The 61,957-nt window shown below is 38.0% G+C and overlaps 2 protein-coding genes across 3 annotated transcripts; one reads left to right on the top strand and one right to left on the bottom strand.

Annotated features, from left to right (window-relative positions):
• Positions 1-1,779: 1,779 nt before the first annotated feature.
• Positions 1,780-22,739, bottom strand: plppr4a (phospholipid phosphatase related 4a). The gene is made up of 8 exons (XM_079612719.1): positions 22,547-22,739; positions 18,759-18,956; positions 15,327-15,512; positions 8,674-8,803; positions 8,216-8,411; positions 6,731-6,788; positions 6,425-6,598; positions 1,780-5,413 (listed from the first exon to the last, which is right to left on the bottom strand). The coding sequence occupies exons 2-8, from the start codon at positions 18,834-18,836 to the stop codon at positions 3,908-3,910; spliced, it is 2,328 nt and encodes a 775-aa protein (XP_079468845.1). The 5' UTR covers positions 18,837-18,956; positions 22,547-22,739; the 3' UTR covers positions 1,780-3,907.
• A 5,355-nt stretch (positions 22,740-28,094) lies between these two features.
• On the top strand, positions 28,095-52,863 carry plppr5a (phospholipid phosphatase related 5a). Of its 2 annotated transcripts, XR_013797536.1 has the most exons (7): positions 28,326-28,765; positions 37,678-37,810; positions 40,880-41,130; positions 43,426-43,602; positions 47,183-47,317; positions 49,961-50,044; positions 50,160-52,138. XR_013797536.1 is itself a non-coding variant. In XM_079612178.1 (6 exons), the coding sequence occupies exons 1-6, from the start codon at positions 28,562-28,564 to the stop codon at positions 49,988-49,990; spliced, it is 930 nt and encodes a 309-aa protein (XP_079468304.1). In that variant the 5' UTR covers positions 28,095-28,561; the 3' UTR covers positions 49,991-52,863. The 2 variants fall into 2 exon arrangements, 1 of the variants encoding a protein (XP_079468304.1); XM_079612178.1 differs by having other exon boundaries at positions 28,095-28,765; positions 49,961-52,863.
• The last annotated feature ends 9,094 nt before the right edge of the window (positions 52,864-61,957 follow it).

The following is a 61,957-nucleotide window of genomic DNA, read 5'->3' as shown; positions in this document are numbered from 1 at the left end:
AGCGAGTTCAGGTTTGAAATGACAATTTAATGGAACAAATGGAAGAAACGTGAAAATGTAAAAATACACTGTGTAGCTACTGTACTTTCCAATGTTGGAAGGACTCAAACATCGCTCACCTTCATTTTAACAGATGCTGTGCTGTTGTTTGCATTAGCCAGGTGACATAAGAGATGTTTTCATGTTGCTGTATTTTCAGTGAGCAATGGCTCTTCGCTTCAGGGCAATAACATGATGTGCATCGGCCGATGACAAGCTTGAAAGTAATGGATCAGGCATCTATTAATCACTTTTTCTCTTAGATGTCTCTGTTTCCTTGTTGTCTTAGTCTCTACATTACACGGCTATTCACGCTCTACTCCCCTCTCAACACAATGCATTAGGTCTTCAGGGGATGCTGTATGAAATGAAGGGGAGTGAGAATCTCTTCCTCAATTTAGGTCAGCTTTCTGACCTACTTAGGACCCACTGATTGGATTCAGCAATTCTAACCAGACCCACTTTCCTGGCTTTTAACACTTCCTAGAGGGATGTGTTTAATCCAAAATGCCACATGTACTCTGAGCCAAACACTGCAGCTTGGCAGAGGATATAAATAAAGATGAAGTGATTGTGAGGGAAGGAGACCTTTGATTCTAGCTATGAACATAACGTGAGGTCATTTGTTAGAGCTGGTCAGTGCGTTTACTTAAGATGTGTCCTAAGGACAGACAAGGTTGGATAAATACACTTGTACAAAGACATGGAAACTACAACTTATTGGTTTCAGCACAGACAGACTGAAGCAGCCTTAAAGCACACATACAAAGGGAAAATACTTTCCGCTGGTGTGCAATTGCTGAAATAAGATGCTGAAAACAGGGTCTTTGTTTAGCTGTACCCCACTTTTTTTCATTTAGAATGTGCAACTACATGTAATAAAAGCATTGGCTGAATGGGGTTCTTCTGGCTCAGAGATGTCAACTTTAGGGACATTTTGAAAGGCATAATTTTTACTATTTGTCATACTTGGGTATTAAAATTAACCATACATATTTAAGGATAATTATGCTAACATGCTAATAACCACTCAGAACACCTTAGAAACGACATTACAAAGGGTTGGCAACCATACCGAAAACCCTGGCCTCATAGCAGAGTTTATTCAGGCCAGGAACCTGACTGACAGCAATTAATCACAGTTATTTTTGTGCATATGTGCCATTTAGGGGCAGGTTTATTATACTGAGCTTTATAATACCGAAATAATAGACTAGCATAGAATAATAATAATGTCATGGCTCTATGAATGATTGTACAGAAGAAAATAGCAGAAAATATGACAGGACTGTATTGGAAATTAGTACTATTTCACAAAAATAACTGAAATCAAAGCAGATATATAATGTGTAACACAACTATGAGAATATTTCAAAGATTTGATGTCACTAACCTTGCAAACAACTGTTGTTTTCCAGACTGATACAATTGGTGCTCGTACTCACAGAAAATTGCAAAGCCAGTTAGATTTAAACAAGATTGAGAAAGTGCTTGCCAGTTTTGTGTACAATATGGATCATCAGATGTTTAGTGAACTGACTGTGGGAGGTCCGTGGGCATGCCGTTTGAGGCTGAGATAATATACTGTCACATATAGAAGGTGTATTTTCCTATAAATGTGGAAGAAACAGACCACTTCACAAAAGGCACATAAACAATGTGGTGATATACTTTTTTATATTTTATGATGCTATGTGAAAGTGTGGAAATAAAGGAAAAATGCTTATTTTGGCTATGATACCAAATATTTATTTCAATATATATTAAGACATATCCTCAGTTAAAATACAATGCTAAACAAAACCCCAACAAGGCAAAACTTCCAAATATCTGTCAACGGGTTCAACTGAAAGGCCATTTTTTCTGATTTATCGGATCTGGTATAGAGCATTAATAAAGGAAGTGTGTCAATGACACTCAAATTATAACCCACTGATCTCTTTCACATCTCAGTTTGCTGGCAAAGTTACAAATACTTATTTACAGGGGTAAAAATATTTAATGATTATCTGGTTGATTCCACAGAAAGTACCAGCCATGACTATTAAAGGCATCATTTACAAAAGAAAAGCAAAACGAAACAAATCCTTTAGTTACAGTACATACAGTATTAAGTCACCATGCATATGTAAAGACAGGTTAAAGCCATAATGTGGGGTACAATTATACTGTAAAAGCACATATAAAACTTTAAAATGTGTTGGTTCTGATTCACTCTTTTTAAAACAGACACATTAAAATAGGTATATACTATATAATTGAAATCTAAGTTCAATTAAAAAAAGCCCAACATCATATAAATGACACTGTACATGAATTAACTAAATGTATCTGTCCCCTTTTTCAACATACATTCTTATTTGGCAATATTTATGTATATTACAACATGATCCTAACAAGGATGTAAACAATGAGCTAGAAATACAAATACACAGTTTAGAACTGTTTAGAAATACACACGCCACACAGGACGAATCCTAACATTGTCTATTATGTGGATTTGATTAAAACTTTAGTTTACACAGCACTTGTCATTATGCAATGACTGTGTCCGTTTTCCAATGCCATTTGATGGCACAGACAGTGGTTGTTTAAAGCAAAGTCAATGAACATCTGTCAATTCTGCACCATAATAATTACAGCAGCAACTTTTTGTACAGTTACTGCAAGATGGAGCTAAGTAATTACCAGCTAATAGGCATGTAGTTCTTTTTGAGGCACTCTATGAATATGATTATTAGTGTTTTTTAGTTGTTTACAAAAATAAGCAATGAATTCCCACTAGTACCTTTGGGGGCCTCCTATTGCTCTTATATTGTATGCTTCTCTGCAATGTGCAGTGAAGTATGAGTCATTTGTTTATGCCCACACGCTTAACAATGAAGGGGACGACGCACCTCAGTAGCTATATAACCCCATTCTGCCAGGCAAAATTGGGGGACAACCAAGAAAATATGCACACTACATCACTGTAAACATACAGCAATGGGCCATAAAACACAATTATACCTGTGCTCAAAGCACACTAGTACAAAATACAGGGGCTTGCAAATCAATATATACGAGTGAAATAGTGCTCATTGGCCTGTGGAACCAAATAACAGTTCTATATTACACAAAGGCAATACGACATTAATATCTGAAGAATGTATTGTTCTCTGCATTACAATGCCAAAGGCTGTCTCTATAAATTCATTGTCTCTATGCCAGCAAAGAGCGCTTTCAGCTGTTTGAATGAAAATAGCTCATTCATGGTCACCAAAACACACAGTGCATATGGTAAAACAAGCCCACCAAACAAAACATCCATTTGGTTAAAACACTGTCGCTAAAACCTTCTGTAAACATCACAATAACATTCTCCTATTTGTCTAAAAGCTATGAGTCTGATTGAAAGACCGTATTAAATATTTCATAGCGACATAGTGAAAACAGTTATTTTCCTTAAGCATGTGATTGAGTGGTCCAGTATACATACAAATATTTATTTTCAGAAAATATATATAAATTTACAACGATTTTAAAAGCACCCACGTTGCCATGAGACAACAGACAGATTCCGATAAGACAATGGATTCGATAACAAAATGAATCTGGAAAATCAAAGGCAAATCAAACAATCACCTTTACATAACAGCCTCAAATTTCATATTTTGTGCTTATGTTTCCGTAACGAGACCTAGAGAATGTAGATTGAAAATGCACGACGTTGCCTTATGTGTTCTGGAGAGTTCATGTGTGTCTAAAGGTCAGGGAATGTAGATTTACTCAGAAAGACTAGCTCTACTCATTCCCTTAACAGAACCTTCAGTCTTCAGAGTTCAGAGAGTGAGGCAACTCTTAGGATTGGTACGGAAAGGGGTTTCTGTCACTCTTTGAAAGTCAAAATGGGGGGAGGTGTAGGGGAGGATTTGAAAAAGTGAGGCAGGTTCCTGGTGTTATCCGGACTAGGTCCTCTGTCAGGCAGCAGGATGATGTTGCCTTTCCTACGTAGGGTTGAGTCTCGACTGGAGGTGCTAGAGAGAGTTTCCGAGGTGGCTTCACTGCTGGCTTCCACCGGTGTGACTCGGATGGTGGTGATACTCTGTTGGCGGTGGTGATGGTGGAAATGGGGATGATGGGGGTTGCTGATGTCAGGTAGGCTCCGGTTGCCATCTATGGAGCCGTAGCCATCTTTCAATGACTCGCAGCTTTCAGAGTCCCGGTTCAGGTCGTTGAGCTCAAGCGACTGCCGGATGCTGACCCGCTCCTGCGGTTTCCACCTCCAGGACCCACTGCCATCTGTGGATGGTGGTTTAACCACAGGCTTGCTCTCAGGGTGCGCCTCCACTCGAACAATGCCCGAGTTAGGTTCCTGATCCATCAGGGCTTTGTAACGGATGGATCCAGTACAACTCACGGTGCTGCCTTCACTTTTAGGACTACCATGCAACATGCCTTGCTGCTTAGACATTGCGATGACCTGCATTATACGTGGCTGGCTGTTAGTCCGGCAGACGGTGCTCTTCTCTGCCACCTTCAACCATTTCGACCGTGCTGACCCACCCCCTCCCCCACCATCATTAATCTCTCCACACTCCTCCTGAGGTGAGGAGCTAACATACTCTTGGGCCTCCTCAGGGATGTGCACCAGTTGAGAGGATCCTGGTCGTGACTGGATACATACCCTGGCTCCACCAGCTAGGCCACCAGAGTTATTATGATTGGCTAATGGCACAGCACTAGCGGCAAGCTTCATGTACTGTCCGGGAGGTCCACCTCGGAGCTCACCATCCAAGCCTACAGCTGAGGGTTCAGAGCTGCAGCGGAGCTCCATGTTTCGCTGGGGAGAAAGTTGTCCAGCCTCATTCTCCATCACCTGCAGAGACATCTTGCGGTTCTCGTTCTTGGTCTTCCATTGCGAGAGCAGCTGCTTGGAACGTGTGGAGTCCATGGAGGTATGGATAGCGGCATGGCGGCGAGGCACCGGTTCTTCAAATCCGGTTGAGTGCACGCGAGGCAAGGTGTTACTGAACGTCACAAAGCTCTCCTTGCAGAGAGGACTGGGTGGCGTAATGCACTCCACCTCTGTGCTTGACCTCTTCAAGCTGGACATGGAGTTTCCTCTGTAGGACGGGCCACGTAGCAGGATACTTTCAGAGCGTGCCGAGGTGGGACGTTCCCGCATGCTCAGGCTCTTAGGTGGCAGTAAGCGTGGTGGATCTGTGTTCAAGTTGGGTAGAGGTCTCAGAGGCTCCCGCATAGAAGGTGGAGGCACCACTGGCTGGGGCTGTGGTGGAGGCTGTGGTGGCTGTGGTTGCCGGAGAGGAGGATGTGCATGTGTCTTCAAAGATGTGTCTTCACTAGGTTTAAAGTTCCCGACTGCATACAGACCCTAAAGGTAAAAAGGTAGAATTTTTACCCGCAACGAATCAATGCCGATAAAGTTAAGATGCCATAAAGAGGTTAGTCAGGATAGTGATACTGTACTTATTTTTTTGCACATGAAATTAAGGTTCTAAGAGATACTTGCACAGTCTATTCAAAAGGTTGTATTCCCTGCTGAAAAAACCCTCTAGATGTTTAAGCTGGTCTTCCAGCCTGACCAAGCGGGTGTTTGGCTGAGTAGCCGGCAAGACACCCAGCCTGACCACCTGTAAAGTACTCAAACCCCTCTAGGACCAGTCGACAGACCAGCCTGTCCAGAAGATTTTGGTCTTTTCCCAACAGAGTTGTCCTAAGGTTCAATGTCACCAGTAATTGTTTTGCCAAGACATATTTTCAACATTTATACTAATAATAATACTATTAATACACTTTTTATGTCAGTACGGTTCCCCTACAGACTAAGGTGCATTATGAGCCTACATTAACTTCTTAGAACTTTCCTCATACTGTCTATGTTCTACACTCTGAATGTGGGACTTCACAGTCAGAGTATCAAACAGTATTACATAGCTAATCTCTTGGCCTGATAAATGTACTTTATGTTAAGCAAACAATAAAACCAGGACCTGATGTACTGATTTGTCTCAGCTTCGTTAATTCCACCTAAAGGTGTATTGGCATTGTTGACGGTGTTTGAAAGTACGGGATGTACATAGCCCTCAGATCAGATTGAGCAGAGAGTAAGGAGAGAGAGTGAGAGAAAACGAAAGAAATGGTGGGAGGAATGTGAGGGGTGTGTGTGGGTGGAGAGCAGAAAAGGAGCCACAAGGGATTTGCATGTGTGAGCTATTTTTACCTCTATTAAAACAGTATTGTCTTATAGCACCTTGCTAATTCTCTATGATTCTTCTCCAGAGTCAAGTTAAATAGAGAATTATATATCGGTCATGGGATTATGAAATAAATTATCATTCACACATTGCCTTTGTTTCTGCATTGCTGTGACAGCAGGACTCACCAGGTAGACGGCTATGCTCCCTCCGATAAGAAAGCCACAGTAGACATCCACGGCATGGTTCTTGAACTGAATAATACGAGTAAGGCCGCAGATAATGCCGCAGATGATGAAGGAGAACACCAGGAGTGGCTTCAGGAGCTTGGATGAGTCAGTCAGAGTGGCATTAAAGTACATCTGTGGAAGGAGACCAGCCTTTTGACTGAAGTTTTAGGAAATTCTTAATAGTGGAAACGACAGTGAGATTATTTGGCAAGCAGTTAGAAATCGCTTGAGTCAACTGTGCCATGAGTCAAGTGGATTACTTACGGAGATGTACACAGCCGCAAAGGCTGCCAGAGTGGCATGCTGAGATGGGAAGGACTTCCTGTAAAGAGAGACAGACCGCCTTGTTAGATCATTAGATCTTTTTCACACTGAGCACATTTGAGGTACTGTATCATGCTAAAGGACAGATGGGAACGGAAAGCCACAGATGATCACGTCCACAGTGCCACAATTCATATAGTGTGGCAAACAGAATCCGGGCTTTTGATTTCCAAGAAAACCAAGAGATATGTCTGTATTTGCATGTCTGCTTGATATTCTGGAGAGACATTTCAATACACGTCACAGTAGTGTAAGCCTTCGGGGACACACGCACAACACTGACCCTCTTTCCGTCTAATTTTTACGTTATAAAAAATGTCTGCACAATTGTGGCTATTGAGAGTGCATGAAATGAGTGGAAGATTGAAAAGCAGAGCTGTGCAAATGGATGTGAGTGGGTGTGTTGGAATGGGCAGTCATGTTGTGAGTGAAGCATCAAGACTCAACCCTGTGTGGGTTTTACAGGAACTCCATGTGCCAGAGGACAGCGCCACATTTATTCAGCTGCCTTCACATTTATCTACACTGTTTACACCAATGATTTTATACAAATCAATTGATCCATTTAGACCTTTACTGTATGTAGAGTTGTTGCGCAGCAGGAACAATTGAATTTGGTTAGCCACAATATGTCTAATCATCTTTGCTTGGTTATATTGTTAATCACCCACACTCCATTATCGGAGTTTCTGAGTCAGTTTTTCATTAGATCAGTCTTGCATCATTGCATGACACAAGTATTTAAAATGCAGTTGCTTGAGGAACAATCTTGAAATGGGACAAAAATCTCGCCAATTTCAACTCAAGCAGGAGTGAACTAAAATGCCTTTAAGAATAAGATTATCCTGGTTGGAGGCTAATCTCAGTCCATTGAGATAAAAAAAAAAACTTTAAAGACCAGATTAAATCAAAATAATGGACCCTATTTACTTTCTAAACTCATGCTCACAGTCTTATTGTGATATATAGCTGTGACTCGTTCTTACAAATATATATATTTATATTTTTGTAAAATAAAATATATTTTTTGTAATCTTTAATCTAAATATAGGGTAACAGTAACTTGCTCTGCCTCTAAAACGACATTCCTCTGTCCCCGACATCATTTTGACCACACAGGCTATTGGATAAAGTTAACCAATAGCCGAATAGCTATATGCCCACTGTTTTAGCAAACTCACATAAAGTCTGTTTTCATTTTGATTATATTACCTAAATTATTCCCGATGGATAAAATTATGTCTTGCCATTCATTTTTGCCTTGTTAAATTTCACTTGGAAATGCATCACAATATGGAAGCAAAAAGGGTTGCAAACAACATTTCATGTTGACTTTAAAATCCTAGATTTTTTGTAGACCTTTATTGAGCGAGATTATGCATTGGGTCGACAAACTACAATATGACACAGATACCGCTCTCTGACCTGCCGGCGTTGATGGCAGCTGGATCAGGCCCAGAGCAGATGTCATCCACAATGAAAGAGTTCTCATCACAGGAAGTGTTGAGGCTGGTGTAGTTGGGCTTGCACACAGTAAGGAAGTAGGGAGCGTGATATCCTGTAGCCAGCTGGATAATATCTGTGATGAGTGCTGTGACACACAGGCCGAACACGTGGACCCCTGCAAATGAGACACACAGACATAGACACAGAGACACACACACCTTTTTCAAATACGGTACTAGATTTCATAAGTAGCAAGTAGACTTCATAAGCTTTTAATAAAATAGATGGAGCTTTCATTATTACTAGCAAACTCAATTTAGCACAAGACTATAAAAAAGACAGAATGAGTCAAGATCAAGAGAGTATTATTCCAAACAATATTTATACAAGCTACATGGCTTTTTATAGTCACAAAGGGCAGAAAAATATACACCCACCCACAAACCTCACAGCCCGTCGGATGTAAGAGTTGAAATTGCAGCCAGCTGCATTTATATTAGCCTCTGTTTTGATGCTGATATTTCTTCTGGCCAAGCAGCAGTACAGGATCCCTTCCCCAATCATAATCTGTGGGAAGATGGTCATCTGTGTTTACCCAAACAAACAGCACTGTCATAAAACTCCCATCCCTCCTCTAGTGGCTTCCAGGGGTCATTTCTAATAGAATCACTGACACATCAACCCCATTACTGTAATTAAATAATCACTCTCATCCATCCATCCATTCAGTCATAGCCATATGAGGGGGATTTCATCCAAAACTGTAAAAACCGATGAGGGGAAGGGGGGTATCTTGTAAGTCGTTCGGGCCTCCACTAATGCAATGACTAAAATGTTAATTCCATGTAAATGAAAAGTAGAAACTAGGGGTGTGCCGGTTTCAGAATTGGTGATGACGGTTATGATGTGAGTCAAATGTGACGGTTCGTAACATAACCGTCGGGGGGCGGGGGGTGGGGTTCAAATATTTGCTTTTTATTTATTAAATACATGCAATTGGTTGATGAAACATTTATTAAATAAACGAGCAGACACTGATTAGCTACTTGCTATACGTTTATTTATATACACACAGTAAACAAATCCTTTTAAAAAAGTAGGCTGCTTAAATTATATAAGAGCTGCATAAAAATGAATGAGTAGGCCTAAATTACAAATGATAAAATCGACATACCTTTATCAAAGAAAAAAAAAGTCGAACAACGATTGTTGTGATAATACCTTAATTAAACAAACTAAATACAGGAAACAAAAAAAGTGCAATGACATTTTAAATTCCTAATCTTTTTCGACTTCCAAGTTCCGTGACAGGAACACCAACATGTTCACTTTACTCGGTTTTAGTGACGATCTGACAGGGGTAGCTATGTTACCCGCAGTGCTAAAAACTCGCTCTGATGCTGTGCTTGTAGCACAAATACACATGTATTTACGTGCCAATTTTGCTAAGAGCGGATAGCGTGTTTCATTGTCTCCACACCATGCTAGTGGATTAGCCGTAGAGTCAATTGGTTCCTCTTGGAGATAGCGGGTTAACTCCGTGTCAGCGCGCGCTCTGATCAGTAACGGGGCAGAGATTTCAGACCTCCGTTTATTAAGGAGATCTCCAAGATTTCTCAAAACCGCACCCGCCTAGAAAGGATGTAGCAAAGATATTTAATGCTAATGCATGAGGCATAGTCATAGTTTCATTCTTTTACGTTGAGATGCGCTCTAGTTCACAATGCAATGCAAGTGAACGCGGCGCGCCGGCGCCTCCATGTCACGGTTATTATATTGTCTGCTATATTATTAAATACATGCAATTGGTTGATGAAACATTACAATTAAGATACAATTTGTACAAAACGAAATTCGCTTTAAGGAAAGGCTTTCTAAAAAGCAAAACTTATATGAAGTGGTAAGTTTTTTTGTTTTTTTTTATGTTTGTAAAAAATATTTTAATAACACGGTTTTGGCGGTTATAGAGTTCTAATGACGGTGTTTAACTATAACCGTCGGTCTCACGGTTATATACTAACCGTCACACCCCTAGTAGAAACCCATAGATTTATATGTAAATGCTTCTGCATTGAATGACGAGATAGAGAGTGAAAGATATGAACAAGTTAGCATACCCCCCTGAGATCACACTTGCCACACACCTACAGTCAAGTGCAGCACTCGAGTGTAGCAGGCACTGCCATAACAGCTGGAGCTACCAGCAGGACACACATTCACATGCTGCCTGCTAGCACAGGCTCAGCCATCACACCCATACAGTACTGAGGCACAAAACTCAGCTGGGTGATTTAACATCAAGAGAGTGTTGTTGAGTGATCAGACATGGAGCAAAAGTCACAATTATAACGTAAATATTTGTGCTGAGGTGGAGATTTTAAGGGTGCTCAGACTGATCGGCTAACGATTGCTATCGGCCGATAATCGCTTCTAATGACTCAATCTGCGATCTCTCAATTTGCCGATCTCAGAAACCAATCTCATGCTGAGGACACATAAAGATGAATACCTTCTTAATCTCTGCCATCTCAAAACACATGTATAACAGTATTTTTTGGATCCGTGCATCAGGTCTTAAAGGATTAGTTTACTTCAGAATTAAAATTTTCGGATAATTTACTCACCCGCACGTCATCCAAGATGCTTATGTCTTTCTTTCTTCAGTCGAATTAAGGTTTTTGAGGAAAACATTCCAGGTTTTATCTCCATATAGTGGACTTCAATGGGGTACAATGGTTTGAAGGTCCAAATTGCAGTTTCAATGCAGCTTCAAAGGGCTCTACAACGAACCCAGCCAAGGAATAAGGGTCTCATCTAGGAAAACGATCTGTCATTTTCTAAAAAATGTATAATATACATACTTTTTAACCACAATGCTCGTCTTGCACTAGTACTAGGAAGTACCGACCTGGGGTGTGTTTCCCAAAGCCAACTATGGTCGCAAGTTCTGTCGTTACCAATAGAGTTCAATGGAACTTGCGACCATAGTTGGCTAACGATGCTTTTGGGAAACGCACCCCTGGTTTTACAAAGCGAACGTGCAAATAGGACTTAATGCCATTTACAAAGAATAAAATAAATAAAAGGTAAAAAAAAAACAATGTCGGATGATTTTGAAGTTGGAGGAGAAAATGAGATGGAATAATATATATTTTTAGAAAATGACATAATTATAATTTCGCTAGATAAGACCCTTATTCCTCATCTGGGATCATGTAGAGCCTTTGAAGCTGCATTGAAACTGCAATTTGGACCTTCAAACCATTGAACCCCATTGAAGTCCACTATGGAGAAAAATCCTGGAATATTTTCCTCAAAAACCTTTTTTCTTTTCGACTGAAGAAAGAAAGACATGAACATCTTGGATGATGTGGGGGTGAGTAAATTATCAGGACATTTTAATTCTGAAGTGAAGTGATCCTTTAAAGTGACAGCGGCCTATACCTGTTGCTGTCTATGTCATTAATGGTAATCAAACAACAAATGACAAAACCGCTCACTGTTCTTGAATGAATTCAGGCCTTGAATTTATGTCTGCAAAACCCTGATTGGAACATCTCTATAAATAATGCTACATGATAAAAATAAGGTTTCATATAGACTCCATGATCGGTATCGGTAATCGTTATTGGTGACCGGTTGATCGTTTATCTGTGATCGGCCCCAACAATTCTGATTTGTACTCATGCTTCATTGCAGACCCAAGTCTCCTTTCATTTACAGTGGCTGACAAATGCATAAGGCACAGGATAACCAACAGTGATCGCACTTAAAAGAGCCTTGCTAAATTAATTAGGCCAGTATGGTGGAGCACCTAATGTGATGAAAACACCCAAGCGACATGCTGGGGAGTTGATGAAACAAATATGTCATTAAACATTAAACGAATCTGCTCTCTGATGAATATAGGTGAAGAGCGAGGCAATTTTTTAAGATGATGTTGATGAGACCAACAGTGGAATAACAATCTTTGAAAAAGCCATTGTGAATACATAAGCAGCTGGGACAATGCCATAAAGCTATCTTTTTTTTTGGCTCGAATCTATTAATAATAAAAAAAAACATTAAAATTAAATTCACATATTTCAATTCATCATGAAATTATATAAAATAATTAATAATCAGAGTAGCTGTCAATAGAAGAACAAAAATCTCTCTGTTGAAAATTATGAAATTTGTGATTATGAAAAATATTCCTTTGTCTTCCGAAGATGAACAAAAGTCTTTCGGGTTTGGAAAGACATGAGGGTGAGTAATTAATGACAGAATTTTCCTTTTTGGGTGAACTAGCCCTTTAACTCCATAAACTCAATGAGCCAAACCCAAACAACAAGTATGATTTCAAGAGACTATAACCGTAATCACAAACCGTATGTAACAGTAATGTAACAGGTGAGCTATCAGGTAATGTGATGGTAATGAGATGGCATTTGTGTGTCAAATTAACACGTTTATTTCAGCCTTCACCAAGCAGTCCATGTTCAGAAATATGCTTCCTTTACTCACAACACAGCTCACTGTGCGTGTCTGTGTTACTCATGGTGTTTGTGAAATTACAGTCTGAAAAAAAGATTTCAAACTATTATTAATATTTTCTGCATTGTAAACATTGAGCTTATGGTAAAATGATGCACAATACTCGCAATCACGAGCTGAAATTCAGGCCCTGCAAAGATTGATGCTTGGTGTCTGTGTATTTATACAATATTCCCATGCAAAACATTGTGATACTATGCATGGTGTATTCGTTTTTTTCACCCTATCTTTACTGTCACTTTTGATCATTTCTTTAAAAAAAAAAAAAAAAAAAAAAAAACACTTACTGGCCCTAAATTTTTAAATGGTAGTATGACTCTCAAAAGCTACACTTTCCAAACATTTCCAAACTTCTAACTTTTGAAAGTTTGAAAGGAAATGTGATAATTAGCTATTGGAGATTTCTTCCTGGAGGCTGCCTTTGCAGTGACACTCTTGTAAACCTCAACATGTACAGATGGTGAAAAGCAATTGAGGACAATCTATTAGACTCATGAGTTCATCACCCAGGGTCTTGATAATACACTCACAACATGCCTGGAGAGGCTTAGAGCCTTGTCGCCCAGCTAATGCTCGAAATGCATGCTGGGTAGGCGGTAGTCAAAACTTCAATGACAGTTTGGGGAAAAGACAACATGCAAAAGAGCATAAAAGAAAGAAAGAAAGAAAGAAAGAAAGAAAGAAAGAAAGAAAGAAAGAAAGAAAGAAATAAAGAAAGAAAGAAAGAAAGAAAGAAAGATGAATAGAAATGCTAACAACAATTTAGATGAGGTGAAAGCTGAGAAACTTATTCTTAAAGTTAGGGTAGGCAATGTTTTTCATAAACACTTTTTGTTATACTGGTTGAGACTCTCTTTACATCCTTATAGCAATCAATAATAGAAGTGGGCAAAATATTAAAACATTTAAATATACAGTATTTTCTGTGGAAGTCTCAAGACCAAAAATGTTCATCCAATCATTGCATTCGGCATTTCTATACCTCCACGCACCCTGCTCGCGCAGACATCACATTTACATTTATTCATTTAGCAGACGCTTTTATTTTTTACAAATGAGAACAATAGAAGCAGTCAAACTAACAGTAGCTTAACAAAATATAAGTGCTATGACCTATTACAGTTTAATCCATGACCTATCACAGTTCAATCTAATGCAGTACATGTAATTATATATATATATATATATATATATATATATATATATATATTTTTTTTTTAAATAGATATAATAGAAGAGAAAGTGTTAGTCATTTGACCACACGTCATCAGTGTGTCCCGTAAAGCTACGCAGAGTTGTAGACAGACAGTCACCGAGCGCCACAAACAGCAGCCTCCTTTTACAGTTCCTCTTAAACCAAAACAACAAGCTTATGCTGCGTTCACACCATGTCATAACAGTAATTTCAAGATGGCAACCCCTGACGTTCTGCCCGGAGCTGTTCATATCCTCAGACTCAGATTTATGTGCTTTTATGGCAAAACTATCAATGCCAAAAATCAATCTTCAGCAGCCAGGTGGTCAGAGTTCTCTAAGTGATTTATATGTATTATTATTGTAATGTTATGTGCTTTGAGAAATTAGATAATTTAATGTCATCTCTTGTGATGTTTTGCTACGGAGCCCTGCATATGACATGCAAGAACAAAAAGTAAATCGTGCGCACGATTTATCCTACTATTTTTTTTCTGCATGTCATGTGCGGGGCTCCGTACTTTGCAGACTCTGCTGTGTGCGTTAACGTGTTTTGAAGGAGGCGTGGCTTTGGAGAGCACTGAAGGGAGGTTGGTATCTTATGCTTTCAAATTGCTAGCCTCTCTGAAATTGCCAACCCTACCTTTAATTATGTAATTTGTACGCTTACATTGGCATTTCTGTCTATTAGCTTTGAAGTTATCGAAGTCAAAATATTGATGACTCATCCTACACTACACAGACTTTTGTCCAATCAGATGCTCTCTAGAATGAGAATGCCCCTCCCCCTAATGCCGGGGGCACACTTAACTACTAGCTGAAACATTCTAAGACAGAACTGCACACTAACAGACTTTCCAATGACTAGAGCAAATATTAAACACAGACTGTGAACACTGACTGAACGCTACTGTCGCTGACTCTGACTCTTTGGGCATGATCAGTCATAAGTATGAAATCACATTCATAATCGGCCTTGCAGTCGTTAAGTGTGTCCCCGGCTTTATGTCACCTGCAAAAGACTAGGAAGCAGCAAATCATTGTTCTTGGCTCAGACGAGACTAAATCCATTAAGCAACTTCATAGGCCTTTTGACATGAAGAAAATGCAAAGCTAGTAACAATTTACAACCAAATACAGCAAAAAATCATCTACCACGTTCAACTTCAGGTGACTACATAGAAACTGTCATATTGTCATTGTCATATTATGAGTCATACCATCAAACATAGATAACTTATTATTCACTTTAATATGCATCCTTGCCTATCGAAACTGGGATCGAACACTAAGGCCTGCATGAATAAGTAAGAGTGCCCTCTACACTAAATCAGAGCAGGAGAGGCACTATGGCATTTACCGTTGCTGCCGGCCCGGCGAAAGCCAGACTGAAGAGCATGAGGAAGGGGATGACCTCCTTTGTGGGCTCAATGTAAGGCATGCTGAGACTCCGGTCATTGCAGCTGTAGCCTGAACGCACTGGCTTAAAAATGTCTGTCAACTCCAAGAAGTACAAGCTGACCACCGAGGACACCAGAATCGGGAGCTGAAGAGATAAAATAGAAGGAATATGATAAATATGCAAGATGAGAAGTGAACAACAATAACATTATGCTAAATTTATCAAATGGTGCACAACACACTCATCCAGGCTGATTTGAAAACCGTTGCAAACGTGATAGAAAGTAATTATTCCATTGACAAGGTAATGAGCCAATTATAGCACAATGGAGGCACTGCGTCTGATCATGTGACTTTTGAACTGTATTTTTGCCACTGTTTCATGCTTAGGATTTCAGTGATAACAGATTGATCCGCTGTTATCCTTTTAAGTCGCAATCCGTAAAAGTTGTTCTCATTAATCGAAAACACGATTGGTGTCGAAGCAGGAGATGCATTGGGAGATCCTTGCTTCTAAAAACCTGGCTGTGTAGATCAGCGTTACGTTGGTAAACCAGCTTCATACTCTGATACATGTAATGAGGGTTTGGATGGAACTATGCTGGAGATATATCCCTTAAGGCTTTTCACACTCTTCAACGATACCAGGGTCATGCTAAGGTTAGACAGAAGATGTGTGATTACGGCAGATTGAAGGTTACTCTCAGGTGAATATGCATGGAACGTCTTTAGATATCGTAGGCTTACTGTTGTCATTGGCACGGTTCACCCAGTATCTCAGTGAACAAGGATCAGCTGGAAATGTCATAGCAGTGTTCCAATGAGGAAATATATTGCGCTGTGCTATGCAAAGTGGAAATGTGCCACGCACTGAATAATTATGAAACGTGAACGGACAGCGTGAAGATCAAAGGTGGGGGTAGGGGGATTAATTACTGTAATCAACCCCCTTCTAAAAAGGGGAGAGCATCTAAAGCCCCTGTGGTCTAAACTCCTATTGATGCTACAGCACAGATACTAATAACCTCTATGATACTGTACTGGATATATTAGCAGATACTCTCTTTTACCAGCCATAACCATTACTAATTCTGTACTTTGACTGTACCGATGTTAAACAGTGACTTGCAATTAAAAGCATTTTCAACTTAAAACATGTGTAGTTCATATTTTCAACAAGTAACTAAAACTCAACTTATAATGCACATACACCAGAACAAAAATGTGTTGTAATTTATCAAAACTTGTCATGTTTTATGACAATAATGCAACAAATGAAAATAAATTTTAAAACAACTTACTTTTTAAAGAACATTTGCTGCTTGTAATACATATAAAAATGTTCAAGAGTGCACATGCATTTTTTTATATTTAAACCTAAGAATACACAATATATCGGAACTATATCGGTTATCGGCTGATATTTTAGATTTTTTTATTATTTATCAATATATTGTCATAAATGGATATTTAATAGGGCATGCTGACATCCACAATTTTTACGTTTACCTTTGCTGTCATCTAATGATCACTTAAATGTTACTATTTACAAACATACTGAACACTCTGTTTTGATGGTTTAATGTTATTGTAGCTCTTAAAAGCACTTTATTTTAGATTTCTGTTTTTTTTTTTTTTTTTTTTGTTTATATTAAATAGTATGGGATTTTATTATCATCTATTTATTGGTTATCATCCAGAAATAATCTGCTTATTGGTATCGGCCATTGATATTGGTATCAGCATCTGTGTCTAAAACCCAAAATAAAATCATATTTTGATATTAATGTCACATACAAAACACGTTTTATTTCAAACAGCATTAACTGGGTTAAAAAAACTATGGCTGAGCAAATTAACAAGAACTAATTTGGTATTTACATCATTATAAGTAACTGTGGAAACTTTTTGAAAGAATGTGGGCATGTACTAATGTATAGAAGGTTGACATGGTAAATTACAACCTAAAGTGAGATCTGTCAGTGAATTGTATACATTTAAATATGAAGTTTTCAGGAACTATTTCTTTTGTGGGAGGACAAGTTAAAGTTCACGGCCATATTGTAAACTGAAACATTAGTGAAACAGGGAAGTTAATTAGCCAAAATTAGTGAAGTGAAGCAGATTAAATGACTCTGTTTTTAATTCATTTTCCGCTTAGGACAGAAACAAGGTCTCTGCATGCAGCAAAGAAACTCTATAGAAGGCAACCAGGTCACACCTGGGGACATGATATTAATGTCAGTGCAGCCAGTGAGCTTTGATTCTGTCTGATCTGACAAAACAGAGACTATTCCAAGTTAACCGTTTACAGAAGCGTTTTACACTTGGTTTACATTGGATCTGGAGCATGCATGTATCATAAAATCTTTCTCACTGCTAAAATGATAAAGATAATCTGTATATATCTGTAAATATACATATATTGTTATACATTTATCAACAACATGAGTAAAGCATTATGTCAGTCATTAAGTTTTTAATCAGGCACTCACAAATCTTGTCTACAGTATATGGGGGAAAAGGGTTTTATACCGGTATGTATCTTACATCTTGTAGTAGTTCATCATACCCACATTCTCAAATGAAAATTAACTTTTAAAGCAGAATAGAAAGACAACATCAATCGTTCATGATCGTGCTGTTTAATATAGAACAGAATGTTTAATATTCTTCAATATAAAAAATAATAATAGGGAATTCAGTACTGCAGCTTGACAAGTAAACAAGACAGATCAAAGACTGCCAGCATTATCTCCACGACACCAGCCATCAGCACTCATTGTTTGTGATATCTAGGCCACGTCAGATTGGCTTTCATTTAATAACTGCCTATTTTCTAACCTCATTAATGCTCAATAATGCCCTCTTAATTCAGCAATAGACAACATTGTTTTTTACCAAGACTTATTTTTATTAGGTTTCCAGTTCTGTTTTATAAGCAATATGGATGATTCCCTTCACCTTGACTTTGAAGTAATACTTTACTAAGGCCATGTTGCCAATGCCAATGAACACTGCACCTTACAATCAGGAAAAGAGTGTTTTTGAATGGCTGACATCAAGAAGCAAGCCAAACTTGATGTGCAAAAACCAGCAAACAATTGTTCTTTATTCCCCCCCCCCCACACATAGCCTATCCCCTTAACATTAACATGACATACAACAAGTGCAATGCATTTTGTCCTTCATGATCATAACTGCAAATGCCCATGTAAAGTTAAGGAGCAGTCATGCAGAATGAACAGACTGTGGTTCCAACCGCTTGCTTTGATTTCGAACGTGACCATCGCGTGAAGGAAGACCATCATACCCTCAACTCTCGTATATTAATCAGACATAATACATATTGAAACATCTCTCTCAATGTGTAGGCTAGACTCACACTTACCTCCACGAAATAAAAGCACGGCAGCAAGGTAACGCTGTCTTTGGTCATCCTGCCTTTGAGTCTTTCCTTCGCAGACATGATAAACGGTACGTCCCTTTATAACGCGGTGCGTGAATAGAGGAATAGTGAATTTGTCCTCTTGTGCAGTAAATGCGCTCCTTTAGGCTGTCGCTTTCTCCATCCCCAAGTGCGCATTTACTGCGGATACAGACACACGGAAAGATGCTGTCTCAATCATGACTGAAACCATGACAACACAATCGCCATCCCCTGAGGACGCGCCGATGAAGATCTTAACAGTGTCCAACAGCGATTAATGTTTCAAACCAACACTCAAACCTTTCTGATTAGAGGCAATATGCTGACCAGATGACGTCAGAGGTGTGCTAAAAACCCATTTTCACCAGAAGCGCGCGCACGTGTGTGTGAGAGGTGGGGGCGTTCACGCTTGTTCACACTATCGTGATTGTCAAATGGCTCAAATACGGCTCCAAGAGGATGTAAGCTGATTATATATTGCCTATATAACTACTCTGTAATGATTTTCCCAGCCATAAATACACTGGAAGCATTATGCATGAGGTAAAATACCCAATATCCACCGCTGGTCTTTTAAATAGCTATAGACATGAAAATTACAAATGCAGTTTTTGGTAGGCTTTTGGAGTCTCAACAGTCTTATAGGCTACATATTGCATTCAACATGAAACAATCCCTTAACAAATATTGCAGTGCGCCAAGGACCACTGCACTTAAAATAAACATCTCAGACCTCATACTCGTATGTCCTTCTGCCAAATATACATAAAGTGATAATAAAGAGCCTATACTTTATAAAATGAGAATCTGTCCGGAGTTCTAAATAACTAGCCAACAATTTACTTTTATTTTATTTTATTCAGTAGGCCTATATAACTCAGAGTCTTCTTAAATGTTCTCCTAAAACTCATCCAGAGAGAAATTAGATGAGAAATAGCACAACTCAGACATGAATCTACTTTTCTTTAAATTTTGTTTCAGTGGGCAAACACGCCATCTAGTGGATATTTCTTGATGACAATCTTAGATGGATGAGTGGCGACTGCAAGCATTTTAAAATGTAGTCCACATCCAACTTTAACTTATTAGTATAAGCTTTAAAGCAGAGTCAAATAGGTTATAGTACTAATTATTCGTATGCATGTTAAACAGTTCACAAACACATTATCGGCTATAGTTTACTTGCTGTCTGCTTAATGCCATCATGATTTTCTCTGCCTCAAACGTGTTTCTATACATTCAGTTTAACGTGTCACTGGAAAACAATTTGCATATCAGCAAAACATTACGGTATATCCCACTTAAATATTGTATTGGTTAAGATATAAGCTGGGCCTAGATTTAAGTTTGCAAAATATTTTTTTCCCCCCTAGGCCTACTCTTTTTTTCCCAACCACTAGGTGACACAAGGGACGAAATTTGTCTTAAATTAATTTCCAGGGGCATTTCTTTACCTTTTATAAGGTCAAATTTTTATTTATATGCATTCTTAAATTTATTCAGTAGATGAAATATAGACACTATAGGGTTGTGGATTTCAGTCAAATTAAATCTTTATCGAAATATTTGCACTGCAGAGGTGTAACAGACGCTGCAACTACAGTGTCATTTAGATGTATTAAATTAAATTAAACTAAACAAGACTATTTAATGCAGCTCATATACACCATGAATATTTACACTGGTACAATTACAAAAATAATGTTATGAGATTAATGTTTTAAATAGTGCTGTCAATCGATTAAAAAAATATTAATCACACAATTTTTCTGATTAATCGCAATTAAAACACGTTATTATAAGTTTTGATATTTTATAATGTAATAATTTCACAGTTAATCTCCAAATTAATGTAGAAACAACAGTAGCCTATAATTGAAATTATTTTTTATGAAAAGGCCAGTAGGCTTTCACTGATACTAATACAGCTAGCCTACATGATGTCTCAATTAAAAATGTTTTTTTTTTTAAAACATGAATTATAGCCATTCAACATAACAGTGTAATTGGAAGCTGTCAAATTTGTAACATTTATTTGGCTTAAAAAATATAACAACTTAGCAAATTAAGTGAACTTAAAGGAACACTTCACCCATTTGCATTAGACTTTGTATCTTTAGAAACCCAGTCACATTTTCGAATGGTCATGGTTTATTCCCTTATTTTCCCCTGAGATGGGAGAAATAAGGATTTAAGTGTTCCACTTCCTGCTTTTTATGACGGAAAAATCGTCATTTTGCGTCATAAAAAGCAGGAAGTCAAATTTCTTTGAATAAGGGTAAGACTACAAACACTAGCTCATCATTTATCCAGTAGAAGGCGCTGTTCCGCATGTTTTCAACCCGCCCATAGAGGGAGGGATCTCACTCACAGAATGTACATATAGTGTCAGCCATTCTTTATTTGGAAGCTAAGCTAACAGTTTCTTATTCTGTGGAGAAAGCTGAGTAGTAGCGGTGACCATCCTCTTTTTCCCGGACATGTCCGGCCGTCGAGATGGTCCAAATTGTCCGGGATTCGTCTTTTGCTTTCTGCAGTCGCATTTATAGTTTACATGCACACCTTTTGTTTCAATCTAACTGAATTCATTCCGATTGGTGAATCTGAATGTAGTGTTTACATGAACGCTAAACAAGTGATCGTTTGATGTGCGTTTTAACATTGCTAGGAAATTTCCCGCTCCTCCGTGAGAGATACGAGACGAGACCGGTGTGTCTCACAGGCGCCGGCGCCACTCATCAGTAATCACGCCACCGGGCTCGCATCGACCTCCGCGGCCGTCAGTCTCGTTCCTGCTCGTCACAGTAAACATGAGGAATGGCGACTGTAGAACGCAAAAGCCGAATCCTGGACATTTTGGGCGACATCAAAATACTGGGCAGACTCACGGAGACTCACTAGTAGCATAACCTTGTTGTTTACTGTGATCTCTTACCGGTAGGCGTGGCCTCCTAGGGCAGCGAAGCAAGTGCATTCTGGGAGTTGTTGTCTTTCATCCCCATAAGCCAAAAATACATTTTCTGGCTTTTCTCAGTCTAGAAGGCTCCAAATTCAAAAATAATTTCACATTTCTTCTACATAAATGACCCATTTTAAATACACATTCATCTTTCCAGAGGTGAAGTGTTCCTTTAAGCAGATGCGCTTTTAGAGAGAAATGCACCTTTCATACGGATTACTTAAAGGATAATTCCGATATTTAACACCTTGAGTCTATATTGTAGTTTGTTTTGGATGAACAAGAGTGGTGGACAACACTTTTTTGACAATGGTTCCTCTCTCGAGTTTTTGACTATAATAGAATTGGCCATGGACCCATTTAACATTGGAGTCAATGGTCATGTCCGAAAATGTCATTAAAACAGCCAATAATGTTCGTTTACAAAACTGTTAAACTCACCGAGTGGTTAGTGATGTTAGTTGATGATTATAAACAATATATCGTCGCAATATATGATTCCAATCCGTTTATTTTGCTATAGTGGAACTATTTTTTCAGACACTTCACAACCGTGTAACTTCCGCTCAATATTTGAATCTGAAGCGTTAGCACACTCCCGACCACTTGATGGCGATAACCGATGCTTATGTCTCGCGGGACACTCACGGTCACAGTCGAGTTCAACTTCATATTGCACTGGTCAGCATCATAGACAGTATATAAACGGTCAGCATACATGCCAACCCTCCCGATTTTTCCGGGAGACTCCCGAATTTCAAAGCCCCTCCCGAAAATCTCCCGGACCGACCTTTCTCCCGAATTTCTCCCGATTTCCACCTGGACAACAATATTGCTACACCATCCGTCACTGGGCGCCGTTGACCGAACAATAATAAAGGTTACACACCTAGAAGTCAAGCGCGGCAATCAGAACGGAAAAAGAAGCAGTCTATGCGCTGTCAGAGCCGTCTATATGGGCCTTTCACACAGGACGCGGTATGCGCGGCGCTTGCCGCTGGGTTCAGCGTTGCCCTTCAGATACAACGCGATTTGCGCTGCGCTGCGCTATGGCGTAGGCGGAGTTTTAAAACTTTTAGCGGGAGCTCTATTGTCTGTTGTTCCTCCTTTCGGTCAGCAGCAAACATATCTGTCCCGTTGCATTTCCGAGCATACGATGTCTTAATGCTGACTGCGCGCGCGCCTCCCCCACGAGGCATTTATACTTCGCGCAAGTATGCTGGTCAGTGGTCACGTCTTTCAATATGGTTAGAATTTGTGCGGTCAAAAACTGCGGTAAAGTTCCTAAAAAAAAATATTGTTTATTTCGCTTACTCTCCCGGAGCACAGTTGCTCTGCTCGCTAGCCTTATGAGAAACTGTAGCGAGCAAAAAGACTACATTGACCAAATGTAAACAACCCCCTTTCAGTTTCCGGTAGCGCATTTATATTAACGAGCACGCAGTCCTTCAACAGAATTCAATGGGATTTTACAAAATGACGAATAAAACACGACAGAAACTGTATTTCGCAACACTTTTTGTTTCTGGAACATCAACTAACATCACTAATCACTCAGTTGAACAGTTTTGAAAACTAATGTTAAAGGTTGTTTTAATTACATTTTTGGACATGACCATTGACTCCAATGTTAAATGGGTCCGTGGCCACTTCTTTTATAGTCAAAAACTCGAGAGAGGAACCATTGTCAAAAAAAATTTGTCCACCACTCTTGTTCATCCAAAACAAACTACAATATAGACTCAAGGTGTTAAATACCGGAATTATCCTTTAATCAGAACAAAATGTAGCCTATTAGCTTTCGATTCGAATTTGTTCGATTTAAAGTGGACATTTCAAGCTTTAGCCTATAGGCTATAGGCCTATTTTGTTTCAGTTCTCGCGCTCCAGTTCACGGAGATCATGAAACGCGCGCGATTGTTTTATTTTATTTTACAAAAGCACAACGTTTTCTTGTTATTGTTTAAACAAATAAGAGTAGTTACAAATAATGTATTATTATTTTCTGTATGACCAGAAATGATAGAGTATTTTAAATTGTTTCACTGTTGATAGGAAAAAGTGTTCGCGCGCGCGCCTCCGTGCCATCCAGTGCGCGTTCCACACTACGCTCCACAAACCCTTGGATATGCGTCAAAATCTTGTGTTTATTTGTGATAATCTTAGTCCCATTTGACGAATTGCTGTTCCTTTTTTGGATAAAAGCGTCTTCTATAGCCTAGTAATAATGATGATAATTATTATTATTTGCGTAGGCCTACACGGACCCCAAACACACCGCGTCTTTTAAGTCAGGTGACTGTAAATGCGCAAAAACTGTTTCCATTGCAGTTTTGCGAAAAATTCCTTTTTTCAAATTGCCTGAAAAACCACCTCATGCGAGCGTAAAAACTTTTTTGCGATAAACGCGAGTTTTTGCGAAATTGACGTGTTTCCATTGGGCGTATTTTCAATTCACAATTTCAATTTGCGCAATTTAAAGGGTAATGGAAACGCGGCTGAAAGCCTTTCATTACTGAACCCAGTCCGTGCGCACATGCGGGCTTAACTTAGAAATTATAAACTTCAGTGTTTATTTTTGTATGTTGTTTTTTTTTTTACAGTGGGTCATAATATATCATATCTTTAGTTTGTCAGTGCGTTTTGTGGTGTTAGGAATTGTTTTTCTGCGCATTTCAGCACTAACTCAAAACGTGCGTACATGTACTACCACCTCCTGAGCTGGCGTAGGATTTGAGCGTGCCGTACGCCAACGTCCATATTGATAAATCGCAAAGTCACCGTGGTTTTGGGTGTACGCCAGGTGTAGCCTACGCCTGAAATTTGGTGTACGCACTTTTCATAAATGAGGGCCATTGAGTGGAAATCCTCATTTATTGCACTCATTGAAAGAAAATGCATCTCATCTGCCGAAAAGCTGTTCTATCTTATTAAAGGGCACCTATTATGACATTTAAAATGTTCCTAATGTTGTTTTGGGAGTCCCCAACAACAGTTTTACATGCATGCAATGACAAAAAACACTTTTGTTGTCGTATAATATGCATTTATTTTTTACCTGATTTGCTCACCGACTCCCAAATGATTCGTTCAACGACTCATGTTTCCAAACCCCTCCTTTGCGCGACGCTAATCTGCGTTGATTGGTCAGATGACCCAGCAGTGTTTACAGAGATAATACTTATTTTTAACACGGAGTACAATGATGCTTTTATCAATTCAATTTTGTTATATTAATGATTATAGTCCACTGCTTTAGTTTGTAGTAAAAAACTAAAAATAAGATGAAGAATTTAATGTTATGTTAGCGAGCATATCCCTAGCGGCCCTGTCAGTAGGGCTGGGACAATAAATCGATGCATAGTGAATCGAGAAATTATTCTGGATCGATTCCAATTTTTTCCAAATGCATCTCGATTTTCAAATCGATTCTTAGTTTTTAACAGTAGATGGCACTGTGTGCTTTAGAAACAGCCATACTCTGCTGGCTTCCAATGCCTTACACACAACTTTCTATAAAATAATCATTCATAAAGTTTGAAACGGTTGAAGTGAATTACAAGGCAGTGGGCTTTTTAACATTAATCTCGCGGCGGCGTCATAAAAGCATTGTCACTCTCATTAAACTTCCGGCTTTTGAACTGGTTGCAGTTCCACACTGGTTCCATGAGGGTGCTCACAGGACGAGTGCAGAATGAATGGAGGTCTATGAAGCTATACCCCTCAAAATCCACTTTTCTCAGGATATCATTTTTTGTCTAGTAATTTGAATGTTGTATTCGAAAGGAGATGCAAATAAATTACACATTGCTGGGTGTTAGATTTGTTAGATTTTTTTGCAACAACAACTCAACCTGTAATAAATCGAAAGGACATAAGTACTCGTTCATTCAAATTTCGACCTATAACCCATGTTGAATTTGCAAAACCTACAATCAAATCTAAAATTTCTCAACGGCAAAAAGAGACAAATTTAGCCGTCTAGCTCCATAGACTCCCATTCATTTTGCACTCATGGGCGATCGCCCCTAGTGGAACTCTGGTGGAACTACAACCAAAATTCGGTACAATAGGACTTAATAGGGAGTGGCCAGGCTCTCCAACCAAGGGGGTAACCGAAGCTTCCCCGGGAGCCGCCATTGGCTATCAAACCATCACCTGCTGTTAGCATTCCATTGACTCCCAGTCATTTTGGCGTCACTTTGACAGCGCAAAACTTTACATCTGAGGCTTCTAAAGACTCCATTTGTCCATTCTTTATTTCTAAAGAAACACGACAATGTATAAAATGCTCCATTACCTTGTATATTATGTTATGGCCCTGTAGAAGCAATTTTTGTAAAAATAGGCTAACGATTGCGTCATAACCACTCGACTCTGTCGCACAAGTCGAGAAATTACCGTATAGACAGGCGGAGAAGCTTGCAAGCAATCGGAGGGACGTGAAGGCATAAAGTCCGATAAAGTCAAGGGAGAAGCCCATAGAGAGTCATAAAGTTGCTCCTGCTGCTAGCTCATGGACAGCTAATGCCCACGCTCTCCGTCTCTGCGAGATTCGGAAGGGAATGATCCAGATTTCTCTCGGCACAGCTACTAGAAGACTTACAACTGTCAGACAGGTTGCTCACGTCACATCTACGTCGTCAAGCTCACTTTGAGGCTGCGCACTATGCTCAGCCATCAGAAAGTGAGTGCTTCTAATTGACTTCACTTTTCTCCGTTGAAACCTATGGGGTCGCAGTGTCCAGTTTATATACTGTCTATGGGTCCAACACAAGAGCGCTCTTCAGCACTCTTCTTCATGAGCATTTAAGCTTGGCTTGCGGTTAAAAACTATCCTGGAGCGCCATCTGCTGTTAAAAACTAAGCTCAGAATCGATTCGAGAGAGAATCGAGGCATTCGGAGGAATCTCAATGCATCGATGTATTGCAAGGGGGTAATCCAGCATCCGGGGGCAACCATTGGCTAACAAGCCATCACCTGCTGTGAGCATTCCATTGACTCCCATTCATTTTGGAGTCACTTTGACAGTGAATAACTTTATATCTGAGGCTTTAAAAGACTATATCCGTCCATTGTTTATTTCTAAAGAAACACGACAAATATATAAAAGGCTCCATTACCTTGTATACGTCATGGCCCAAACCGTTTTTGTAAAAAATAGGCTAACGATTGCATCATAACCATGCGACTCTCTGTCGCACAGTAGAGAAATGACCGTTTAGACAGGAGGAGACGCTCGCAGGGGGGACATGGATGACAAAATAATTAATCAGAATACTTACCAAAAGTTGCTCATGCTCATAGCTCATGGACAGCTCCTACTCACGCTCTCCGTCTCTGCAAGATTCGGAAGGGAATGATTCAGATTTCTCTCAGCACAGCTAGAAGACTTACAACTGTCAGACAGGTTGCTCACGTCACATCTATGTCGTCAAGTTCATTTTGAGGCTGCGCTCAGCCATCAGGAATGAGTGCTTCTAATTGACTTTACTGGTCTCCGTCGAAGTCTATGGGGTCACTGTGTCCATTTCTTTTACTGTCTATGATTTATTGTCCCAGCCCTACCTGTCAGTAAGGCTTTGGGGGGTATTTTCTTTATAACTAATGATGAAGCTCATTCTGATGCCTGGGATAATCATCTTGTCCTGCATGGCAGCAACTTTATAAAAAGAGTGAAGTCAGAACCTGTCTTTCCAAAGTGTTATTAATGGTAGCGCAAATGCAGTAACTTTGAGTGTAGCAGAAGGGCAGACTGCAAATACTTCAATGATTTTGCCTATGGATATCAACGATGCAGAATCCTAACTGTGAAAGACTTGTGTATGCTCTGCTGGACTGTAAAAGTGATACCACCTTTGTCAATCAAGGTGTAAGTAATGCTCTTATTAGTATGAAACAGACCAGAGAAAAAGAAAAACAAACAAATTCACAGTGAAGCTTCAGCATGTGGTAAACAAACTTCAAAGCATCCAGACCAGTAGGTGTCAATACTCAACCCACAAAACGCATTATTTTGAGGAAAGAGCCAGCTGCGCAAACAAAACGTAAGTGTAACCTTAATATGCACATTTAGGGCTACCTCTATTTTTATTTAACATTTAGAATCAATGGTTTTTTATGTTATCTGTTTTTAAAATGTGAAACTGCTAAATCTTTTTCAAAACCAAACATACATTCACAAGAGGGCAGCAGCTCACAGTTCCTCAAGTCTTCAAAAATACATCGAAGCCTACATCAACAGTATGCAAATGAAATATCTTGAAGAAAGGCATTTAATTTTTCAAATATTTTTTTCAAATATATATATCCAGGCATTATTTCAGTATTTCTGTTTAGAGACAACTGTAAGCTGATCTTTTTCGTATTTGACCATGTTGTTAATGAAGAGCAACTTGCTTCACAACTCCTTATGCAATTGAGCAGCAGAAAAGTGAGACTCTCCAGGTATGAAATATTTGAAGGAGTCTTATAACAGCACGAACGATTCGATAATCTATAACAACTTAAGACAGTTCAAGTGCATTTTTTGTGCAGCCATCCCATCACTTAAAAAACAGAGGCACGCCTACAGTGCGTGCTGCTGCCCAGCCTGCGCGATCTCTAACCCAATTCATTTTCATAGACTACAGCGCACTTTTAAAGCGCTCTGTCACGGACACAATGCGCTACTATTTCTGGCGGATTTATTAGGAAGGATGATAATGGAATAAGAGGAAATCATGCCAGTGCTATCGTAGGACTAGGAGACGAAGCCGAAGAACCTTCAGTTATTTTCCAGGATCTGTTTGACCCTTATAGACAATGCTTTACTTTCAGTTGGTGATCATGGCTGGTACTGTCATGCTGGCATACTACTTTGAGTACACTGATACTTTCAGCGTGCACATCCAAGGATTTTTCTGTAATGATAATGCCTATACGAAGCCATATCTCGGACCAGAGGAGTCCGGCGCCATCCCACCAGCTGTCCTGTACGCGGTGGTCGCAGGTGTCCCCGCACTTGTGGTGAGTGTATGTTGAAGGATAAAGGAGTTTAGAAAGAGCAGGCCTATATAGTTCATGGCAATATCTTTATTTATATATAATAGTGTAATGTCAATCAGTTTGTGATTTGTATAGATAGTTAATATCCTGTTAAAATATCCTGTTGATATAGGGTCTCATATTGAGCTAGCCTGTCTGCAAAAAGTAAGGATAATGTAAATAAATAATTATTATACACATAGAATAATGTGGCCAATTAAGTATAACCAAATGTACAGATATTTATTAAATGATCAGTGTAAGTTCAGAATTAAATGTTTAACACATCAAACATTATGCACAATATATGAATTATCCAGTGTGGTTTCTGTGTATTTTTGCACTTTTGATGGTGGGTCAGTGACAGTGTATAAAATTTGGGGCAACAAAAAAAAAGAAGAAGAAATAAATATTTGTATTCATCAAGGACGCATTAAATTGTTACAAATTATAAAGTCAACTAAGACATGTTGCCTATAATGTTACAATATATATATATATATTTCAAATAAATACTGTTCTAATAATCAAAGAATCCTGAAAAAAAAGTATCACAAATATATTTCCACAAAAATATTAAGCAGTACAACCGTTTTCAACTTTGATAATAATAAGGCATTTTTCTTATGCATAAAATCAGCATAGAAGGATTTCTGAAGGATCATGTGACGCTGAAGACTGGAGTAATGGCTGCAAAATAATTATACATTGCCATCACAGGAATAATGACAATTTAAAATATAAGTTGCAGTAATATTTCACAATATTACCGTTTAAAAATAGAAATAAAAAACAAACAAAAGTTGACACTTAGTAAATGGTCATTTAAATTAACATAGGATAGTTCATAATTTTAAGAATGAGAAATGTTAGTTGAAAGACATCAGTAAGTTTAAAAGCTTATCTGCAGGGTTGCCATTGCTTAATGTTTGCATTTGCACACTGAATGTTGGAATCTGTCTTTGAGAGTCACTTTTTGGGCTCTGGACTCTAGCTCTGTGTGCCTACAGTATATTAAAAGAGAATTTATGATGAGCAAGATATTGGCAGCTCCGAGGATCAATTAAAGAGCACCAGGATCACTACTGAGCCTCCCTGCTCTCATCTCTCATAAGAATGCCAATGGATTTGCTCAATCGATCTGAAAACACTCTGCATGGCCTTATATTAAGGCCACACAAATTCAGCCCCAAATGACTGTTATTATCACCCATTTGCTAAAAGCATCACTTTTGAGCCAAGTGTGGAGTGAAAACTTCGATCTGGTCTCAACAAGCGCGCTCTGCGGTGGACAGGAAAGGTCAGCTATCAGCCTGACGGGTTCTAAAAGTGGAAGGCTTATACAGTGTAAGTCCCAAATATTGCTGGCATGCTTAACTTGGCCATTTCTGACAAGACAACTGATAAGTTTACAGTATCTCAGACTTTTATGCAGACTTATCCTCATGTTGTTTCTTACTGTGTGACTTTCTGTCTTCTGTGTAATACAAATTACAGTTTATTTTGAAGAAACTGTAAGTCATTTAGCCATGAAATTATTTCTGTCAGGACCACTATCGTCAAATATACGGTTGACAATAAGCATGCAGTTTGGATTGGTGGTATGGTTCCATTCTGGTCAAGAACTCCATCATGCAGCCTAGCATGGATAAGATCAGGGAGAGCAGCAATGACCCCCCTTAGGCTAAACAGAACCAACATGAATGTATTGCAGATATCATTCATTTAAGATGTTAAAGTACAGCATAAATCGAGAATTTATTCTGATTCAAGGGGAATCAGAATGCCAAATCCTGACTGACGAGAGGTGGAGCTGGGGATGGAGGAGGGTAATTCGCTCCTGAGAAACGCGATAGCTGCTGATAACACTGAAGGAGCTTATATATGTATACAGTGATAGGCGTCGTATTCCTATAGGTAGACGTGTATCAGCTGAGAGTCAGCTGATGCGAGCTTGACTAACGTGACCTGCCAGAACTGACTGATAATTAATGCTGACTGGAGCTTTTAAATTTCAAACACAAAATCACTATAAAAAAGTGAATGACTCATGTGCTGTATTACAACTCTTTGTAGTTATACGATAGCTTTGTGTAAGGAAAAAAGAAAGAAATTGAAGTTGTTACAATTTTCCGGTCTGGTGAGCTGTTATAATTCTGAGATAAACATTTTAAATGATGACATACTTCACATAAGTCATAATTATAAGTTGTGATTATGATATAAAAATGTGAATGTATGCTTTTATGCTTATACTTTTTTATCCATCATTTTATGTTTTTGTCATAACTATGACTTTATCTCATAATTTTTTATTATTTTTTTGTAATAATTATTTGACTTTTTTGTTATAATTATTACTTTGTCAAAATGTCAACGTGTCTCACAATTTTGATTATTTATGTTTATTTATAATTATGATTATCTTTATCTAATGTGTTGGAAATGTGATTTCATAGATTTCGGTTTGTTCACCACAAAGCCATCATATATATAGCTTCTTTTTATGATACATTTATGGTGTGTTTGTGTCCTTTTGAAGCTTGAAAGTTAATGTAATTGGATGGAAAAAAATCACAAGTATTCTTCAAAATGTCTCTTTTTGTGTTTGATAAAAGGAAAACATCATATGAATTGGGAACGACATTATGATGATTAATTGATGACATCATTTTTTGATTTTGGCCAAACTAAGTCAGCTCTGTATTTGGAAAAGCACTTAACAAACAGTTGCTTGCTGTGGCACTTGTGATACAGCGTGCATATATCGACCGGTGGTGTCTCAAGCATCAAAACTGTACAAAGGTAAAAGGAGTCGAACCCTAATAACAGTTAAAACCTTCTATCTGGCAGGTTTTTGCCATTTAAAACTGGCGAGGCACAAAGGTTAAAGCACACTGAAAAATGATGGTGGCTTTAGCAGGTCAGCATGTATAAGCGCTCTGAAACCAAACATCTCTTGTATGATGTAGTGGTTATATGTGCTTTCAGAGCGCTTGTATATGCTAACCTGCTAAAGCTAATGTGAATTAAATTCGCCAAGTTGACTAACAAAACTCTGTTTAAAAGTGACTTCTGTGCGAGCTTCACACATAACTACACTATTGACAAATTTGTGTCAGAATTTGCTTATGTAATATGACTGCACTGTAGCAAATTAGTTCTAAAGAAATATTAATAATCAATCATAACTTGTTATAATTGATTATGAATATTTGGATCAGTTAATAGAATTAAAGTAATGTAGTAAAATTAATATAACAATCAATTAACATGTTTGTGTCTTGAACACGCAGTGTTAATCGTTTATTAATTCTAAGAAATGTACATATCCGGGGTATGGGAAATGTCTTTCTTACTGTACAGCACCATTCAGAGCCTGTAGTAACAATCTATATGATTAGGGACTTCAGTACATGAGCTTTACGTGTGACATGAACAATACTTTATTGACTAAACACTTAAACTACTCTAACATACACGTATACACATGCATACAGGTTACAAAGGGAAAGAGAGCTGAAGCAGAAAAGCAAGAAGTTATAGCATTGTGAAATTCAGCAGATCAACAGCCTTGAGCAAACCATCAGTTAATCCGCCCTTCTTTAAAAGGGCTAAGGATACTTAATGTATCAAATAATGAGACTAAATTTGATACTTGCATGTCTCACTCATTTGAATGAACCCTTTGATGCACAAGCGCAAACCCCTTCTAATGCACAACATGGGTCTAAAAGACCCGTATTCATTTACTATGTTATTTCATGCATGGCTGGGCATTTTTTTGTTTCATCTTTTGAAATCACTTTATTTCAGCATTTAATATTCCATGATCTATGAATTCCATGATGAATTCCCAATTCAAAAATGACCCATCTATGCAAGCGTGATAAAACAAATGAATAAAGACAACATTTTGTTAAAATAACCGTTTTAGCAGTTATTTAGAACACATTTACTGTAACACTTGACATATGTTTATTTGCCACTTTGTCACACATAACATACACATAACCAATAACACTGAAATTGAACTGTAGTGTAGTGAAACTGTGGTGAATGTGACCGAATGAAAGAAAATAAAACTGACAAAATCAAATTAAACAGGTACAGCACCATCTCAAATTGCCATCTCAGTGCTTACATGCCTCACAAATGACAACTACACGTTAGTGCTACTTGCAAGGTAACCTTAGCCTAACATTCAAATATTATATCCATTTGTCTTACACAAAAAATCAAATATCTTCTGTGATAATTTTTAAGACTAACATGCATGAAATATACAAAAGCAGCCGTGTTGAGTTGTGAAATGTGTGGCAGATGAATATATTTCTACAGTAATTATGTTTCTATTTACAAATATCAAAGGTTTCTATATGGGTCAATTGAATGTGTGTAAAATGTATGTAGAAATACAAAAACTGTGTTTGTTTATAAAGTAAGTTTATTTTATTTATATAAAATAAAAATAATGATTTGTGGAAATCCAAAACAAGATATTTAATGAATACCTGGATTAATAAATTATAAAATATATTTCTTTCAAAGATTCAGCAAAGAAGCACTCAGCCATGATTGAAATAACATAGGGAATGAATATGGGTCATTTTAGACCCATGTTGTGTATTAGAAGGGTAGTGACACAAAAACGATTTTTATTCGAAAAGTAAGAAAGAAAAAATTTCAATAAGGATTTGTAATGATCTAAAACAAGTTAATTGAGGAATGCCTGGAATACTGAATGATGAAATTAATTTCTTGCTAAGATATAGAAAATAAAAACGTCCAAGTTCAGCATCATTTTCACATCAGGATTTCAGAAAGGGACTAAGAGCCGTGATCTTGTGATCAGTGATTTTTAAAGCGTGAAGATGTCACACCCTCTGGAGGTGTGTGAGCCAATAAGAAGTTGTTCCCTTTGGAGGGAATTTCTTTACGACCCTTTGTTCAAGCAGGCCTTTGAACATGTCATTTGATTGGGTGTTTAACAAAAGAATCTTCAAGATTCTTATAATACTAATGCATCACAACTCTCTGCAAATTCCTTTTGGGGTCCTAAAATTCTTTTCAGTCTTAATGTGTCCTGTAACAGGACACCGGTAAAATGTTAGTTTTGGGGGAAGTTTCATAGACCTTGTTTGGGAGAGTGAGTTTGCTTGATTATTCATTAAATATAATGAATATTTTGTGTGTCTCTGATTGGTCCAGATGCTATAGCACCTTAGACAACCCTTTCAAGTGGGCTCAGATGTGGTTCGCTAGTGCACAAACAAGTTTGGGAAAGCACCCTGATAGCTACATTACTTAAATCTTAAAGTAAAACTCCACAACAAGTGTGTTGCAGGTGAAACTTAAAATTGTGCTGAATGCCCGATAAAAGAGGAGATTGTCGTCTTGACTCTAGGCCATGTGTTGCTGGAGGCAGAAGTCCAATTCATAGAATTCCTCCTTTGGGCTGTATCTCACATTTTTCATATTAAATATGAAAACAAATAAAAAATAAATGAAAGAATTTTTGGACGGCCCACATGACAGTTAGAAGAACCGTCTCACTCATCAGGCTTGGCTGTGTGACATATATGGGCCAGAATGGCTTGATGTCTATTAGAAATGAACAGTGAGTCATGTCCATCCACGTTCACAGTCGCGAGTTACATTTGTTGAGAAATATGAATTCCTTTTGTAGAAGCCATGAAATGATTTGTTGACAGATCAGACCTTATTTATAGTTAATTATGAAAATGTGTACGTTCAAAAAATCTCAGAATTTGCCATATCATGGGTTATATTCTGTTGATGATCTAAAGGAATATGTCATAAAAGTGAAGTTAAAAAATAACAAATTTGTCATTCTGTAATATCATTCTCTAGAAAGAATGTCATTCTGTAGAAATAATCAACCACCACACATAATTTATCTGACGCCTCTAAATTTTAATAATAAATACAATAAATAATAAATACAATTTGTCTTTCTGAGCTTATTGCACATACCTCAGATGTAATATACAAATTGTAGAGTTTCACACTGCAGCACTAACAGGTGATGTCAAAGTGATGAATCTGGCGTAGAGTTCTCACTTCAAAAGCTTGCTCAGCCGTGCTAATATTGAGATATTACTGCTGTTGTAACCTGGAGTTTGCTGCACTGTTGAGTTTAGCGCAAGAGTTCACAAGTTCACCTGTCACTTCCTGTGATTTTTCACATTGAATTTGGTAGTAGAAGTATTGGGCTCTGATGCAGCTTAACTCTTCACATGCTATGAACTGGTTAGTTGTGACGTGAAATAGAGTTACAAATGAGTAACCTGTCTAGCATTTTATGAGGCTGCTGTAAGTAGCAAGAAAAGTGTACACATTAAACAACGAAATCATGTTTGAGTTACAAAAAAACAACAACGTTCTGGTGTTTTTTTGATAAGTCGCAGGAAAAAGGGCTCGACAATCATGGGTTAACGAAATAACTTTACATTTTTAGTTACTGGGTTACTTGTTTATGTAACCGGTCCTACTCGACCCACTCCGAGCGGGACTGAATTGGGGTCTCCGGCATGGGAGGTGGGCCTGTAACAAGGATGCTTAAGACTACAGCCTCTATAGCGTCAGTCACTAACGCGCCTCTTGAGGCCAGGGGAGTGAGCGCACAGCTTTTACTGGCCTACTTCCTTTACACTTACCCCCCTATACCTCACTCCCACCCGGGTCAATTGCACCAAATTTTACCAGTCCTACCTGACTTGCTCTGAGCAGGATTCGAACCAGGGTAATCGGCATGGGAGGAGGGTGCACTAATAAGGACGCTAAAGACTGCAGCCTCTAGTGTTAGTCACTAGCGAGTGTCTTTAGGCCAGGGGAGTGAGGTTTACACACACAGCTTTTACTGGCCTATGTCCGTTACATTTATGGTGCTTTTCCACTACATAGTACGGCTCGGTACAGCTCACTTTTTGGCGCTTTTCCACTGCAGGGTACGGCTCACTGAAATAGTACCACCACGGTTGAGGTTCCAAGCGAGCCGAACCGATACTAAAATGTGACGTGTAACCACTGCAGATCACTGATTTGTCAGAGAGAATCGTCACTATATATATATATATATATATACCACCGTCATTGGATTTGCGACACGAGACACCAAACCCGAACAAACAAACTTCTTTTTCTTGCAGTGAAAAACTTCCACATACCGAGAATCAAGAAAACCATTGCATCGATATGCTCCATTGCTCTTGTGTTGTGCGTTTGTTTGTGTCGCGTTTACGATTATGTCACGGAAGTAGAGGCGGCGCAACTATAACGATCAGTCTCTAATCCCACCAACTTTGAAGCAGCACTAAACTGCAATGTAAAAGCAAACCGGGCCGAGCCGAGCCGAGCCGTGCCGTGCCGTGCCATGCAGTGGAAAAGCGCCATTTGACTGTCAGTTAAAATCCAATTATTTGTGTTTCCATTTGGAATCTGATCTACATGATTGACAGTCCACAGTGTGTATCACAATTGTTCAGATCCGATATGTGTCCCTGTGGCTGGATATGTGGCTGTCTTTTTTTTTCTGGAATGTCGGCGTAGGTTTCCATTTCAATGACATTATGTCGGTAGAACTACGGCAAAAACAACATGGAGGGGTTTTCAATGGGATAAGACAATGAAGTTTAGTCAAGGGGTGGAATAGCTACTACTACGTCTAATGAAGCAGCAGCAGAAACGGAAACTGGCATGAGCGGCAATATTCTGTGCTGCCGTCCCTGACGCACAGAGAAAGAAGTGAAGACACCTCATCACTGGACCACAGAGATGTCTCTGTTATATTATAATTTTCTGCGTGACTTGCACATTGACAACAACACAACGGCTTGAAACGGATTTGTTTGCATTTGCTATAAATAATCAGATTCCAATCAGATATGCATAACATTTTTTACTTAGACTTTGAATCTGAACAAGGCTTAAGAACTGAGGCACCATGATGAAAAGTCTCAACTAATTTCACCTTTGGGCACAATCTCAGAAAAAATCTGCAAAAAAATTACCTTTGGGTACAACAATCTTTTCCTTATTTACCCCTAGGTGTCTCTTTTCTGATGACTGGTGCAAGGGCAGGACAACCTGTCACTCATATGAGATCACAGCAGTAGCAAAACCCAATGATCCAACGATCCAATCAATTAAAGATGGACAATATCAAGTCCCGTCCTTTTTTCTTGTTTGAGAAGCCGTTTTACTCATATATACATCACTATAGGGAAGAAAAGACTATCGCAACTTCTGTTTCATAATGACTTTAAAGTAACATGACATACAAATATTGAAAATTACAAGTTATATATGTATAAAATATGTAAAGGTCAATACATAAAGGTTTTGCAAAAGATGATGTGTCCCAATATTTTTTTTGTCAAAATATATGCTAAATTATATAGAGATTTAGATTAATTCCTTATATGACAGGCATTCTAACTTTTTCATATATCAACGCTAGTTGTCACAAAACCCCCATAGCCGTCTACAGCTTTATTCTTTCAAACCAAGCACTAATTGCGATTTTTTTTTTTCTTACTTCCTTTGCCCCGGGTGCGCTCCCTGCCAGTTTGGCAAAATCAGGTTCAAGACCTTGCTGGGAACTGGCATCTGGCCAGCAGAAAATCAGACCTCTAATCATTTCCATTGTGTTCATGAATTGGTCTTTATTCTTCTTCCAGTGTTACAAATAGCCGAAATACAGCCTGTTTTCTTGATTTTGCCTTCAAGGCGAGAATTTGATTTTAGCTTAATTTACATCTTAGATCTAAGTAAAGATCAAGGAAAAATCAAAAAAGAGAGAAGGGAGCGGGAGAGTCTACAAACGAAATGTGCCATTAAAAGCCTTGTTTGGTTTTTGGTTTTGTCTGCAGATTACAGTGACAGAGTCCGTGCTCTTCTTGCTGCAGTATGTCTCTGAGGATCTAGACAACCGAGAGAAGATCATTGTGATGGGCGACTGTTGTTACCTCAACCCTCTGGTCCGAAGGACATTTCGCTTTCTTGGTATGTCTTCACAGGCTGGAGCGTCACTAATTAGGACAAATGTAGATTTAGACTTTTTCTTCTATCTTTGTGCACTCGCGCCTGCAGCAGAAGAAAATATGTCAGGCACACAAACAGTACTTGCAAGTTTCTTGTGTGGGGCAGACGCTCATGGTTCATGTCAAAGCATTCTCTTAAATTATTTATAATATTTCTTGTGCGGAGAGGAGTTGAAGGGGAAAACTATGGGATGTTACTTGCCCTGAAATCACACCAGACTATATATTAGCTCCCATAACTCCAGCAAACACTAAAAGGGAAGCATACTCTCCCCCACAATATATTTAATTTAGTGATTCCATTATATTTATATAATCTTACAAAATGAAGCAAAAAGATTTTGAATATTGTAAAGAAATACTAAAAAGTGGCATTTCAGGTCAAAAACCTTGATAATGGTCACTAACTACAAAAAATCTTAACCAGATTGTGAATGTGCTGAAATATTCAAATCTACACCTCCTTATGAAGCTTGTCAGAATGTGCCTTGTTCAGAAATTTCGCCACAGACCAGGAAAAACCTAGTCTAAAGTCAGTGGCGCGTTATTCAGATGCTATTTTAAGGGTGCGTGCTTCGCCACAATGTAGTGTGCACAACACGCATAAACTTTGCTTCTCTCATCTACACAGACGCAGCAGTTCCCATTCTTGAAAACCATACATAATTACAAGGAAAAATTTTACCACACGAGGGAAATCATTGTGATGTCCATGAAGATGTAAAAAAATAGGCATAAATCTAGCTTACACATTTACCCAAATTATTCAGGTTAATGTAATGACGGATCAAACCTGTTTGACCAATAGTGGCAAGACACACATATATATATAAGGACATAAGGAAACCTGACAAAGTAGGTTGTCCGTCAAGAACCAGGAAACAAATTTCTGAAGACTGCAAAATCACCTTTACCATCATGTAAGTTGCGTGCACCTGGCATATCTGCCGTTATAATAGCAATCCGCCATGGAACAAGCGCGCCTGCTCTTAAAGGGGATGTGAGATGACGCTCCGATTGATTTATTGCACGTTACGCTTAAACCACACCTATGAGTAATGTAGCTACTTCAGACCAACCCATTTTAGATTTGCGCCGGGATCCACCCACAAAGTTACATGCGTTTCGCGTTTGATACTTGCGTATCAGATCGTCAAAATATTGCCCTATACATGTTAAAGAGCTGATTCAGGTGTCTACATTGCTAGGTGTTACGGATCTTCAGGAACGAACCCAACCGCAGACAGTTTGCTGACACACAGGGTTTATTGATAACAAAAGGGAAAACAAAACCCCACTATGGGGGAAAAAACAGCACAGGCAAAGCAAAAGAATAACAACACTAGACTAAGACTTAGACATTAAACTTCACATGAACAAAATAACAATTACAAGAAAACTTCTTAGTTAACAGAACTCTAGATAAGGTACTCACAGGAACATGTTAACCATGTAAGAATATACAATGAACCAGCACAGGACAGCAAACACCAGCGGATAATATAGGGAGAACAGATAACGACAGCAGGTGACACTGATCAGGCAATGAAGACAAGATGAGGATAACAAGGGGGCGGGGTAAGAGAACGAGACAACACAAGCACACAGCCCAAACACAAGACCATGTGCTTGAACACAAAACATGGGTCTGTCATGATCCTGCCTCAAGACTAGAGAATGAAAATGACAAGAGGGCAGAATCATGACACTAGGTCTCTATAATATTGCTCAACTACTGCAAAGTATACAGATTGCGGTAGTCTGCTCCATCCTCCACAATCTAGCATTTAGAAGTCGGCCTGCAAAATGAAGAATTAAAAAAAAGCCCCAATGTCCTGAGAGTGAACCCTTCACGAGTTTATCCTGACACAAACACTGTGTTTGTACTCATGCAGTAAGTGTTAGAGAGAAAGTTGCATAGTTTCTGCATTATTCCAGCACAGTACATTTTCTGGCTCTTGTCTGTTACACGGCACCTCGCGCTTCTCATCGAAGTGTGCTATCATGTGGTTTTACAAACTATATGATTACTCTTGAATTTTGTTGCAAGAACAACTCAGCCTAAATTCAGCGCTGTGCCCACATTAGGTTTCTGGTTAAATATGGAGTCCTCTGGAGCATAATGAATAAGCGCGTTAATGTGGAGGCAGACGGAGGAGCTGTGAGTAAACTGACAGTGGTAGCGCTCATTGTAAACTAGTTTCAGTCTGCTGCTTCACTCATAGACAAAATTCAATGTGACAAAGCTGCCCACGCTTACATTAAGATTTAAGTCTGGTTGCTCTGCTTTCGTGCCCAATATTCTGGTTGTAAAAAAAGCTCTAGACTCACCCAGTGCTGAATGAGCTTTTCAGGATTTGTTTAGTGAATAGTCATCTTTAAATCATTGCTATTGTGAGATATTTATATTGGGGCTATCTATTTAACATGTTCATTTAGTGTGATTAATAATGCACAATTAGTCATCCACCTTAACCACATGCACACTTCTGTTCAAAAGTTTGGGGTCAGAAGGTTGCTGTTTTAAAAAAAAGAAATTTATACTTTTATTTAGAAAGGATGCATTAAAATGATCAAAAGTAACAGTGAAGACATTTATAACGTTACAAAATATTTCTATTTCAAATAAATGCTGTTCTTTTGACCTTTCTTTTTTCATCAAAGAGACCTGGAACTGTTTTCAACATTGGTATATTAAGAAATGTTTCTTGAGCAGCAAATAAGCATATTTGAATGATTTCTAAAGGATCATGTGACACTGAAGACTGGAGTAATGATGCTGAAAATGTAGCTTTGCCATTACATAAATAAATTATATAGTAAAATATAGTAAAATCCAAAACAGTTATTTCAAACATTAATAATATTTCACAATATTAGGGTTTACTTTATTTTTGATCAAATGAATGTAGCCTTGGTGAGCATAAAAGACTTCTTTCAAAAACATTGTAAAATCTTACCGACCCCAAACTTCCGAACGGTAGTGTAAATTCCTTAAGTAAGGCTGAAATTTGTCTCTGTGTCCCTCCAGGTGTGTATGCTTTTGGCCTCTTTGCCACTGACATCTTTGTAAATGCCGGGCAGGTGGTAACGGGAAATCTGTCCCCACACTTCCTGACGGTGTGCAAACCCAACTACACAGCGCTGGGGTGCCAACAGGTGGTGCGTTTCATCAACCAACAGGAAGTCTGCACAGGCAATGAGGATGATGTCTTGCACGCTCGCAAATCCTTTCCGTCCAAAGAGGCGGCCATCAGTGTGTATGCAGCTGTTTATGTTGCCGTGAGTAAACCCTACTTGTACACATACAATAGAAAAGGATCACACTGTAGTCTAAACAGCAAATAACAAATAGGTATCTGGTTTACTACGGCTAAAAAGGTTTGTAAACAGTTGCATTCTGTTTGTGGAAGCTTTATGCATGATATTTCACATGTGAGGTTGTTTATGGATAAATTAAATCAGCAAAAAGTTATAAGTGTAGCTCAGGGGAAAGTAAATTTTTTGTCAGAATTAACATTTTAGACTAAAATATTTTGTTCTAACACTCCTTCAACTTCTCATGAGAGAAGCTTTTTATCCGTACTATGGTATTGATCCAGGCATGAATTGGGTTTCATAACATGTTTTTCCAAAAATGGTACTCCTTTTAAAAGAAGCATAAAAATACATTTTCCATTTATTCTTGAAGTCAAAAAGCTACAAGGCCTGTCCCAGCAACACACAGCATTCACTTTGGCCACAGAAAATGGATTTTCATTTTCCATCAGTTCTCTGAAGGTTTTTAAGTTACTTTGCCTTGCTTTCTGATTTTTGATCATGTAACATCTGGAGTGACCTGTGAGATCTCACTCAGGGCTTTCATCTCAGTCAGATCCATTGGACTTTAAGCAGTGTCACAAGTTAGTGTACACATCAAACTTCACATTTTTGTGCATTGTCTTAATAAATAAATAAATAAATAACAATGTAAGTGCATATTTCATCTTGCAACCATCAAACCTTAATCATACTAATCAAATTGATTGCTCTGTATGACTCCAGTCATTAAGTAAATCAGAAATGGTTTACATTCTGAGTCGGCACGTTTAAGCTAAAAGCCCCAAGGATGGTAGGAGATCCATTTAATGGTTCCTATTACATTAATAAAACAAATAACTTCCCTATAGACGGAACAACTTTCATCTGTCATATCCAAATGGCATTGTGTCATAGAGTTAGTGGAGAGAAGGAAAATCAATAGATCTACCATGACTAAGGGCTGCTCTATTATTTAATCACCTCATTTTGCCTGTGATGGAATCTTAAAATAGTTCTTCACCTAGAAAACTAAATTGTGTCACTATTTACTCACTCGCACTCATTCCTATCCCATTTTCTGCTATCTTTGTCCAGTGTACCACAGAAGTACAAATTCATGAGCTGTAAAATACACCATAACAAAGTTTGCATCTAGCTTGCATCCAGATAAAAAAATAATAATTCAACTTTAATATTTGACACCAAAATGACAAGTTCTATGAAACAAATCTTCAAAAATGTCTAATTGTGTTCCACTAAAAAATACCAGCAAGATATTTTTTAGAATGAGATGAAAGTATAAATGACAGAATTATTTGTACTGGTTATCATACGATTTTATAGATAAAAAAAAACAAAATTATCAGTATCGGCTGATATTGGATATGTAATTGCGCATTCTGCTATATATATATATATATATATATATATATATATATATATATATATATATATATATATATATATATATATATATATATAATTATTATTATTATTATTATTTTATTTTTTTGTCATTATCTAATGCTCAGATGAAGTTTATATTCAAAAACACAATTCATGTAAATGTAATCTTTAGCGAATCTAAATGTTGCACTGTACTGTTGTAAAGACTAAAGTAAACCATTTGCAGCATTCTATTTAGACAAAATAGTATGTAATTATTAATTATAATATCATCCATTTGTCCGTAAAGGGACAAAACATGGAAATAATTATCGGCTTATCGTATTGGCCAGAATTTTAAGACGTGAAGCTTCCACAGGAACAGTTAAATGGATGCTTGGACAACATCTGTCTGAATGTCGCTGGTGCTCCCTGCTCAAGACATTAAGAGTTGTACTTGATCAAACCCTCACAGTGAGATGAATACAAGACCACCCCCCACCCCACCTTCCCTCATTCCCCTAGGGCTTAATTCTGGACTAAAGCGACAGGTTTTCTTCAAATACCACCAGACTAGCCTTCAAATGCCACCTTTCCAGTCAATGCCAATACATTGGATAATTGAAACAATGTAACTGAACCATGCAAATGTATTTCCTTTGAAAAGCACCTGCATGTCAGCAGCATCGGACACATTCAAATGTTTGCGTACACTGATCAGAGTAATGTTAGAGTGCAGTTTATTGAACAGGTGTTTCAACAGTAAAAATGAAACCTGTGTGTATTTAGACAAACATGTCCACACGTGAGCAGGGAATGAATGAACTATGAAAAGCGTTTACACAGTGGTTAGAATGAAGATGTATTACAGAGTGCTCCGTTCTTCCTCAGATGTACATCACATTCTCTGTGAAGGCCAAAGGGACACGGCTGGCCAAGCCGGTGCTCTCTCTGGGGCTCATGTGTCTGGCTTTCCTAACTGGGATTAATCGAGTGGTGGAGTACCGCAACCACTGGTCTGATGTCATCGCTGGCTTCATCATCGGTGGAGCCATTGCTGTCTTTATGGTGAGCTCACATATGAGAACACACTGAGGATAAAGATACAAATTCTTTGATATAGTTGATCTTCTTGAATATTTACAAATACAAGTACTGAGTGTTTCTAATTAACTGTTTGTTCTTATTTGTGAATACCTTTTATTAATATTATGTTTAGTTATAGTAACTACCGTTCAAAAGTTTGGGGTCAGTATGTTTTTTGGAAGAAGCCTCTTATGCTCACCATGTCTGCGTTTTTTTTATTAAAAACACAGTAAAAACAGTAATATTGTGAAGTATTGTATTACAATTCAAAATAACGGCTTTCTATTTTAATATATTTTAAAAAGTAATTTATTCCTGTGATGGTTTTCAGCATCATTACTCCAGTCTCCAGTGTCACATGATCATTCAGAAATCATTCTAATATGCTGATTTGATGCTAAATAAGCATTTCTTATTATTATCAATGTTGAAAATAGTTGTGTTAAAAAACATCTCATTGACCCCAAACTTTTGTACAGTTGTACACAATAATGTAAAATATTGTATACTGTAGTGTTATGCAGTGTTGTTCCTTTTGCGTTTTTATATATTTTTTATTGATAAAACATGCAAATTATGTTATCAAAAGGTTATTACATGATATGCACAAATCTAAGTGCCTATGAAGTCACCAAAAATGTGACACTAAAATAAAAACTGTGTAAAATAATGTGTTGTGGAACAGTAAAAGCAAACGTTTCATTGAAACTCCTGTTTAATCTGGTCCCATATAACTATATATAACCAGGCAGACATTTCTAAGCAGTGTTGAGAAAGTGGGCATCAAAAAGTTTGAAGACACCTGATTTAGACAAATTATAAATAAACATTATTGTGCTGAATATTTTCATAGTGCTTTTAACAGAAATGCAAGCTTCTGTTTAAATGCATCAGACTTTTTTGTGCCTGACTCACTGTACAACATTTTTTTTGACAGTACACAGTGCATCTTGACAGAGAGTTTGAGGGATCTGCGGTACAGAGTTGCCTTCAAGCCATCTGAAATTTAAAGAAGCCACATAGCAGCAAACCACTGAGCTTATGCAGACTTTTGCCTATCACGCACACTGCATATGCCTACATACTAAGAGAAAATATTTCAGTTGTATTTCTCAGTAAAAGCAAGAAATACATAAAAATATGCATTATTTATATGAAAAAATATGGTAATTCATAAAGTAATGTTACACTCAAGAAGAAATGTGACATATGGCTAGATAATTAGGTCAGGCCACAGGATAGGGCACATGTGCTGCTTCCTCTTCAACAAAACACAAGCGTTTGTACAGTGCTGGGCACACTGTTGTTTGAAGAGTGCACAGTGAAGATGAGAAACTCATTGTGAGCATTAGAGGAAGGTCACACATGAGCTCATGCGTGCTTGCCTCACATTAGGCATAACAGCATTGTGAGTGAGTTTGTGGAAGCGTGAATATTTTATTTTTTGTGGTGCTTTAGTCATACTGTATGAGATATGCACTGACCTATTTCTGCTGTTAGGGTAGGTTGGGGGAGGGGTGCAGTGAGGAAGGTGAATATACACATCAAACTCATGGTCAGATCAAATCTCTTAAACGTCACATCATCAGAAAGGAGGCGGTAGTGGGGAACAACAGTTTGTGCTTAAGTAAATGCATTGCAGTCTTCTTTCTTGCTAATGTCCGTTTCCTTCTGATTCCCTAGCAGTTTGTTTTGCAATGGAGTTCAGCAATAATGTGTTTCCCCCCCTGCTGTTATTGTCAGGACAGGAGAGTAGTTCAGATTTTACTTGACCTTTTATTTGTGTCAGAGACATTTTTTTAACCAGGATCATACATGCAAGAGGGCTGTATTCCCATTATTAACAGGAGTAAGCCAAAGCAAAACGTCTCCAAGCAATACACGGTAGTGGTGTTTGATTCCTGAATGAATCAGTGTTTGAATCAGAAAGAATGATTTAATGATTCACACATAAATATAGTCACTTGTTTCAGTTCTGAATGAATTCGTGTTTTGAATGAATCGAATGAGTAAAATTTTCAATGACTCACCCATAAAGATAGTCACTTGTTTAATTGCGCACGGAATCTGAATGAGTTTGAATAGGAGTGAATGATTCAATGGGCCCTATTTTAATGATCTAAGCTCATGGTCTAAAGCGCAAGGCGCAAGTGAACTTAGTGTTTCCAGAGAGCAAACGGATCTGCTCGTGCGCGAGGTAAAAGCACGCAAGCAGACCATCTACGGGACAAGCCGGATTCCACCATATCTTTATGTACACAATATTAATCTTTTACATTGTAATCCTTTTATTTTTAATATTTGGCTAGTTTGTGTGCTGATGGGCTCTTACTTTGCAACCACTCAAAAAGTATGTTGTATATAGTATGAACAAATGTGAGTAGTATGAATGTAGTCTGGACTTACTTCATTCTCCATGTTGTCATTATCATGTGACCTTCCAGTGTTAGACACGTCGTTTAAATGTTGATGGAAATGGAAACCATACTGCCATTCACAAATCCTCTCATGTGCCTCATCTAATAGTACATAGGGTGTAGAGTGTTTGGGGTGTTGTGCCGAAAAGGCCCCCCGCAGCTTGGGACGTCCGTTAATCCATCATTGGATTTCGGATGCAGCCAGTTACTTGTTTTGTTTCAGAACGAATCACTATAGTGAATGAATCATTGACTCACTTGTGAAGACTTGTCTTGGCTTATCGGTGTAACTTGGAGTAAGAGTTGTTGCATAATTGAGTATTTTCTTTACAAAAAAAAGTAGCGGCATGACATCATAAATTAATCACTTTTAGTGGCATATGGAACAAAACATTTTTGCTATCATTTTCAACAAGTTCTGATACTTCTAATACTATCACAAGTCATTATTTTTGTTGTGATAAGATCACAGCTATATTAGCCAAGCTGACAGTGCTACCTTAGCGGCATTACATACGTACAATTGGACACTGTTCAGGACATCCCCCCCCCCCCAAAAAAAATAAAATAAATAAATTATAAGGCATAAAAGCACATATACATGTTCAACAACCAAAAGACAATGACTACGCAAAACTCTCTCCATCCTCTCAGCCAGGCTCAGGCTCAGGCTCAGGCTCATTTTTATAGTTCGGCCCTGCTGTACGGTTTAGCAAATGGTAAGGGCAGCACACACAGCACATAAAATTAATTCCTCCATCTGTTTAGTTCAAGTTAGGGCTACGGGAATGAGAACGCCCTGAGATGTCCTCCGCTGAAACTCTCCCTTGTGTTATGCTGCAGTCTTGCAGAGCATTGCCTGTAGTGTCTCATTGAAAGTACTCATTTTGGTCCGATAATGGATGAATCTCCTCCAGGACATGGACTCGCATGCTTCCTCCCTCCCGAAAGAGCACAGAGCCTTTTTACTTTGGGCAACAAGTCATGCGAGCATCTTTGCCCTTTCGAGACTTACATAAATCATCATTTACACTCCGAGAAAAGCCATGCATGTGTATGTGTGCTACAAAAAGCCTTTCAGAGGTGTAAAACTTCCCTCTTTTCTCTCTTTCCTTTCTCTTTCCCTACGGGCACTCTTGTGTTAGGTGGTGTGTGTGGTGAAAAATTTCAAAGGGAAGCCCTTACTTGATGAGATACCACCGGAGGAGAGTGTGTCCAGTGGTCCCATGATCAGTCAGCCAAGGATGGAGAACACCATGGAGAAATACATAGCGTCCCAGGTATTCAACCTCAAGCCTTCATGTACACTAAAATCATTAATAAAATTCAGTCATTATTAAAGTGCTTTATTATAGTAAGTGGCCATTTTCTATCCAAAATGAGAATATTAACAGCATTAAAGCCTGTTTATATCATCACAGATGTTTTACGATACTTTTCTGTCCGCTTTTCGCATGCGATTTGTCTTTAGACTGTTGATTGAACATACAATCTCTGAAGTAGGTGGCGCTCATAGAAAACCAAAATACGTTTTTTTTTTTGTAACAATAGCAGCTCTGGGCATGTGACCAAAAGCTCAAATCTAATTGGTTGGCCAATTTTCCACAGTGCTATGTAAAAGAGATTAGGATGCATTAACAGCCATTCATTCAAAATCGAGCTGCTTAAATTTGCGTGGATTCTGATTGGCTGTCGTTGTTTTTATTTTTCATCAGCTGGAAAAAAAATAGCTTTGAAAGGGATTTAAACAATATATATGCTCTGTGTCATTATAGTTCTCATAGAATTAGAACAATCATTAAACCTTATAGTTATTGTTATATTTAGTGTCCTTGGTGTGAAAGGTCCTTTACTCTAATGTAGATGAGCTTCTTACATATGTCTCCTACCAGATCATTCATCCACACTTTAAAGATTTGCTAAATACGATGTCAGCCTTATGTGGGTCATCTTATGAGTTTCCCTGTGGCAGTTTTCAGTTTTTGCAGCATTGAATTTTTAACTGTAGGGACATGAATATAAAACCTTAAACGGTATTAAACAGATTTTTGGTAAAGGTTCTTAAAAATCATATATGAAATCACAAGGAATGCAGCTGTTTGATAAACAGAGCTTTCTTTTTAGCTTCTTAAAGAGTACTGAACTTAATCTCTGTCCACTTTAGTCCCTTCAAGCATAATAACATACTTTTGATGACAGCCATCACATTGAACAGCCTTTGGACACTGAATATTATATGTTCTTCCCTTGTAAATCCCATTATTTCTTTTCAGTATGTTCATTTGGCTCCTTTGCTGCAGGCCAGATTTTCTTGTATTTTTCTTGTATCTGTGTCACAAGAGATCAGAGTTAGTCAGTGGGTTTATCTTCCAGTCTCAGAAAAAAATAGGCCCATGCAGCTGAATATATAATTTCTTCTTCCTGCTTTTGAACCAAACCAATGAATTAGATGTGCACACCTTTCTGTTGTTGATTTCCAGGTTGCATGATTTAGGGTTTTAAGTCCTATGTTTTTCACCTCAGAGAGCTAATTATAAAATCACAGATGTCCACAGATCAGATATACACTGCTGATTATTTCAGTATTCAGCAGCATTGTTCAGCAGGGCTGCCATACAATATTCAACAGGTAGTCGGTCCCCATAAGGTCATTAACCCACAGTCCGGTAGCAGATATTGTTGCCTTTGAATTCCATTATTCATCAAAATCAGAGGGGTCCCGCCCATATTTGATTAATAGTTCAATATTACTTCCCAGGATTCATTTCAAATTCATATAAGTGTGAGCCCAGGGGCTCCGTGAGGCCGTTCATCAAGATTACGTATAAGCCCTAGACATGTGCACCTGCAATGCATGGCTAGCACTCACATCACACTTGGTTATTTCAAGGATACATCATTAATCTTTAAGGTAGCTATTACTTATTTCCACAGCCTTGGAAAAGTGTGCTCCAGTTCTTTATCTTTGCAATGAGATGGAGAGGTAAAAAAAAGCAGCTGTTAACGCTCCTCATGTCTCATTTACAAAAACTATTTAACATTGAGTTTGAAACGTGACAAATCTTTTGTTGGATTCAAATGGTTTTGAACATTTTTTAATATTTTCAAGAAAGTTCTAATTTAAGGCATCTAAAAATGTTGTGTAACTAAGTAAAAATACCAAATTTTCCATGATTATGTAGTAATATGTTATTTTACACCTTCAATATTTGTGTGTCAGGACCAGAACCCACATGCAGATGAATACAAAAGGCAAAACTCACAATAAAAAAGTCCTTAGCCAGAAAAAAAGACATTGTGTAGCAGGAAAAAACCAAGCAGGCAAAAATCCCAGAAGGGGCAGGCTGGTACTGATGTCGGGACAGGGGAGGGTCAGTAGGGATCCAGGAAACCAGGATGGCTGGGGCAAGAGAAAGGGAGAGATTTAACAGTCCCGGCTAACAGAACCAGGTCAGGAGAAGAAAACCTCAGGGTCCCAGGGAGGCCAGATTAGGCAGACTAAGCCAGGCAGGGGTAGACAACAAGGGAATGCAGGACAGAATCCTAGAGCCACAAAAAACTGGATAGCCGACAAAAACACTAACTGGATGTTGAGAGCAGAGGCAAACAACTATCCGGCACATTCAAAGGAAATAAACAGGGCAGCAAACTAAGTTTTGATAATAAGGTTTTCTTTGTCAGAATTTTAGGTTTTCTTTTCTTTTTGGGAGTTTTTTTTTCTTAATTGTTATAGGAGCTGATATTTCTGCCATTATGCTCACCAAAAATATTTTAAAACATTCTCAGGATAGAACAGGGGTTTTGTAGTTATAGTATCTATGAAATACATTTGAAAGTTTGTGAATTATTTATTAGATCTGGACAAAATGAGTGTGATGTAATTGACCCAGATACTTAACTGTATATTTTTGGTTGATTTTCAGAATCCCATCACCTATGCTGAGATCACATGACAATGAAAAGCCTGCTAGCGAGACGAATGCTGTGGATAATGTTGCTGCTCTCCGGTGCGACTTCTTACTCTGAGTGCAACGCCGATATGTTCTACTTTTAGACTTCTATTTTCAAGTGTGTGAAAAAATTGTTGTCCTCCTCGTAACTTTTTTTTTTTTTTTTTAATAGGTATGGTAGGGTCGCATCCATATTTTTATACAAACATATCACTGTTAGCATTTTTTAGGTGCGGAGGGTATGGAGTGAACGTGGAATTGAAACATGATGTCAAATGAAATGTGTTGAACAAATTATGATGTTCCATTTACAACTGTGAATCCATAGCAGAGGTTTCTGACTGACAACAAATATTGTTGTTGATCCTCATAGAAATCTGGCTCTTCTGATATTTTCTTTGATGATAGTATTTTTTGCTTGCCAAAATACATCACAGCACATTTACAGAGGTTTTTCTTTTCAGAACAGCAAACTGTATCACTGTTGCATCAGCTGTTATTCTCCGTATTTTGAAGCATGTTTAAATATCCAATAGGTTTTAGTTATGTTACAGTCATGAACTATGATTTTCGACTTGCTCGTGCAGATGGCAGAGGGAGAGACATGCTCATTATAGAAAGCATTTGATTGGTCCAAACTCAGTGCAGTACATGATGAGTATTTCCAGGAACTATATTAGCATACGGTCTCAATGGACCAAAAATAAACCCTCTAATTTTGATTTCACCGGTTTCTTTAAAGTGAGCTGATGTGGGCATGAGGTGATAAACCGATTTCATGATTGATTTGGTGTTATACTGGCAGAGAGCACCTTGGGCAGAGCTGAGGGTTTTAATTGTGACTGGCAATGCATTACAGGGCTCGCAAAAGATTAGATGCTCAAGCTTTTGTCCAAAGAAGCTGCTAGGTTGTTTATGAAGGGTTGCTTTGTGTGTTTTTATGTAGTGTGTGTATTTGTGAGTCTGCCCTTGATGTTGCCTCTGTGAGAACACGGTCTCTAGTTGCTTATGGAGAAGGCTTTTTTTTTTTTTTTTTGCCAAACAATGAAATAATACCTGTATATGTTTTGAGAGAGAGATGGAAAGATAGAGGGGATGTACCTTCATTGTGTGGAAAACAGTGCATCTCAGTCAGTTCATACAAATATATAGCAATGTTTGCATTTGGACACATTTGCGATTTCACAGTTGTATGTGTTTTAATTGTACCACAGACCTCGTAGCATTAAAAATAGTGTAGTGCAGAGTGATTTTATACATTATACTGAGCATATGTTTGATCTCTCACTGGCCAGTGATGAGATTTGATTTTAAAATGATTGCTTGAATACATTAAATATAGTGTCTCCTAATGATGTAAATCATTTATCCTGTTTATCTCACTCATGTAGTACTACTGAACATCCCCAACCCTTTTATGTCCACTGTTAGTGTCAGCAGTGGATGCTTTCATCATGGAAAGCTTGTGAATATAATACCGTGAGAGTTTTTGGCTGGCTAAATGAGGAGTTTATAAGGCACACAAAGCTGCGTTGAGATTGTGAAAGTCAAATGAATCAGAGCTACTGCATTAACTGCACAATGACTTTAATTCAGGGTTATTTATAATGACAGTTGTTTGATTCACCCCTCCCCCTGGGTTGGTACAGTATGTGATATGCATATACATGTTTGAGATTATGTTCCAGTCATGAAAGCTATATGGTAACTCCTCGTTGTTTCCTATGAGATTTTTTTAACAAACTTTTAAAAAGTTGTTTACAGTATACATACATTCCTTCATATTTGGTTTGCAATAGGATTCGATGCCTAAAACCCCCAAAATTGTGAATGGAATTTTGATTGTGCAAAAGCTTGACATGTTTTTATAACCATATTGTGTAAACGTTGGACAGTATATTTAACCAGCTTGTGTCGATGGTCAATCATTGACCTTTGAGACTGAGCTGGAAAGGAAAGCAGATCTTCCCTGAGCCCGAGGTGTCACAGTAATAAAATATTTACTCTCAGACTCACTGTCACTCTGTATCTTTTATGTATGATCTCTCGCGTTCTGTGATTTTTTTTAAATGTCCATAATATGTAATTTGAAGACGCATTTTCTCATTTTAACTTTGTCTGAGCTGGATGATATAGCTAAAATAAAAAACATTTTTTAATCATTTGTAATAGTCAATTTATATCTTGATATTTTCTCTGAAATGGCTTAAATTAGTAAGTGTTGTTGAATGCAATAGCGTATTTTTTTATATATATATAAAAGGCTATCATAATGAAAAAAAAACTTTTTTTTTTGATGGAACACATTAAATCATGTAAAATGGCACGCTGAGGATTTTAACACCTTTGAGTGATAAAAGCCCGATAATCATTGAAACTAATCTTTTTAACAGTTCATGGGATTTCATCAAAAAATATCTTAATTTGTGTTCAGATGAACGAAGGTCTTACGTGTTTGGAACGACACAAGGCCAAGGGTGAGTAACTATTGACATAAATTCAATTTTTGGGTGAACTAACCCAGACTGGAGTAATGTCTGAAAACAGTTATTTTAAATTGTACACATATTTGACAATATTATTGTTTTTACTGTATTTTTGCAAGCACACGATTCTTAGCGAGTAAGAAAAGTAAGTGACTACTGAATTTTGTTTGTACCATGTGGTCTATATTAAAAAAAATAAGTTATTAAAAGTATTTACTTTCCTTAGAAATATAATTGAGTAAAGTTTCACTTACTTACTAAAATAGATCAAGATGAAGTGTAGAATTACGAAAATCAAGATGACCGTGAAGTGTAAATATGACAACTGTGATGTGTGTATATGTGTATATAATGAAATGTAATGTTTCTGTTCAAATATATCTCATCTCATAGACTGTGTTCTTTTATCTAAGACGCATGCCCTTGTCATGCCCTTCCTTTGAATTAAATTAATTTTATGAGAAGCTTGAATGAAATCTTCAGAAATGAAATCAAGATTCCCTCTGGGTACAGAGTTCTTGAAATGTCATTCGAAACATCCAATGCATTTTTAATTTACATTTTGTCCATGGGAGACTTGCACTGTAAATGGGGCAAAGGGGAGGCGGTGGGCATATGCACTGGGACTCACCCAGCACACATGAGCTTCATTAATGGAGGAGATGAAAGCAGGACGTCCAGGAGGACCCCTGAACTCCAGCATCCGCATGCTTGGACCAGCCGCTTACGTGACCAGATAACTGATATAACCAGAACAACACAGCACACGTTTTTCTACATCTCTATTCATATGTGATGATGTGAATGTTTGGATTGTTAAGAGGATGGAAGTAGTTGTAAAACATATGTTAGCAATGTAACATTTTGAGCATAAAGAACATCACATCCCTAGAATGGTTACGTAAGACCACGTAGCTTGACTGAAATTGATCACTATGCTAAAACATCTGAAGATATGAAAGAACACAAGTGCTACTGAAGTATTTAGCCTAATTAACATATTAAAATGTTCCCATTTGTTTAATCTATTTTTTATTTCTTTTTTTATTTTTATTCTGCATGCTAATCAGTCAGACAATAACTAATTGTTGAAACGATATTGCTTTGTTGACTCCCGATTTGAGAAAATAACTTGTAAACGATGTAAAACTGACCCTGACATTATTTGAGAAGCTGTTATACTTGCACATCACAATAGGGAAGAAAAGAAGATGGCAGCTTCCGGTTCATTGCCATTAAATTCTCTTGATTTTTACATGAATTTCTATATTATTCATGTTCAATGATCCAATATGCGCTGGAACCCAAATAAATGAAATAGCAGTGCCCTGATGATTAATTCTGTGCATTATTTCAAGAATAAGATCTTGTCTGCAGCTAGATTGAATGCTCTTTAATGCTGCCAATGAATCTGAGCATATTATTTCTCCATTCTTCCTCTACCCACTAGAGAGCCATGACAATAGCTACCAACTGTAAATACAGATACAAAAAATCGGGAGTTCTTTAAAAAAGAAAAATCATTTTGAGTTACAACTACTGCTACTCCTGTTTTCTAATATCTGGATTATTTGATCCATCTGTAAATAATTGTTTCATATAATATTACTGGTCAATATAATGATTAACTCATATTTGTATTAGGTTACAATTCTGTTTCTTCACTTCTTCTATTAAATTAAGGTATAGGCATTATAAACATCCAAGGTGGGATTACTGACATTTTGACTGCATTACTGTATATTTTATGTGTTTTTTAAACCAATAGATTTCGATATTTCCCATCCAATATTGTATTATTACTTCTTCCATGTTCCCAACATTCTGAGAATATTGCCTTAGGATGTTCATTATTGTGTCCCTTTAAGTGTCACATGTTTATTTCATATACCAGAAGTTTTGTAATAATGTAAAAAGTATTTACTGTAACTTTTATTAAATGTAATGCATCCTTGCTGAATAAAATCCTGACCCTACTTGAATGGTAGTGTATAAAAAATATATATTTTTTGTCTTGCTATCCTAACAAGTCAAATACAAAAAAAAAAAATCATCATTAAAAAAATAACTTGGAATGAGTACAAACGCAATCCGCTTATAAACAACAATAAAACAACTATAAAATCATCTGCAACTGAATGTAATATTTTATAATTGCAGTGACAGGTTATTGGATATTGGTTTCAGTTAACATCTGGCGTGTCTAATAGAATATTATACAGTCAGGATATAAAGAAAATGATAAAAACACGATTAAACAGGTTGCTTTGCAGTGTTACTTTAAAAGAAATCTTAAATGTAATTAGTCAATTTCAAAATCTGTTTTTTATATATTTGATGCCAAAGTGGCTTACAGTTTATTCAAGCTGGAGATTCTATCAGATTGTGTGTTTAAGTTTAACCCATTACCCATGACCTTGGTTGATCTACTGAAATGCATTCTTTTTAAAAGTTTAGTAGAATTAAATGTGGAAACTTTGTAACTTGGGTATGTTTTTTGCAACTTTGACTTTTGAGTAAAAGTTGGACACAAACTTACTTTGTGAGCCCCTGTCATTAAATAAGGAGACACATTTTTAAACGCAGGCCAAAACCAATTGACGTTACTTTTTACAATAAACAATAAACTAATGTGGCTGGGAGAATATAGGGAAGATAGAGAGAGCGATGAGAGTATCATGACCTGCCGTATATTCAGCAGTGTCACTTTCACATTTCACATGACTTTATTGCTAGGATTCATTGCCTGAACACCCTCTAGGGTGTTGAGCTGATCTTAGATCAGTTGTGTAGAAGAACAGTGTATGTTTTGATTTATTCATGAGTAAGTCGCACCCTGACCTTGAGAAAGGTTGTTGATGTGTCAGTTGGCTGCTTTCATTCTCGTCTGTTCTCCATTCATTCACCGATCACATAGCAGAGAACTCCACACAGGCATAAGTCTCTCATATTCTGTGTGAAGTTCACATCTGTGAGTAATCCAGACGTTCAGTCCTGTGACCATGTGCTGGGTCTTAAACTCTCGGAGGTGTCAAATATTTGAGTAACAGTACTATAATTATGAGATATTTGAGGGAATCAGTATTACTTGATCAGTACCAGTACTTTACGGATACTTTTACATTTAGAAAAATATTACTTTTTACACGATTACAGTTTCATGTAGACTTAAAAGTACAAAGAATATTGAAAAAAAAAAAAAAAAATCCTATTGAAAACCGGTGGTGAGGACTGTCTGTAAATGATGACAAAATGATAATTTTTGAGTGAACTATCCCTTTCAGACACAGACTCTGAGCTATTGTGTTATTTATGATAACCATCGTTGCAGAAGGATGAACTTGAGTTCATGGGTGAACACGGTTCATGATTAGTTCTTCATCGTCTATATTTTAATGTCGAACCACTGTAAAAAATCACCTGCTGCTAATTTTAGGTTTTAGGAAACAGGTTTACCTTAACATCTTCTGTATTGTTCTGCTACATAGTAAGAACAATGAGAGAATAGTGATTTTTAACATGTTTCTTTGCAAAGATTTGCATCAAAAAAAGTGAACTTCTCTACCGCCTCTTGTTTTTAAAAGCTTTTTTTTTTATCTTAGAAAAGTGTTTAATTTTAAACTTTTCAGTTCTTAAGTACAAATACTTTTGGATACACTCTTACTTTCACTCAATTTTGGGTAGTTACTTAGACTTTTAATTGAGTCAAATTTTTGACATGGTATATCCTGTGTACTTTACCTTTAAACTTAAATACAATTTCTCAGTACTTTTTACAGCCATGTAAACACTTAACCCGTCTACACTGCTATCGATTGTGACAATCAAGAATGTTGCCATTACAATATATGCATAATGTTATCATAACGGTAAAGGCCTAGTTTTTATCATGTTGAGTTTAAAGGGGCTTAAATGTTATTTATTTTTATTTTTTTATTGTAATATTTTTCCAGTAATTTTACCAATATTTAAGTCACTGTAAGTCATAGGTCTGGCCTTCAGGGCAGCATGTTTATCATTTCACTGTTATTTTAGTAAAGGTCAGGATTAGGGTAAGGATATTGATCTAGAAACATGTCCTTTCTGGTTAAATCACAAATCATGGCACAATCATAACACACTGCAGAGTGAGGTGAATAACAAACACACATCTGCCAATGACAGCTGTGCAAGGTCTCACAGCACCAATGCTTCAGCAGCCATGTGAATGTACGCTTTCATTGGGGCGCAATAATTGGATGCTTTCCTTTGCTGAGACACAAACTCTGCATTGCATGAAGCTGCACTTGATTTGACATAAATCAAGACTCATTGCAATGCTTTATCTGGCTGAGGACCTGACAATGACCAGTGTAATTGCATTTGGTATAAATTTAGAGCTGGTTTCTCTTGCGTTGTGTCTATTTTTTTAATCAGAGTCAGTGTAACAATTGTAGAGTAAAGGTTAGAGTAAAATGGTAAAACAACAGTGTTAAGAGACTCATTATTTTCATCTGAAGATAATGAAAACATTAGCTTCAAAATTATTTTCTTTTAAAATTATATGCAGAAGTTTTATGGTGGCAAATGCCTTACGGGATTTATTACAGTGAATGTTTTAAATCGTTAAAAAAGCTTTGATTTAATATTTAATATTCTGAATGCTCTGTTGTATCATTTCTCAGGATTAGACCAAGATGTATCAAGATGATAGAAGCAGAAAACATTAAAACTTATTTGATGGTATAACAGGAAAAACAATGAAATGAGAATTATATTACATTGTAACAATGCATGCATGGAAGCTGAGGACAGAAGACTCAGGTTCTCAGAAAACACTAATAAGTTTAAAGGGCACCTATTATGGAATTTTGAAATGTACCTTTCATGTAGTGTGTAACATAGATCTAAGTGAACGAAAACATCCTGCAAAGTTTGAAATATGAAAGTGCACCGTATATAAAGTTATTGTCTTTCAAAAGTGAGAGTCGACTCTGAGTCATTTTTATGAATCGTTAGAAGACCGAAGCTTTTTCTCTGACTAGATGACGTCAACTTGTCAAGTTATTTGAATACGATACGCCCACTTATTGCGCTCCAAGGCCGTAGTACCCCAGAGTGCAGTCTGGACGATGGGGCGGGGCGACACTTTGGGGCGGGGTTACACGTGTCGCTCCGCCCACCCCCAATTTAATTGGCTTATTATACAGCAATCTTATTGGCCCAGATGATTCAAGCCTGAGCATGCGCATTCTTTATGTACTATTTTTGTGAATGATTTGTCCATATTAACGAAATATTAAATGCTAACTCTAATCGTATATTATCGGTTTACCATGGTCATTTTAGTTAGGATCTATACATGGGTTTCTGTGCAACGTCATCACGTAGATGCGCGCGCATCTAAGAGGCAGAAAGCAACAGTCTTTACGGCTATATCTAGCAGAAGCAGAGATGACGCGGAGCTGCTGTGCTGTAAACTAACCTGAATGCATAGGGTATGTCAGGTTTTTATGATTCGCAAACTTAGTTGGACAATTTCATACTAGTCAACTAACTAACTTTTTACATAATGTTATATTAATATGCAAATGAAACACAAGCAAACAGATTCAACTCTGAAATTGCAGTTTATTATTGAGTCAACAAGAATTTACAAACAATGCGAAATCTACGTTAATTACAATGTTCTTTTACAGAACTCGGCATAACATATAGCGGTCTTGCCTCTTGAATGCGCGCGCATCCGGTATTGTTTGTATACAAGAAACCTGTGTATTGGCTAATGTTTTATTGTTAAGACACAGAATAGACAAAGTTATTGTTTAAAAACGAACGCTTGGTGACAGCACCTCAGCTGTTTTCATATTTCCATCAGGTCGGTCGGTGGATCATCTCAAACTCGGGATTTTACGCAAATTATGATAAATCGCTGTATTAAAGGAAATACATCGGACAAACCCGAACGCAAGCAGCTGATTTTAAATGTTATATTTAAAAAATTTTTTTTTTATTTAAAGCGCGACCGTTTTTTGTTGATTTTTTTAAACGAGATTTGTTCTCCAATGCTTGCATTTTTTGACACAAAGTGCAAATAAAATGTTTAATGGCAAACTCATATTTCCTTGTTGTTTACCTGTTAAAAATAGGTTCAAATATTAACACTGGCAAAGGCTACAGCTGCAGCCTAACTATTAAAAAAATCACCGCTGTAAATCTGGGCATTGCCTATAGCCTAACAGCCTACTTCAAATAGTTACATATTTATACTTAAATTGAGCACATAAAAAATAATATTTGCTATAGAGCGACATATTAATATCTGTTTTAGTATTTTTTTTTCCACTTTTCAGCACTGCAGGTTTTTAAATTCCCATTGTAGATGAAACATTCTGGACAGCTTCTCTTTTATGAAAAGACTTTAACATATTAACGTGACACACACGAGTCTTCCTTCTCCTATCTGGAGTACCGATCACGTAATCTGTAGTACTAAGTTTCCTAACCACCTCGTATGGTCCAGAAAATCGTGCTGATAAAGCAGACCCTACCATAGGTAGCAGAACCAACACCGAATCGCCCTCATTAAAGGTACGCTGTACAGATTTACGATCGTAGTGATGTTTCATTTTTCCCTGTGCCACTTCTAATGACTCCTTGGCCGCAGAACAAGCTTGATGCAAACGCTCACGGAATTTACTCACATAATCCAGCACGTTCATTTTCGGGCTAGACTCAACAGACAGCAGGTTCTCTTTGAGCATTTTCAAAGGACCTCTAACAGTGTGACCGAACACTAATTCAGCAGGACTGAATCCGAGACTTTCCTGAACTGCTTCCCTAATCGCGAATAAAAGTAATGGTACACCTTCATCCCACTCTTTTCCTGTTTGCATACAGTATTTTCGAAGCATTGACTTTAACGTTTGGTGGAAACGTTCGAGTGCCCCCTGACTTTCGGCGTGATAGGCACTGGCGATCCTATGCGATACATTTAAACTAGACAACACTTGAGTAAAAATTTTTGACAAAAAATTAGTGCCTTGATCTGTCTGCACAATTTTTGGTAAACCAAACGTAGAAAAAAATTTAACAAGTGCTCTAGTTATGACAGGTGCCGTAATTTTTCTCAAGGGAATCGCCTCAGGAAACCTGGTCGCGGTACACATCATCGTCAGTAAAAATTGATTACCAGTCTTAGATTTAGGTAGTGGACCGACACAACCAACAATGACGTGCTCGAATGGTTCTCCAACCACTGGGATAGGAATGAGAGGAGCACACGGAATTACCTGGTTCGGTTTGCCAGTAATCTGACAAACGTGACAGGTGCGACAAAATTGTGTGACATCACCTTTTATTCTGGGCCAAAAGAAGTGCGTTAAAACTCGGTGATAAGTTTTCTTAATCCCTAAATGTCCTGACAGGTCATGATCGTGAGCTAACGACAATACTTGTTGTCGGTAACATGAAGGAATTATTATCTGATACACAGTACTCCACTCAGCATCATCTGCCATCTCCGAACACCACTTGCGCATCAGTAACCCGTTCTCGACAAAATATGCAGCTTTTCTCTTTCGAGCTTCCTCTGGAGAAACAGCAGCAGCAAAACATTTCTGAAGACTTTTATCCTGCTTTTGAGCATCAATAATTCTCTCACGCGTCACACGCATTTTTACACAAGGAGTATCTTGAGCAAGCACACTTTCAGTAGTTTTACCCTCCTCAGGTAGAACATCATCAATAAAAACAGGTGCAATAAAAGATGCAGCTAAATCGTCAGCATCTATTTTACGAGCTTGAGCCCGCGTAACTACACAAGTTGAAAAGGTTTCAGGATATGACTGTGATAATTCATCAGGCTGCACAGGTGCAACTGGATTGTCAAGGACTTCCAACAAAGGCATAATTCTCCCACCAGCTAAATCATTGCCTAAGATAAACTGTACCCCACTCACAGGCAGGCGTTCACGGACAGCTACCTTCACAAAGCCCGTGCACAGTTCTGATTCCAAGTGAATTCGATGTAACGGAACTCGCACGAGACCCATCTCTATGCCCTGCACTAGGACATTACTGCCACAGAAGGTCTGTTCAGAGAACGGCAGTACATCTGCACTAATAAAGGACTGCATAGCCCCTGTGTCACGGAGCATCTGAACTCGAATTCGTTCCTCAGATTCCCCTGTAACGGAAATTAACCCTTCCATCAGAAAAGGCGCATAACTGCCATCAGGCTTGTCATTACACTCGATCTTTTTAGAATCAATCCGTTTCACAAAACCAGCACTCTTAGGTGCAGAACTCGACTGTTTTCGTCTTAGCACAATACAATCGGCGATTAAATGGCCAGGTTTGCGACAATAAAAACATTCTCGATCCTCCTTAGATTTAAAAGTAACTGGTTTCGGTCTAGACGGACTACTCGAACTCACTGGAACCGCAGTCTTCTCAGAACGTACCGGAGTAAACACATTTTTATGCGTCAGGGAAAACTCATCTGCCAAGACAGAGGCTTGAGATAACGATGTGACTTTTTGTTCATTCAAGTAAACAACAACACGCTCAGGAATACAATTCTTAAATTCTTCTAAAAGAATAAGTTCTCGCATGTCTTTAAGATCATTTACTTTGCTAGATGTGCACCACTTGTCAAACAAACTTCCCTTCTCCCTTGCAAATTCAACAAAGGTCTGGCTGAAGTGTTTTTTGTGACTTCTAAAACGCTGTCTATAGGCTTCTGGTACAAGTTCATATGCACGTAATATCGCAACTTTCACTAGCTCATACTCCAAACTATCCTCTAAGGATAACGTAGCGCAGACATCTTGAGCTTTACCGGTTAACTTACACTGTAATAACAGAGGCCAAACCTCTTTAGGCCAATGGAGCGTAGATGCAATCCGCTCGAATACACTAAAGTAAGAATCAACTTCTGCTTCCCGGAACTGTGGCACTAGTGAAATGTGTCTACTGACCTCAAAAGTGGTCCCCGCTGTGCCAGCATCAGCAGACTGCAAGGGTTGCGTAACCGGAATAGGTGTCCTGTTAGCTGCACTCAGCTCAAGTTCACGCAGCTTAATCTGCGTCTCCGCCTCGATTTCGAGCCTGCGGATTTCAAGTCGGTATTTCAGATCTGCCTCCATTCTACGGCTTTCCGCCCGTTCGCGCCCCTCCATTTGCACTCGCGCTAAACGGACTTTCAGTCGCGCCCCTCCTCCAGACCCATCTGAGGCAGGAGAAAAAGGATCGGAAGGCGGCAAAACAGCCTTGGCTTCAGAGTCCTCCACCTCAGCCGTTTCGCTCCGCTCCTCCTCACCAGAGCGACCGTCAGAATCGGAGATACCTTCACCGACACCTGTGGACAATTTTAGGACACCTAATTCCACCAACCCCTGAGATACAGCAGACCTGATCTCTAGTTTACGCAGTTGCTTCGAGACAGAAAGTTTATAGTGAGCAGCGATCAGTACCAGATCCTCCTTCCTGCATTTACTAAGTT

This window comes from Phoxinus phoxinus, assembly GCF_949152265.1.
Source record: "Phoxinus phoxinus genome assembly, chromosome: 5".
Lineage (NCBI taxonomy): Eukaryota > Metazoa > Chordata > Actinopteri > Cypriniformes > Leuciscidae > Phoxinus > Phoxinus phoxinus.
Note: the sequence above shows the minus strand (reverse complement) of the source record. Positions and strands in the feature narration are given on the sequence as shown.

Coding starts and splice junctions, on each gene's coding strand:
- plppr4a (XM_079612719.1), bottom strand. CDS start 18,836: ATGTCTGCGAAGGAAAGACTCAAAGGCAGGATGACCAAAGACAGCGTT. Junction 15,513..18,758: donor CGTGCTTTTATTTCGTGGAG/GTAAGTGTGAGT, acceptor TTATCTCTTCAG/CTCCCGATTCTGGTGTCCTC. Junction 5,414..6,424: donor GGAGCATAGCCGTCTACCTG/GTGAGTCCTGCT, acceptor TTTTACCTTTAG/GGTCTGTATGCAGTCGGGAA.
- plppr5a (XM_079612178.1), top strand. CDS start 28,562: ATGCTTTACTTTCAGTTGGTGATCATGGCTGGTACTGTCATGCTGGCA. Junction 41,131..43,425: donor ATGCAGCTGTTTATGTTGCC/GTGAGTAAACCC, acceptor GTTCTTCCTCAG/ATGTACATCACATTCTCTGT. Junction 43,603..47,182: donor GAGCCATTGCTGTCTTTATG/GTGAGCTCACAT, acceptor CTCTTGTGTTAG/GTGGTGTGTGTGGTGAAAAA.